General features: G+C 31.1%; 1 protein-coding gene across 2 annotated transcripts; it reads right to left on the bottom strand.

The window, feature by feature from the left end:
- Positions 1-37,025: 37,025 nt before the first annotated feature.
- On the bottom strand, positions 37,026-67,609 carry LOC145270774 (methyltransferase-like protein 27). Of its 2 annotated transcripts, none has more exons than XM_080126367.1 (6): positions 67,475-67,609; positions 57,151-57,272; positions 56,059-56,190; positions 46,644-46,776; positions 38,902-38,994; positions 37,026-38,016 (listed from the first exon to the last, which is right to left on the bottom strand). In XM_080126367.1, the coding sequence occupies exons 2-6, from the start codon at positions 57,262-57,264 to the stop codon at positions 37,832-37,834; spliced, it is 657 nt and encodes a 218-aa protein (XP_079982493.1). In that variant the 5' UTR covers positions 57,265-57,272; positions 67,475-67,609; the 3' UTR covers positions 37,026-37,831. The 2 variants fall into 2 exon arrangements, with proteins under 2 accessions (XP_079982493.1, XP_079982494.1); XM_080126368.1 differs by having other exon boundaries at positions 37,852-38,019; positions 38,904-38,994.
- Between the last annotated feature and the right edge of the window lie 4,480 nt (positions 67,610-72,089).

Here is a 72,089-nt window from a genome sequence, read left to right as displayed (position 1 = left end):
AGTATGTGATTATTCATTTAACAACATAAAAAGATCAACAGTTTGAATTTACTAGTTATTCTTGTCAAGTATGTGATTCTTCTTTAAACAACATAAAAAGATCAACAGTTTGAATTTACTAGTTATTCTTGTCAAGTATGTGATTCTTCTTTTAACAACATAAAAAGATCAACAGTTTGAATTTACTAGTTATTCTTGTCAAGTATGTGATTCTTCTTTTAACAACATAAAAAGATCAACAGTTTGAATTTACTAGTTATTCTTGTCAAGTATGTGATTCTTCTTTTAACAACATAAAAAGATCAACAGTTTGAATTTACTAGTTATTCTTGTCAAGTATGTGATTCTTCTTTTAACAACATAAAAAGATCAACAGTTTGAATTTATTAGTTATTCTTGTCAAGTATGTGATTATTCTTTTAACAACATAAAAAGATCAACAGTTTGAATTTACTAGTTATTCTTGTCAAGTATGTGATTCTTCTTTAAACAACATAAAAAGATCAACAGTTTGAATTTACTAGTTATTCTTGTCAAGTATGTGATTCTTCTTTTAACAACATAAAAAGATAACCAGTTTGAATTTACTAGTTATTCTTGTGACGTATGTGCTTCTTCTTTTAACAACATAAAAAGATCAACCATTTTAATTTACTAGTTATTCTTGTCAAGTATGTGATTCTTCTTTTAACAACATAAAAAGATCCAGAAATTGAATTTACTAGTTATTCTTGTCAAGTATGTGATTCTTCTTTTAACAACATAAAAAGATCAACAGTTTGAATTTACTAGTTATTCTTGTCAAGTATGTGATTCTTCTTTTAACAACATAAAAAGATCCAGAAATGGAATTTACTAGTTATTCTTGTCAAGTATGTGATTATTCTTTTAACAACATAAAAAGATCAACAGTTTGAATTTACTAGTTATTCTTGTCAAGTATGTGATTCTTCTTTTAACAACATAAAAAGATCAACAGTTTGAATTTACTAGTTATTCTTGTCAAGTATGTGATTCTTCTTTAAACAACATTAAAAGATCAACAGTTTGAATTTACTAGTTATTCTTGTCAAGTATGTGATTCTTCTTTTAACAACATAAAAAGATCAACAGTTTGAATTTACTAGTTATTCTTGTCAAGTATGTGATTCTTCTTTTAACAACATAAAAAGATCAACAGTTTGAATTTACTAGTTATTCTTGTCAAGTATGTGATTCTTCTTTTAACAACATAAAAAGATCAACAGTTTGAATTTACTAGTTATTCTTGTCAAGTATGTGATTCTTCTTTTAACAACATAAAAAGATCAACAGTTTGAATTTACTAGTTATTCATTCAAGTATGTGATTCTTCTTTTAACAACATAAAAAGATCAACAGTTTGAATTTACTATTTATTCTTGTCAAGTATGTGATTCTTCTTTTAACAACATAAAAAGATCTACAGTTTGAATTTACTAGTTATTCTTGTCAAGAATGTGATTCTTCTTTTAACAACATAAAAAGATCAACAATTTGAATTTACTATTTATTCTTGTCAAGTATGTGATTCTTCTTTTAACAACATAAAAAGATCAACAGTTTGAATTTACTAGTTATTCTTGTAAAGTATGGGCTTCTCCTTTTAACAACATAAAAAGATCAACAGTTTGAATTTACTAGTTATTCTTGTAAAGTATGTGATTCTTCCTTTAACAACATAAAAAGATCAACAGTTTGAATTTACTAGTTATTCTTGTCAAGTATGTGATTCTTCTTTTAACAACATAAAAAGATCAACAGTTTGAATTTACTAGTTATTCTTGTCAAGTATGTGATTCTTCTTTTAACAACATAAAAAGATCAACAGTTTGAATTTACTAGTTATTCTTGTAAAGTATGTGATTCCTTTAAGAACATAAAAAGATCAACAGTTTGAATTTACTAGTTATTCTTGTCAAGTATGTGATTCTTCCTTTAACAACACAAAAAGATCAACAGTTTGAATTTACTAGTTATTCTTGTCAAGTATGTGATTCTTCTTTTAACAACATAAAACGATCAACAATTATAATTTACTAGTTATTCTTGTCAAGTATGTGATTCTTCTTTTAATAACATAAAAAAATCAACAATTAGAATTTACTATTTATTCTTGTCAAGTATGTGATTCTTCTTTTAACAACATAAAAAGATCAACAGTTTGAATTTACTAGTTATTCATGTAAAGTATGTGATTCTTCTTTTAACAACATAAAAAGATCAACAGTTTGAATTTACTAGTTATTCTTGTCAAGTATGTGATTCTTCTTTTAATAACATAAAAAAATCAACAATTAGAATTTACTATTTATTCTTGTCAAGTATGTGAGTCTTCTTTTAACAACATAAAAAGATCAACAGTTTGAATTTACTAGTTATTCTTGTCAAGTATGTGATTCTTCTTTTAACAACATAAAAAGATCAACAGTTTGAATTTACTAGTTATTCTTGTCAAGTATGTGATTCTTCTTTTAACAACATAAAACGATCAACAATTTTAATTTACTAGTTATTCTTGTCAAGTATGTGATTCTTCTTTTAACAACATAAAAAGATCAACAGTTTGAATTTACTAGTTATTCTTGTCAAGTATGTGATTCTTCTTTTAACAACATAAAAAGATCAACAGTTTGAATTTACTAGTTATTCTTGTCAAGTATGTGATTATTCTTTTAACAACATAAAAAGATCAACAAATTGAATTTACTAGTTATTCTTGTCAAGTATGTGATTCTTCTTTTAACAACATAAAAAGATCAACAGTTTTAATTTACTAGTTATTCTTGTCAAGTATGTGATTCTTCTTTTAACAACATAAAAAGATCAACAGTTTGAATTTACTAGTTATTCTTGTCAAGTATGTGATTCTTCTTTTAACAACATAAAAAGATCAACAGTTTGAATTTACTAGTTATTCTTGTCAATATGTGATTCTTCTTTTAACAACATAAAAAGATCAACAGTTTGAATTTACTAGTTATTCTTGTCAAGTATGTGATTCTTCTTTTAACAACATAAAAAGATCAACAGTTTGAATTTACTAGTTATTCTTGTCAAGTATGTGATTCTTCTTTTAACAACATAAAAAGATCAACAGTTTGAATTTACTAGTTATTCTTGTCAAGTATGTGATTCTTCTTTTAACAACATAAAAAGATCAACAGTTTGAATTTACTAGTTATTCTTGTCAAGTATGTGATTCTTCTTTTAACAACATAAAAAGATCAACAATTTGAATTTACTAGTTATTCTTGTAAAGTATGTGATTCTTCTTTTAACAACATAAAAAGATCCACAATTTGAATTTACTAGTTTTTCTTGTAAAGTATGTGATTCCTTTAAGAACATAAAAAGATCCACAGTTTGAATTTACTAGTTATTCTTGTTAAGTATGTGATTCTTCCTTTAACAACACAAAAAGATCAACAGTTTGAATTTACTAGTTATTCTTGTCAAGTATGTGATTCTTCTTTTAACAACATAAAACGATCAACAATTTTAATTTACTAGTTATTCTTGTCAAGTATGTGATTCTTCTTTTAACAACATAAAAAGATCAACAGTTTGAATTTACTAGTTATTCTTGTCAAGTATGTGATTCTTCTTTTAACAACATAAAAAGATCAACAGTTTGAATTTATCAGTTATTATTGTCAATATGTGATTCTTCTTTTAACAACATAAAAAGATCAACAGTTTGAATTTACTAGTTATTCTTGTCAAGTATGTGATTCTTCTTTTAACAACATAAAAAGATCAACAGTTTGAATTTACTAGTTATTCTTGTCAAGTATGTGATTCTTCTTTTAACAACATAAAAAGATCAACAGTTTGAATTTACTAGTTATTCTTGTCAAGTATGTGATTCTTCTTTTAACAACATAAAAAGATCAACAGTTTGAATTTACTAGTTATTCTTGTCAAGTATGTGATTCTTCTTTTAACAACATAAAACGATCAACAATTTTAATTTACTAGTTATTCTTGACAAGTATGTGATTCTTCTTTTAACAACATAAAAAGATCAACAGTTTGAATTTACTAGTTATTCTTGTCAAGTATGTGATTCTTCTTTTAACAACATAAAAAGATCAACAGTTTGAATTTACTAGTTATTCTTGTCAAGTATGTGATTATTCTTTTAACAACATAAAAAGATCAACAAATTGAATTTACTAGTTATTCTTGTCAAGTATGTGATTCTTCTTTTAACAACATAAAAAGATCAACAGTTTGAATTTACTAGTTATTCTTGTCAAGTATGTGATTCTTCTTTTAACAACATAAAAAGATCAACAGTTTGAATTTACTAGTTATTCTTGTCAAGTATGTGATTCTTCTTTTAACAACATAAAAAGATCAACAGTTTGAATTTACTAGTTATTCTTGTCAATATGTGATTCTTCTTTTAACAACATAAAAAGATCAACAGTTTGAATTTACTAGTTATTCTTGTCAAGTATGTGATTCTTCTTTTAACAACATAAAAAGATCAACAGTTTGAATTTACTAGTTATTCTTGTCAAGTATGTGATTCTTCTTTTAACAACATAAAAAGATCAACAGTTTGAATTTACTAGTTATTCTTGTCAAGTATGTGATTCTTCTTTTAACAACATAAAAAGATCAACAGTTTGAATTTACTAGTTATTCTTGTCAAGTATGTGATTCTTCTTTTAACAACATAAAAAGATCAACAATTTGAATATACTAGTTATTCTTGTAAAGTATGTGATTCTTCTTTTAACAACATAAAAAGATCCACAATTTGAATTTACTAGTTATTCTTGTAAAGTATGTGATTCCTTTAAGAACATAAAAAGATCAACAGTTTGAATTTACTAGTTATTCTTGTCAAGTATGTGATTCTTCCTTTAACAACACAAAAAGATCAACAGTTTGAATTTACTAGTTATTCTTGTCAAGTATGTGATTCTTCTTTTAACAACGTAAAACGATCAACAATTTTAATTTACTAGTTATTCTTGTCAAGTATGTGATTCTTCTTTTAACAACATAAAAAGATCAACAGTTTGAATTTACTAGTTATTCTTGTCAAGTATGTGATTCTTCTTTTAACAACATAAAAAGATCAACAGTTTGAATTTACTAGTTATTCTTGTCAATATGTGATTCTTCTTTTAACAACATAAAAAGATCAACAGTTTGAATTTACTAGTTATTCTTGTCAAGTATGTGATTCTTCTTTTAACAACATAAAAAGATCAACAGTTTGAATTTACTAGTTATTCTTGTCAAGTATGTGATTCTTCTTTTAACAACATAAAAAGATCAACAGTTTGAATTTACTAGTTATTCTTGTCAAGTATGTGATTCTTCTTTTAACAACATAAAAAGATCAACAGTTTGAATTTACTAGTTATTCTTGTCAAGTATGTGATTCTTCTTTTAACAACATAAAAAGATCAACAATTTGAATTTACTAGTTATTCTTGTCAAGTATGTGATTCTTCTTTTAACAACATAAAAAGATCCACAATTTGAATTTACTAGTTATTCTTGTAAAGTATGTGATTCCTTTAAGAACATAAAAAGATCAACAGTTTGAATTTACTAGTTATTCTTGTCAAGTATGTGATTATTCTTTTAACAACATAAAAAGATCAACAAATTGAATTTACTAGTTATTCTTGTCAAGTATGTGATTCTTCTTTTAACAACATAAAAAGATCAACAGTTTTAATTTACTAGTTATTCTTGTCAAGTATGTGATTCTTCTTTTAACAACATAAAAAGATCAACAGTTTGAATTTACTTGTTATTCTTGTCAAGTATGTGATTCTTCTTTTAACAACATAAAACGATCAACAATTTTAATTTACTAGTTATTCTTGTCAAGTATGTGATTCTTCTTTTAATAACATAAAAAAATCAACAATTAGAATTTACTATTTATTCTTGTCAAGTATGTGATTCTTCTTTTAACAACATAAAAAGATCAACAGTTTGAATTTATTAGTTATTCATGTAAAGTATGTGATTCCACTTTTAACAACATAAAAAGATCAACAGTTTGAATTTACTAGTTATTCTTGTCAAGTATGTGATTCCTCTTTTAATAACATAAAAAAATCAACAATTAGAATTTACTATTTATTCTTGTCAAGTATGTGATTCTTCTTTTAACAACATAAAAAGATCAACAGTTTGAATTTACTAGTTATTCTTGTCAAGTATGTGATTCTTCTTTTAACAACATAAAAAGATCAACAGTTTGAATTTACTAGTTATTCTTGTCAAGTATGTGATTCTTCTTTTAACAACATAAAACGATCAACAGTTTGAATTTACTAGTTATTCTTGTCAAGTATGTGATTCTTCTTTTAACAACATAAAAAGATCAACATTTTGAATTTACTAGTTATTCTTGTCGAGTATGTTATTCTTCTTTGAACAACATAAAAAGTTTAACAATTTAAATATACTAGTTATTCTTGTCAAGTATGTGATTCTTCTTTTAACAACACAAAAAAAAGATAAATCATTTGAATTTACTAGTTTTTCTTGTCAAGTATGTGATTCTTCTTTTAACAACATAAAAAGATAAACAGTTTGAATTTACTAGTTATTCTTTTAAAGTATATGATTCTTCTTTTCACAACATAAAAAGATCAACAGTTTGAATTTACTAGTTATTCTCGTCAAGAATGTGATTCTTCTTTTAACAACATAAAAAGATCAACAATTTGAATTTACTAGTTGGTCTTGTCAAGAATGTGATTCTTCTTTTAACAACATAAAAAGATCTACAATTTGAATTTACTATTTATTCTTGTCAAGTATGTGATTCTTGTTTTAACAACATAAAAAGATCAACAATTTGAATTTACTAGTTGTTCTTGTAAAAAATGTGATTCTTCTTTTAACAACATAAAAAGATCAACAGTTTGAAATTACTAGTTATTCTTGTCAAGTATGTGATTCTTCTTTAAACAACATAAAAAGATCAACAGTTTGAATTTACTAGTTATTCTTGTCAAGTATGTGATTCTTCTTTAAACAACATAAAAAGATCAACAGTTTGAAATTACTAGTTATTCTTGTCAAGTATGTGATTCTTCTTTAAACAACATAAAAAGATCAACAGTTTGATTTTACTAGTTATTCTTGTAAAGTATGTGATTCTTCTTTTAACAACATAAAAAGATCTACAGTTTGAATTTACTAGTTATTCTTGTCAAGAATGTGATTCTTCTTTTGACAACATAAAAAGATCAACAATTTGAATTTACTATTTATTCTTGTCAAGTATGTGATTCTTCTTTTAACAACATAAAAAGATCAACAGTTTGAATTTACTAGTTATTCTTGTAAAGTATGGGCTTCTTCTTTTAACAACATAAAAAGATCAACAGTTTGAATTTACTAGTTATTCTTGTAAAGTATGTGATTCTTCTTTTAACAACATAAAAAGATCTACAGTTTGAATTTACTAGTTATTCTTGTCAAGAATGTGATTCTTCTTTTGACAACATAAAAAGATCAACAATTTGAATTTACTATTTATTCTTGTCAAGTATGTGATTCTTCTTTTAACAACATAAAAAGATCAACAGTTTGAATTTACTAGTTATTCTTGTAAAGTATGGGCTTCTTCTTTTAACAACATAAAAAGATCAACAGTTTTAATTTACTAGTTATTCTTGTAAAGTATGTGATTCTTCTTTTAACAACATAAAAAGATCTACAGTTTGAATTTACTAGTTATTCTTGTCAAGAATGTGATTCTTCTTTTGACAACATAAAAAGATCAACAATTTGAATTTACTATTTATTCTTGTCAAGTATGTGATTCTTCTTTTAACAACATAAAAAGATCAACAGTTTGAATTTACTAGTTATTCTTGTAAAGTATGGGCTTCTTCTTTTAACAACATAAAAAGATCAACAGTTTGAATTTACTAGTTATTCTCGTAAAGTATGTGATTCTTCTTTTAACAACATAAAAAGATCTACAGTTTGAATTTACTAGTTATTCTTGTCAAGAATGTCATTCTTCTTTTGACAACATAAAAAGATCAACAATTTGAATTTACTATTTATTCTTGTCAAGTATGTGATTCTTCTTTTAACAACATAAAAAGATCAACAGTTTGAATTTACTAGTTATTCTTGTAAAGTATGGGCTTCTTCTTTTAACAACATAAAAAGATCAACAGTTTGAATTTACTAGTTATTCTTGTAAAGTATGTGATTCTTCTTTTAACAACATAAAAAGATCAACAATTTGAATTTACTATTTATTCTTGTCAAGAATGTGCGTCTTCTTTTAACAACATAAAAAGATCAACAGTTTGAATTTACTAGTTATTCTTGTCAAGTATGTGATTCTTCTTTTAACAACATAAAAAGATCCACAATTTGAATTTACTAGTTATTCTTGTCAAGTATGTGATTATTCTTTTAACAACATAAAAAGATCAACAGTTTAACTTTACTAGTTATTCTTGTCAAGTATGTGATTCTTCTTTTAACAACATAAAAAGATCAACAATTTGAATTTACTAGTTATTCTTGTCAAGTATGTGATTATTCTTTTAACAACATAAAAAGATCAACAAATTGAATTTACTAGTTATTCTTGTCAAGTATGTGATTCTTCTTTTAACAACATTAAAAGATCAACAGTTTTAATTTACTAGTTATTCTTGTCAAGTATGTGATTCTTCTTTTAACAACATAAAAAGATCAACAGTTTGAATTTACTAGTTATTCTTGTCAAGTATGTGATTCTTCTTTTAACAACATAAAAAGATCAACAGTTTTAATTTACTAGTTATTCATGTAAAGTATGTGATTCTTCTTTTAACAACATAAAAAGATCAACAGTTTGAATTTACTAGTTATTCTTGTCAAGTATGTGATTCTTCTTTTAATAACATAAAAAAATCAACAATTAGAATTTACTATTTATTCTTGTCAAGTATGTGATTCTTCTTTTAACAACATAAAAAGATCAACAGTTTGAATTTACTAGTTATTCTTGTCAAGTATGTGATTCTTCTTTTAACAACATAAAAAGATCAACAATTTGAATTTACTAGTTATTCTTGTAAAGTATGTGATTCTTCTTTTAACAACATAAAAAGATCCACAATTTGAATTTACTAGTTATTCTTGTAAAGTATGTGATCCATTTAAGAACATAAAAAGATCAACAGTTTGAATTTACTAGTTATTCTTGTCAAGAATGTGATTCTTCTTTTGACAACATAAAAAGATCAACAATTTGAATTTACTATTTATTCTTGTCAAGTATGTGATTCTTCTTTTAACAACATAAAAAGATCAACAGTTTGAATTTACTAGTTATTCTTGTAAAGTATGGGCTTCTTCTTTTAACAACATAAAAAGATCAACAGTTTGAATTTACTAGTTATTCTTGTAAAGTATGTGATTCTTCTTTTAACAACATAAAAAGATCAACAGTTTGAATTTACTAGTTATTCTTGTCAATATGTGATTCTTCTTTTAACAACAAAAAAAGATCAACAATTTGAATTTACTATTTATTCTTGTCAAGAATGTGCTTCTTCTTTTAACAACATAAAAAGATCAACAGTTTGAATTTACTAGTTATTCTTGTCAAGTATGTGATTCTTCTTTTAACAACATAAAAAGATCCACAATTTGAATTTACTAGTTATTCTTGTCAAGTATGTGATTATTCTTTTAACAACATAAAAAGATCAACAGTTTAACTTTACTAGTTATTCTTGTCAAGTATGTGATTCTTCTTTTAACAACATAAAAAGATCAACAATTTGAATTTACTAGTTATTCTTGTCAAGTATGTGATTATTCTTTTAACAACATAAAAAGATCAACAAATTGAATTTACTAGTTATTCTTGTCAAGTATGTGATTCTTCTTTTAACAACATAAAAAGATCAACAGTTTTAATTTACTAGTTATTCTTGTCAAGTATGTGATTCTTCTTTTAACAACATAAAAAGATCAACAGTTTGAATTTACTAGTTATTCTTGTAAAGTATGTGATTCTTCTTTTAACAACATAAAAAGATCAACAGTTTGAATTTACTAGTTATTCTTGTCAATATGTGATTCTTCTTTTAACAACATAAAAAGATCAACAATTTGAATTTACTATTTATTCTTGTCAAGAATGTGCTTCTTCTTTTAACAACATAAAAAGATCAACAGTTTGAATTTACTAGTTATTCTTGTCAAGTATGTGATTCTTCTTTTAACAACATAAAAAGATCCACAATTTGAATTTACTAGTTATTCTTGTCAAGTATGTGATTATTCTTTTAACAACATAAAAAGATCAACAGTTTAACTTTACTAGTTATTCTTGTCAAGTATGTGATTCTTCTTTTAACAACATAAAAAGATCAACAATTTGAATTTACTAGTTATTCTTGTCAAGTATGTGATTATTCTTTTAACAACATAAAAAGATCAACAAATTGAATTTACTAGTTATTCTTGTCAAGTATGTGATTCTTCTTTTAACAACATTAAAAGATCAACAGTTTTAATTTACTAGTTATTCTTGTCAAGTATGTGATTCTTCTTTTAACAACATAAAAAGATCAACAGTTTGAATTTACTAGTTATTCTTGTCAAGTATGTGATTCTTCTTTTAACAACATAAAAAGATCAACAGTTTGAATTTACTAGTTATTCTTGTCAATATGTGATTCTTCTTTTAACAACATAAAAAGATCAACAGTTTGAATTTACTAGTTATTCTTGTCAAGTATGTGATTCTTCTTTTAACAACATAAAAAGATCAACAGTTTGAATTTACTAGTTATTCTTGTCAAGTATGTGATTATTCTTTTAACAACATAAAAAGATCAACAAATTGAATTTACTAGTTATTCTTGTCAAGTATGTGATTCTTCTTTTAACAACATAAAAAGATCAACAGTTTTAATTTACTAGTTATTCATGTAAAGTATGTGATTCTTCTTTTAACAACATAAAAAGATCAACAGTTTGAATTTACTAGTTATTCTTGTCAAGTATGTGATTCTTCTTTTAATAACATAAAAAAATCAACAATTAGAATTTACTATTTATTCTTGTCAAGTATGTGATTCTTCTTTTAACAACATAAAAAGATCAACAGTTTGAATTTACTAGTTATTCTTGTCAAGTATGTGATTCTTCTTTTAACAACATAAAAAGATCAACAATTTGAATTTACTAGTTATTCTTGTAAAGTATGTGATTCTTCTTTTAACAACATAAAAAGATCCACAATTTGAATTTACTAGTTATTCTTGTAAAGTATGTGATTCCTTTAAGAACATAAAAAGATCAACAGTTTGAATTTACTAGTTATTCTTGTCAAGAATGTGATTCTTCTTTTGACAACATAAAAAGATCAACAATTTGAATTTACTATTTATTCTTGTCAAGTATGTGATTCTTCTTTTAACAACATAAAAAGATCAACAGTTTGAATTTACTAGTTATTCTTGTAAAGTATGGGCTTCTTCTTTTAACAACATAAAAGGATCAACAGTTTGAATTTACTAGTTATTCTTGTAAAGTATGTGATTCTTCTTTTAACAACATAAAAAGATCAACAGTTTGAATTTACTAGTTATTCTTGTCAATATGTGATTCTTCTTTTAACAACATAAAAAGATCAACAATTTGAATTTACTATTTATTCTTGTCAAGAATGTGCTTCTTCTTTTAACAACATAAAAAGATCAACAGTTTGAATTTACTAGTTATTCTTGTCAAGTATGTGATTCTTCTTTTAACAACATAAAAAGATCCACAATTTGAATTTACTAGTTATTCTTGTCAAGTATGTGATTATTCTTTTAACAACATAAAAAGATCAACAGTTTAACTTTACTAGTTATTCTTGTCAAGTATGTGATTCTTCTTTTAACAACATAAAAAGATCAACAATTTGAATTTACTAGTTATTCTTGTCAAGTATGTGATTATTCTTTTAACAACATAAAAAGATCAACAAATTGAATTTACTAGTTATTCTTGTAAAGTATGTGATTCTTCTTTTAACAACATAAAAAGATCAACAGTTTGAATTTACTAGTTATTCTTGTAAAGTATGTGATTCTTCTTTTAACAACATAAAAAGATCAACAATTTGAATTTACTATTTATTCTTGTCAAGAATGTGCTTCTTCTTTTAACAACATAAAAAGATCAACAGTTTGAATTTACTAGTTATTCTTGTCAAGTATGTGATTCTTCTTTTAACAACATAAAAAGATCCACAATTTGAATTTACTAGTTATTCTTGTCAAGTATGTGATTATTCTTTTAACAACATAAAAAGATCAACAGTTTAACTTTACTAGTTATTCTTGTCAAGTATGTGATTCTTCTTTTAACAACATAAAAAGATCAACAATTTGAATTTACTAGTTATTCTTGTCAAGTATGTGATTATTCTTTTAACAACATAAAAAGATCAACAAATTGAATTTACTAGTTATTCTTGTCAAGTATGTGATTCTTCTTTTAACAACATAAAAAGATCAACAGTTTTAATTTACTAGTTATTCTTGTCAAGTATGTGATTCTTCTTTTAACAACATAAAAAGATCAACAGTTTTAATTTACTAGTTATTCTTGTCAAGTATGTGATTCTTCTTTTAACAACATAAAAAACCCACCGTTTTGATTTACTAGTTATTCTTGTCAAGTATGTGATTCTTCTTGTTAAAACTACATAAAAAGATCAACAAATTGAATTTACTAGTTATTCTTGTCAAGTATGTGATTCTTCTTTTAACAACATAAAAAGATCAACAAATTGAATTTACTAGTTATTCTTGTCAAGTATGTGATTCTTCTTTAAACAACATAAAAAGATCAACAGTTTGAATTTACTAGTTATTCTTGTCAAGTATGTGATTCTTCTTTTAACAACATAAAAAGATCAACAGTTTGAATTTACTAGTTATTCTTGTCAAGTATGTGATTCTTCTTTTAACAACATAAAAAGATCAACAGTTTGAATTTACTAGTTATTCTTGTCAATATGTGATTCTTCTTTTAACAACATAAAAAGATCAACAGTTTGAATTTACTAGTTATTCTTGTCAAGTATGTGATTCTTCTTTTAACAACATAAAAAGATCAACAGTTTGAATTTACTAGTTATTCTTGTCAAGTATGTGATTCTTCTTTTAACAACATAAAAAGATCAACAGTTTGAATTTACTAGTTATTCTTGTTCAATTTGTGATTCTTTCTTTTAACAACATAAAAAGATCAACAGTTTGAATTTACTAGTTATTCTTGTCAAGTATGTGATTCTTCTTTTAACAACATAAAAAGATCAACAATTTGAATTTACTAGTTATTCTTGTAAAGTATGTGATTCTTCTTTTAACAACATAAAAAGATCCACAATTTGAATTTACTAGTTATTCTTGTAAAGTATGTGATTCCTTTAAGAACATAAAAAGATCAACAGTTTGAATTTACTAGTTATTCTTGTCAAGTATGTGATTCTTCTTTTAACAACATAAAAAGATCAACAATTTGAATTTACTAGTTATTCTTGTCAAGTATGTGATTCTTCTTTTAACAACATAAAAAGATCCACAATTTGAATTTACTAGTTATTCTTGTCAAGTATGTGATTCTTCTTTTAACAACATAAAAAGATCCACAATTTGAATTTACTAGTTATTCTTGTAAAGTATGTGATTCCTTTAAGAACATAAAAAGATCAACAGTTTGAATTTACTAGTTATTCTTGTCAAGTATGTGATTCTTCCTTTAACAACACAAAAAGATCAACAGTTTGAATTTACTAGTTATTCTTGTCAAGTATGTGATTCTTCTTTTAACAACATAAAACGATCAACAATTTTAATTTACTAGTTATTCTTGTCAAGTATGTGATTCTTCTTTTAATAACATAAAAAAATCAACAATTAGAATTTACTATTTATTCTTGTCAAGTATGTGATTCTTCTTTTAACAACATAAAAAGATCAACAGTTTGAATTTACTAGTTATTCATGTAAAGTATGTGATTCTTCTTTTAACAACATAAAATGATCAACAGTTTGAATTTACTAGTTATTCTTGTCAAGTATGTGATTCTTCTTTTAATAACATAAAAAAATCAACAATTAGAATTTACTATTTATTCTTGTCAAGTATGTGATTCTTCTTTTAACAACATAAAAAGATCAACAGTTTGAATTTACTAGTTATTCTTGTCAAGTATGTGATTCTTCTTTTAACAACATAAAAAGATCAACAGTTTGAATTTACTAGTTATTCTTGTCAAGTATGTGATTATTCTTTAAACAACATAAAAAGATCAACAGTTTGAATTTACTAGTTATTCTTGTCAAGTATGTGATTCTTCTTTTAACAACATAAAAAGATCAACAGTTTGAATTTACTAGTTATTCTTGTAAAGTATGTGATTCTTCTTTTAACAACATAAAAAGATCAACAATTTGAATTTACTATTTATTCTTGTCAAGAATGTGCTTCTTCTTTTAACAACATAAAAAGATCAACAGTTTGAATTTACTAGTTATTCTTGTCAAGTATGTGATTCTTCTTTTAACAACATAAAAAGATCCACAATTTGAATTTACTAGTTATTCTTGTCAAGTATGTGATTATTCTTTTAACAACATAAAAAGATCAACAGTTTAACTTTACTAGTTATTCTTGTCAAGTATGTGATTCTTCTTTTAACAACATAAAAAGATCAACAATTTGAATTTACTAGTTATTCTTGTCAAGTATGTGATTATTCTTTTAACAACATAAAAAGATCAACAAATTGAATTTACTAGTTATTCTTGTCAAGTATGTGATTCTTCTTTTAACAACATAAAAAGATCAACAGTTTTAATTTACTAGTTATTCTTGTCAAGTATGTGATTCTTCTTTTAACAACATAAAAAGATCAACAGTTTGAATTTACTAGTTATTCTTGTCAAGTATGTGATTCTTCTTTTAACAACATAAAAAGATCAACAGTTTGAATTTACTAGTTATTCTTGTCAATATGTGATTCTTCTTTTAACAACATAAAAAGATCAACAGTTTGAATTTACTAGTTATTCTTGTCAAGTATGTGATTCTTCTTTTAACAACATAAAAAGATCAACAGTTTGAATTTACTAGTTATTCTTGTCAAGTATGTGATTCTTCTTTTAACAACATAAAACGATCAACAATTTTAATTTACTAGTTATTCTTGTCAAGTATGTGATTCTTCTTTTAACAACATAAAAAGATCAACAGTTTGAATTTACTAGTTATTCTTGTCAAGTATGTGATTCTTCTTTTAACAACATAAAAAGATCAACAGTTTGAATTTACTAGTTATTCTTGTCAAGTATGTGATTATTCTTTTAACAACATAAAAAGATCAACAAATTGAATTTACTAGTTATTCTTGTCAAGTATGTGATTCTTCTTTTAACAACATAAAAAGATCAACAGTTTGAATTTACTAGTTATTCTTGTCAAGTATGTGATTCTTCTTTTAACAACATAAAAAGATCAACAGTTTGAATTTACTAGTTATTCTTGTCAAGTATGTGATTCTTCTTTTAACAACATAAAAAGATCAACAGTTTGAATTTACTAGTTATTCTTGTCAATATGTGATTCTTCTTTTAACAACATAAAAAGATCAACAGTTTGAATTTACTAGTTATTCTTGTCAAGTATGTGATTCTTCTTTTAACAACATAAAAAGATCAACAGTTTGAATTTACTAGTTATTCTTGTCAAGTATGTGATTCTTCTTTTAACAACATAAAAAGATCAACAGTTTGAATTTACTAGTTATTCTTGTACAATTTGTGATTCTTTCTTTTAACAACATAAAAAGATCAACAGTTTGAATTTACTAGTTATTCTTGTCAAGTATGTGATTCTTCTTTTAACAACATAAAAAGATCAACAATTTGAATTTACTAGTTATTCTTGTAAAGTATGTGATTCTTCTTTTAACAACATAAAAAGATCCACAATTTGAATTTACTAGTTATTCTTGTAAAGTATGTGATTCCTTTAAGAACATAAAAAGATCAACAGTTTGAATTTACTAGTTATTCTTGTCAAGTATGTGATTCTTCTTTTAACAACATAAAAAGATCAACAATTTGAATTTACTAGTTATTCTTGTCAAGTATGTGATTCTTCTTTTAACAACATAAAAAGATCCACAATTTGAATTTACTAGTTATTCTTGTCAAGTATGTGATTCTTCTTTTAACAACATAAAAAGATCCACAATTTGAATTTACTAGTTATTCTTGTAAAGTATGTGATTCCTTTAAGAACATAAAAAGATCAACAGTTTGAATTTACTAGTTATTCTTGTCAAGTATGTGATTCTTCCTTTAACAACACAAAAAGATCAACAGTTTGAATTTACTAGTTATTCTTGTCAAGTATGTGATTCTTCTTTTAACAACATAAAACGATCAACAGTTTTAATTTACTAGTTATTCTTGTCAAGTATGTGATTCTTCTTTTAATAACATAAAAAAATCAACAATTAGAATTTACTATTTATTCTTGTCAAGTATGTGATTCTTCTTTTAACAACATAAAAAGATCAACAGTTTGAATTTACTAGTTATTCATGTAAAGTATGTGATTCTTCTTTTAACAACATAAAATGATCAACAGTTTGAATTTACTAGTTATTCTTGTCAAGTATGTGATTCTTCTTTTAATAACATAAAAAAATCAACAATTAGAATTTACTATTTATTCTTGTCAAGTATGTGATTCTTCTTTTAACAACATAAAAAGATCAACAGTTTGAATTTACTAGTTATTCTTGTCAAGTATGTGATTCTTCTTTTAACAACATAAAAAGATCAACAGTTTGAATTTACTAGTTATTCTTGTCAAGTATGTGATTATTCTTTAAACAACATAAAAAGATCAACAGTTTGAATTTACTAGTTATTCTTGTCAAGTATGTGATTCTTCTTTTAACAACATAAAACGATCAACAATTTTAATTTACTAGTTATTCTTGTCAAGTATGTGATTCTTCTTTTAACAACATAAAAAGATCAACATTTTGAATTTACTAGTTATTCTTGTCGAGTATGTTATTCTTCTTTGAACAACATAAAAAGTTTAACAATTTGAATATACTAGTTATTCTTGTCAAGTATGTGATTCTTCTTTTAACAACACAAAAAAAAGATCAATCATTTGAATTTACTAGTTTTTCTTGTCAAGTATGTGATTCTTCTTTTAACAACATAAAAAGATAAACAGTTTGAATTTACTAGTTATTCTTTTAAAGTATATGATTCTTCTTTTCACAACATAAAAAGATCAACAGTTTGAATTTACTAGTTATTCTCGTCAAGAATGTGATTCTTCTTTTAACAACATAAAAAGATCAACAATTTGAATTTACTAGTTGGTCTTGTCAAGAATGTGATTCTTCTTTTAACAACATAAAAAGATCAACAATTTGAATTTACTATTTATTCTTGTCAAGTATGTGATTCTTGTTTTAACAACATAAAAAGATCAACAATTTGAATTTACTAGTTGTTCTTGTAAAAAATGTGATTCTTCTTTTAACAGCATAAAAAGATCAACAGTTTGAAATTACTAGTTATTCTTGTCAAGTATGTGATTCTTCTTTAAACAACATAAAAAGATCAAGTTTGAATTTACTAGTTATTCTTGTCAAGTATGTGATTCTTCTTTAAACAACATAAAAAGATCAACAGTTTGAAATTACTAGTTATTCTTGTCAAGTATGTGATTCTTCTTTAAACAACATAAAAAGATCAACAGTTTGAATTTATTAGTTATTCTTGTCAAGAATGTGCTTCTTCTTTTAACAACATAAAAAGATCTACAGTTTGAATTTACTAGTTATTCTTGTCAAGAATGTGATTCTTCTTTTGACAACATAAAAAGATCAACAATTTGAATTTACTATTTATTCTTGTCAAGTATGTGATTCTTCTTTTAACAACATAAAAAGATCAACAGTTTGAATTTACTAGTTATTCTTGTAAAGTATGGGCTTCTTCTTTTAACAACATAAAAAGATCAACAATTTGAATTTACTAGTTATTCTTGTCAAGTATGTGATTCTTCTTTTAACAACATAAAAAGATCAACAGTTTGAATTTACTAGTTATTCTTGTCAAGTATGTGATTCTTCTTTTAACAACATAAAAAGATCCACAATTTGAATTTACTAGTTATTCTTGTCAAGTATGTGATTATTCTTTTAACAACATAAAAAGATCAACAGTTTAACTTTACTAGTTATTCTTGTCAAGTATGTGATTCTTCTTTTAACAACATAAAAAGATCAACAATTTGAATTTACTAGTTATTCTTGTCAAGTATGTGATTATTCTTTTAACAACATAAAAAGATCAACAAATTGAATTTACTAGTTATTCTTGTCAAGTATGTGATTCTTCTTTTAACAACATAAAAAGATCAACAGTTTTAATTTACTAGTTATTCTTGTCAAGTATGTGATTCTTCTTTTAACAACATAAAAAGATCAACAGTTTGAATTTACTAGTTATTCTTGTCAAGTATGTGATTCTTCTTTTAACAACATAAAAAGATCAACAGTTTGAATTTACTAGTTATTCTTGTCAATATGTGATTCTTCTTTTAACAACATAAAAAGATCAACAGTTTGAATTTACTAGTTATTCTTGTCAAGTATGTGATTCTTCTTTTAACAACATAAAAAGATCAACAGTTTTTATTTACTAGTTATTCTTGTCAAGTATGTGATTCTTCTTTTAACAACATAAAAAACCCACCGTTTTGATTTACTAGTTATTCTTGTCAAGTATGTGATTCTTCTTGTTAAAACTACATAAAAAGATCAACAAATTGAATTTACTAGTTATTCTTGTCAAGTATGTGATTCTTCTTTTAACAACATAAAAAGATCAACAAATTGAATTTACTAGTTATTCTTGTCAAGTATGTGATTCTTCTTTAAACAACATAAAAAGATCAACAGTTTGAATTTACTAGTTATTCTTGTCAAGTATGTGATTCTTCTTTTAACAACATAAAAAGATCAACAGTTTGAATTTACTAGTTATTCTTGTCAAGTATGTGATTCTTTTAACAACATAAAAAGATCAACAGTTTGAATTTACTAGTTATTCTTGTCAAGTATGTGATTCTTCTTTTAACAACATAAAAAGATCAGCAAATTGAATTTACTAGTTATTCTTGTCAAGTATGTGATTATTCTTTTAACAACATAAAAAGATCAACAGTTTGAATTTACTAGTTGTTCTTGTCAAGTATGTGATTCTTCTTTAAACAACATAAAAAGATCAACAAATTGAATTTACTAGTTATTCTTGTCAAGTATGTGATTCTTCTTTAAACAACATAAAAAGATCAACAGTTTGAATTTACTAGTTATTCTTGTCAAGTATGTGATTCTTCTTTTAACAACATAAAAAGATCAACAATTTGAATTTACTAGTTATTCTTGTCAAGTATGTGATTCTTCTTTAAACAACATAAAAAGATCAACAGTTTGAATTTACTAGTTATTCTTGTCAAGTATGTGATTCTTCTTTTAACAACATAAAAAGATCAACAGTTCGAATTTACTAGTTAGTCTTGTCAAGTATGTGATTCTTCTTTTAACAACATAAAAAGATCAACAGTTTGAATTTACTAGTTATTCTTGTCAAGTATGTGATTCTTCTTTTAACAACATAAAAAGATCAACAGTTTGAATTTACTAATTATGCTTGTCAAGTATGTGATTCTTCTTTTAACAACATAAAAAGATCAACAGTTTGAATTTACTAGTTATGCTTGTCAAGTATGTGATTCTTCTTTTAACAACATAAAAAGATCAACAGTTTGAATTTACTAGTTATTCTTGTCAAGTATGTGATTCTTCTTTTAACAACATAAAAAGATCAACAGTTTGAATTTACTAGTTATTCTTGTCAAGTATGTGATTCTTCTTTTAACAACATAAAAAGATCAACAGTTTGAATTTACTAGTTATTCTTGTCAAGTATGTGATTCTTCTTTTAACAACATAAAAAGATCAACAGTTTGAATTTACTAGTTATGCTTGTCAAGTATGTGATTCTTCTTTTAACAACATAAAAAGATCAACAGTTTGAATTTACTAGTTATTCTTGTTAAGTATGTGATTCTTCTTTTAACAACATAAAAAGATCAACAGTTTTAATTTACTAGTTATTCTTGTCAAGTATGTGATTCTTCTTTTAACAACATAAAAAGATCAACAGTTTGAATTTACTAGTTATTCTTGTCAAGTATGTGATTCTTCTTTTAACAACATAAAAAGATCAACAGTTTGAATTTACTAGTTATTCTTGTCAAGTATGTGATTCTTCTTTTAACAACATAAAAAGAGCAACAGTTTGAATTTACTAGTTATGCTTGTCAAGTATGTGATTCTTCTTTTAACAACATAAAAAGATCAACAGTTTGAATTTACTAGTTATTCTTGTCAAGTATGTGATTCTTCTTTTAACAACATAAAAAGATCAACAGTTTGAATTTACTAGTTATTCTTGTCAAGTATGTGATTCTTCTTTTAACAACATAAAAAGATCAACAGTTATAATTTCCTAGTTATTCTTGTCAAGTATGTGATTCTTCTTTAAACAACATAAAAAGATCAACAAATTGAATTTACTAGTTATTCTTGTCAAGTATGTGATTCTTCTTTAAACAACATAAAAAGATAAACAGTTTGAATTTACTAGTTATTCTTTTCAAGTATATGATTCTTCTTTTCACAACATAAAAAGATCAACAGTTTGAATTTACTAGTTATTCTCGTCAAGAATGTGATTCTTCTTTTAACAACATAAAAAGGTCAACAATTTTAATTTACTAGTTGTTCTGGTCAAGAATGTGATACTTCTTTTAACAACATAAAAAGATCAACAATTTGCATTTACTATTTATTCTTGTAAGTATGTGATTCTTGTTTTAACAACATAAAAAGATCAACAATTTGAATTTACTAGTTGTTCTTGTCAAGAATGTGATTCTTCTTTTAACAACATAAAAAGATCAACAGTTTGAATTTACTAGTTATTCTTGTCAAGTATGTGATTCTTCTTTAAACAACATAAAAAGATCAACAGTTTGAATTTACTAGTTATTCTTGTAAAGTATGTGATTCTTCTTTTAACAACATAAAAAGATCAACAGTTTGAATTTACTATTTATTCTTGTCAAGTATGTGATTCTTCTTTTAACCACATAAAAAGATCTACAGTTTGAATTTACTAGTTATTCTTGTCAAGAATGTGATTCTTCTTTTAACAACATTAAAAGATCAACAATTTGAATTTACTATTTATTCTTGTCAAGTATGTGATTCTTCTTTTAACAACATAAAAAGATCAACAGTTTGAATTTACTATTTATTCTTGTCAAGTATGTGATTCTTCTTTTAACCACATAAAAAGATCAACAGTTTGAATTTACTAGTTATTCTTGTAAAGTATGTGATTCTTCTTTTAACAACATAACAAGATCAACAATTTGAATTTACTATTTATTCTTGTCAAGAATGTGCTTCTTCTTTTAACAACATAAAAAGATCAACAATCGGAATTTACTAGTTATTCTTGTCAAGTATGTGCTTCTTCTTTTAACACCAAAAAGATCAACAGTTTGAATTTACTAGTTATTCTTGTCAAGTATGTGATTCTTCTTTTAACAACATAAAACGATCAACAATTGATGGCAACCTTTGTTGTTTTAAGTAAGTATTTGTGTTTACAATTTTTGAACCTCATTTTTTTTGGATAGCAGTTTTTCTCCTGACAATAGGAGATTGTCTGTATCGGTGTTTTCATTTCTTTTTCTAACATGCATAGATTTGTTTCCGGGCATGTCATTTTCTGTTTGGCGAGTTTAAAACTATATTTGTTTGTTAGCTTCGAATTCGAAAGTCGACTGCGTCCATTTCAATAGCACTTTTTTCACTGGTTAATCAGCCAATCAATTACAAAATATAAATAATCAGAACCCCCCCTTAATATCACCTAAAAATACTAAAAACATTACAGAAAAAAAACAACAAATAAATAAAATAACAATGCTCAGCTGAAAATGCCAGTCTCGCCCGATCCATGTTCGATGGGAATTCCCAAGAATCCGGGTCAAATTTTGCAAAAGTACCAATATTAAACATGAGAACAAACTACCTTTTTGAAGTATGTTGTTGTTCTCCAACTTATGCGAACACATACGTGAGACAAACAACATATCCCAAGGCAACAAAAGCCAAACGAAAGAGTTACCCATCTTTTTTTGTTACACCTTATGCGAATACATATGTGGGACAAACAGCATCCTTGTGACATATCCGAAGGCCGACAATAAAAGCCAAACAAAAAAGTTACCCACCTCTTTTTATGGACGACTTAAAGCTTTATACCAACTCATATGCTGACTTAAGTTAAATTCAGTTCGTACATAATTTCTCCAGAGATATTGAAATGAAATTTGGTTTGTACAAATGTGCCAAGTCCGGGAAGCAGGTCCAAAACGGAAAACATACAGCCAGTGGCGTAGCATCAGATTTTGCCACTCAGGGCGATCGTAAATTTGCCCTCCTCTGCTGGCATATAATTCCGGTTCCCCTCACCCCGCTAGAATATAATTACATGTTTTACTCCCCCCCCTGATAACATATTAGCTATTTTACCTCCCACCACCACCACTGGTATAGGATTACCTGTTTTGCCCCCCCCCCCACTGCTGGCATATGACAACCTGTTAAAACCTTCACAATTCCAAAAGCCTCTTAAAATAATTATTTTCATTGAACTAATGTTTACACAATTCCCTTCAGATTAATGTTTACACAGTTTCCCTTTTTTAAATTATAATTAAACAAATTTTTTTCAATAATTTGAATAATTAGGATGTGAACATTAATCTGAATGTAATTATGTAAACGCAAATATGAAACAAAAAAAACCCAAATAGTATTTCTAAAAACAAAAACGTACTATTCAAATTATAAAAATGTTATATTAATTGGCTACACAAACAAATATAATAATAAATTTAAATGAGAACATTTAAACACCTAAAAATTTAAAGTCCGAATTTTCGCCAAATAATATGGATAATCGGATGTAGTTTTCTTTTCTTCATAATGTTGTTATTATTAAGAGGTCGAGCCTCTTGAAGAAAAAAACGTCTAGTGTCGACGTTTTTTAAAATTCTAGAGTGTAATCACTCAGCCTAAGCGCAAAATTTTAGAAATTTAAAGTCACACATTTTAGAAAACATTTTTTTCATAAATTTAAATGAGAACATTTGAAAACATTGTTATTTACTTGTTGTTATTTCTTAATTCTCACAAAAAAAACATGGCTTTATAAAGGAGAGGATAGTCCGATGCAGTTTTCTTTTTCTTCTGTGGCGAATTATCCTCTTGCTGGGCTTGAAACAGGGAGAAAGTTGAAATCACGTTCACATGTGAATCACGCATGCCTAAGAATTAGAAGATGCCACAGCAGACGCCCAGAGACGCAGACGCTTACATGATTTCTCACCCATTCTCGTCTCAAGACACAAAAAAGAAAAAAAGAGTCTTGAAATATATTTCCTTTTTATTTTTTCCAGAATAAAAAATGCCTTAAAGATCACCTCACATTTAAACCCCAACTAGTCTCACTTACCAGCCGACGCAAGATATCCCCCCCCGCTAGTCTCACTTACCAGCCGACATAAGATACCCCCCCCCCGCTAGTCTTGCTTACCAGCCGACATAAGATATCACCCCGCTAGTCTTGCTTACCAGCCGACGGAAGATATCCCCCCCGCTAGTCTTGCTTACCAGCCGACGCAAGATATCCCCCCCGCTAGTCTTGCTTACCAGCCGACGCAAGATATCCCCCCCGCTAGTCTTGCTTACCATCCGACATAAGATATCACCCCCCCGCTAGTCTTGCTTACCAGCCGACATAAGATATCACCCCGCTAGTCTTACTTACCAGCCGACGCAAGATATCCCCCCCCGCTAGTCTTGCTTACCATCCGACATAAGATATCCCCCCCGCTAGTCTCACTTACCAGCCGACGCAAGATATCCCCCCCCGCTAGTCTTGCTTACCATCCGACATAAGATATCACCCCCGCTAGTCTCACTTACCAGCCGACGCAAGATATTCCCCCCGCTAGTCTTGCTTACCATCCGACATAAGATATCACCCCGCTAGTCTTACTTACCAGCCGACGCAGGATATCCCCCCCCCGCTAGTCTTGCTTACCATCCGACATAAGATATCACCCCGCTAGTCTCACTTACCAGCCGACGCAAGATATCCCCCCCCGCTAGTCTCACTTACCAGCCGACATAAGATATCCCCCCCGCTAGTCTCACTTACCAGCCGACATAAGATATCCCCCCCGCTAGTCTCACTTACCAGCCGACATAAGATATCCCCCCCGCTAGTCTTGCTTACCAGCCGACATAAGATATCCCCCCCGCTAGTCTCACTTACCAGCCGACATAAGATATCCCCCCCGCTAGTCTCACTTACCAGCCGACATAAGATATCCCCCCCGCTAGTCTTGCTTACCAGCCGACATAAGATATCCCCCCCCCGCTAGTCTCACTTACCAGCCGACGCAAGATATCCCCCCCCCCCGCTAGTCTTGCTTACCAGCCGACATAAGATATCCCCCCCCGCTAGTCTCACTTACCAGCCGACGCAAGATATCCCCCCCCCCGCTAGTCTCACTTACCAGCCGACATAAGATATCCCCCCCGCTAGTCTTGCTTACCAGCCGACATAAGATATCCCCCCCGCTAGTCTCACTTACCAGCCGACATAAGATATCCCCCCCGCTAGTCTCACTTACCAGCCGACGCAATATATCCCCCCGCTAGTCTCACTTACCAGCCGACATAAGATATCACCCCCGCTAGTCTCACTTACCAGCCGACGCAAGATATCCCCCCCGCTAGTCTTGCTTACCATCCGACATAAGATATCACCCCGCTAGTCTCACTTACCAGCCGACGCAAGATATCCCCCCCGCTAGTCTTGCTTACCATCCGACATAAGATATCACCCCGCTAGTCTCACTTACCAGCCGACGCAAGATATCCCCCCCGCTAGTCTTGCTTACCATCCGACATAAGATATCACCCCGCTAGTCTTACTTACCAGCCGACGCAAGATATCCCCCCCGCTAGTCTTGCTTACCATCCGACATAAGATATCACCCCGCTAGTCTCACTTACCAGCCGACATAAGATATCACCCCGCTAGTCTTGCTTACCATCCGACATAAGATATCACCCCGCTAGTCTCACTTACCAGCCGACGGAAGATATCCCCCCCGCTAGTCTTGCTTACCATCCGACATAAGATATCACCCCGCTAGTCTCACTTACCAGCCGACATAAGATATCCCCCCCCGCTAGTCTTGCTTACCATCCGACATAAGATATCCCCCCCGCTAGTCTCACTTACCAGCCGACATAAGATATCACCCCGCTAGTCTTGCTTACCATCCGACATAAGATATCACCCCGCTAGTCTCACTTACCAGCCGACGGAAGATATCCCCCCCGCTAGTCTTGCTTACCATCCGACATAAGATATCACCCCCGCTAGTCTCACTTACCAGCCGACGCAAGATATCCCCCCCCGCTAGTCTTGCTTACCATCCGACATAAGATATCACCCCCGCTAGTCTCACTTACCAGCCGACGCAAGATATCCCCCCCGCTAGTCTCACTTACCAGCCGACGCAAGATATCCCCCCGGCTAGTCTTGCTTACCATCCGACATAAGATATCACCCCGCTAGTCTTACTTACCAGCCGACGCAAGATATCCCCCCGCTAGTCTCACTTACCAGCCGACATAAGATATCCCCCCCCGCTAGTCTAGCTTACCATCCGATATAAGATATCACCCCGCTAGTCTTACTTACCAGCCGACGCAAGATATCACCCCCCCCGCTAGTCTCACTTACCAGCCGACGGAAGATATCCCCCCCGCTAGTCTTGCTTACCATCCGACATAAGATATCACCCCGCTAGTCTCACTTACCAGCCGACATAAGATATCCCCCCCCGCTAGTCTTGCTTACCATCCGACATAAGATATCCCCCCCGCTAGTCTCACTTACCAGCCGACATAAGATATCACCCCGCTAGTCTTGCTTACCATCCGACATAAGATATCACCCCGCTAGTCTCACTTACCAGCCGACGGAAGATATCCCCCCCGCTAGTCTTGCTTACCATCCGACATAAGATATCACCCCGCTAGTCTCACTTACCAGCTGACGGAAGATATCCCCCCCCGCTAGTCTTGCTTACCATCCGACATAAGATATCCCCCCCGCTAGTCTCACTTACCAGCCGACATAAGATATCACCCCGCTAGTCTTGCTTACCATCCGACATAAGATATCACCCCGCTAGTCTCACTTACCAGCCGACGGAAGATATCCCCCCCGCTAGTCTTGCTTACCATCCGACATAAGATATCACCCCGCTAGTCTCACTTACCAGCCGACATAAGATATCCCCCCCCGCTAGTCTTGCTTACCATCCGACATAAGATATCCCCCCCGCTAGTCTCACTTACCAGCCGACATAAGATATCACCCCGCTAGTCTTGCTTACCATCCGACATAAGATATCACCCCGCTAGTCTCACTTACCAGCCGACGGAAGATATCCCCCCCGCTAGTCTTGCTTACCATCCGACATAAGATATCACCCCGCTAGTCTCACTTACCAGCCGACGGAAGATATCCCCCCCCGCTAGTCTTGCTTACCAGCCGACATAAGATATCCCCCCCGCTAGTCTCACTTACCAGCCGACATAAGATATCCCCCCCGCTAGTCTTGCTTACCAGCCGACATAAGATATCCCCCCCGCTAGTCTCACTTACCAGCCGACATAAGATATCCCCCCCGCTAGTCTCACTTACCAGCCGACATAAGATATCCCCCCCGCTAGTCTTGCTTACCAGCCGACATAAGATATCCCCCCCCCGCTAGTCTCACTTACCAGCCGACGCAAGATATCCCCCCCCCCGCTAGTCTTGCTTACCAGCCGACATAAGATATCCCCCCCCGCTAGTCTCACTTACCAGCCGACGCAAGATATCCCCCCCCCGCTAGTCTCACTTACCAGCCGACATAAGATATCCCCCCCGCTAGTCTTGCTTACCAGCCGACATAAGATATCCCCCCCGCTAGTCTCACTTACCAGCCGACATAAGATATCCCCCCCGCTAGTCTCACTTACCAGCCGACGCAATATATCCCCCCGCTAGTCTCACTTACCAGCCGACATAAGATATCACCCCCGCTAGTCTCACTTACCAGCCGACGCAAGATATCCCCCCCGCTAGTCTTGCTTACCATCCGACATAAGATATCACCCCGCTAGTCTCACTTACCAGCCGACGCAAGATATCCCCCCCGCTAGTCTTGCTTACCATCCGACATAAGATATCACCCCGCTAGTCTCACTTACCAGCCGACGCAAGATATCCCCCCCGCTAGTCTTGCTTACCATCCGACATAAGATATCACCCCGCTAGTCTTACTTACCAGCCGACGCAAGATATCCCCCCCGCTAGTCTTGCTTACCATCCGACATAAGATATCACCCCGCTAGTCTCACTTACCAGCCGACATAAGATATCACCCCGCTAGTCTTGCTTACCATCCGACATAAGATATCACCCCGCTAGTCTCACTTACCAGCCGACGGAAGATATCCCCCCCGCTAGTCTTGCTTACCATCCGACATAAGATATCACCCCGCTAGTCTCACTTACCAGCCGACATAAGATATCCCCCCCCGCTAGTCTTGCTTACCATCCGACATAAGATATCCCCCCCGCTAGTCTCACTTACCAGCCGACATAAGATATCACCCCGCTAGTCTTGCTTACCATCCGACATAAGATATCACCCCGCTAGTCTCACTTACCAGCCGACGGAAGATATCCCCCCCGCTAGTCTTGCTTACCATCCGACATAAGATATCACCCCCGCTAGTCTCACTTACCAGCCGACGCAAGATATCCCCCCCCCGCTAGTCTTGCTTACCATCCGACATAAGATATCACCCCCGCTAGTCTCACTTACCAGCCGACGCAAGATATCCCCCCCGCTAGTCTCACTTACCAGCCGACGCAAGATATCCCCCCGGCTAGTCTTGCTTACCATCCGACATAAGATATCACCCCGCTAGTCTTACTTACCAGCCGACGCAAGATATCCCCCCGCTAGTCTCACTTACCAGCCGACATAAGATATCCCCCCCCGCTAGTCTAGCTTACCATCCGATATAAGATATCACCCCGCTAGTCTTACTTACCAGCCGACGCAAGATATCACCCCCCCGGCTAGTCTCACTTACCAGCCGACGGAAGATATCCCCCCCGCTAGTCTTGCTTACCATCCGACATAAGATATCACCCCGCTAGTCTCACTTACCAGCCGACATAAGATATCCCCCCCCGCTAGTCTTGCTTACCATCCGACATAAGATATCCCCCCCGCTAGTCTCACTTACCAGCCGACATAAGATATCACCCCGCTAGTCTTGCTTACCATCCGACATAAGATATCACCCCGCTAGTCTCACTTACCAGCCGACGGAAGATATCCCCCCCGCTAGTCTTGCTTACCATCCGACATAAGATATCACCCCGCTAGTCTCACTTACCAGCCGACGGAAGATATCCCCCCCCGCTAGTCTTGCTTACCATCCGACATAAGATATCCCCCCCGCTAGTCTCACTTACCAGCCGACATAAGATATCACCCCGCTAGTCTTGCTTACCATCCGACATAAGATATCACCCCGCTAGTCTCACTTACCAGCCGACGGAAGATATCCCCCCCGCTAGTCTTGCTTACCATCCGACATAAGATATCACCCCGCTAGTCTCACTTACCAGCCGACATAAGATATCCCCCCCCGCTAGTCTTGCTTACCATCCGACATAAGATATCCCCCCCGCTAGTCTCACTTACCAGCCGACATAAGATATCACCCCGCTAGTCTTGCTTACCATCCGACATAAGATATCACCCCGCTAGTCTCACTTACCAGCCGACGGAAGATATCCCCCCCGCTAGTCTTGCTTACCATCCGACATAAGATATCACCCCCGCTAGTCTCACTTACCAGCCGACGCAAGATATCCCCCCCCCGCTAGTCTTGCTTACCATCCGACATAAGATATCACCCCCGCTAGTCTCACTTACCAGCCGACGCAAGATATCCCCCCCGCTAGTCTCACTTACCAGCCGACGCAAGATATCCCCCCGGCTAGTCTTGCTTACCATCCGACATAAGATATCACCCCGCTAGTCTTACTTACCAGCCGACGCAAGATATCCCCCCGCTAGTCTCACTTACCAGCCGACATAAGATATCCCCCCCCGCTAGTCTAGCTTACCATCCGATATAAGATATCACCCCGCTAGTCTTACTTACCAGCCGACGCAAGATATCCCCCCCCCCGCTAGTCTCACTTACCAGCCGACGGAAGATATCCCCCCCCGCTAGTCTTGCTTACCATCCGACATAAGATATCACCCCGCTAGTCTCACTTACCAGCCGACGCAAGATATCCCCCCCGCTAGTCTCACTTACCAGCCGACGCAAGATATCCCCCCCGCTAGTCTCACTTACCAGCCGACGGAAGATATCCCCCCCGCTAGTCTCACTTACCAGCCGACGGAAGATATCCCCCCCGCTAGTCTCACTTACCAGCCGACGGAAGATATCCCCCCCGCTAGTCTCACTTACCAGCCGACGGAAGATATCCCCCCCGCTAGTCTCACTTACCAGCCGACGCAAGATATCCCCCCCGCTAGTCTCACTTACCAGCCGACGCAAGATATCCCCCCCGCTAGTCTCACTTACCAGCCGACGCAAGATATCCCCCCGGCTAGTCTTGCTTACCATCCGACATAAGATATCACCCCGCTAGTCTTACTTACCAGCCGACGCAAGATATCCCCCCGCTAGTCTCACTTACCAGCCGACATAAGATATCCCCCCCCGCTAGTCTAGCTTACCATCCGATATAAGATATCACCCCGCTAGTCTTACTTACCAGCCGACGCAAGATATCCCCCCCCCCGCTAGTCTCACTTACCAGCCGACGGAAGATATCCCCCCCCGCTAGTCTTGCTTACCATCCGACATAAGATATCACCCCGCTAGTCTCACTTACCAGCCGACGCAAGATATCCCCCCCGCTAGTCTCACTTACCAGCCGACGCAAGATATCCCCCCCGCTAGTCTCACTTACCAGCCGACGGAAGATATCCCCCCCGCTAGTCTCACTTACCAGCCGACGGAAGATATCCCCCCCGCTAGTCTCACTTACCAGCCGACGGAAGATATCCCCCCCGCTAGTCTCACTTACCAGCCGACGGAAGATATCCCCCCCGCTAGTCTCACTTACCAGCCGACGCAAGATATCCCCCCCGCTAGTCTCACTTACCAGCCGACGCAAGATATCCCCCCCGCTAGTCTCACTTACCAGCCGACGGAAGATATCCCCCCCGCTAGTCTCACTTACCAGCCGACGGAAGATATCCCCCCCGCTAGTCTCACTTACCAGCCGACATAAGATATCCCCCCCGCTAGTCTCACTTACCAGCCGACGCAAGATATCCCCCCCGCTAGTCTCACTTACCAGCCGACGGAAGATATCCCCCCCGCTAGTCTCACTTACCAGCCGACGGAAGATATCCCCCCCGCTAGTCTCACTTACCAGCCGACATAAGATATCCCCCCCGCTAGTCTCACTTACCAGCCGACGCAAGATATCCCCCCCCGCTAGTCTCACTTACCAGCCGACATAAGATATCCCCCCGCTAGTCTCACTTACCAGCCGACATAAGATATCCCCCCCCGCTAGTCTCACTTACCAGCCGACATAAGATATCCCCCCCCGCTAGTCTCACTTACCAGCCGACATAAGATATCCCCCCCCCCGCTAGTCTCACTTACCAGCCGACATAAGATATTCCCCCCGCTAGTCTTGCTTACCATCCGACATAAGATATCACCCCGCTAGTCTCACTTACCAGCCGACATAAGATATCACCCCCGCTAGTCTTGCTTACCATCCGACATAAGATATCCCCCCCGCTAGTCTCACTTACCAGCTGACATAAGATATCACCCCGCTAGTCTCACTTACCAGCCGACATAAGATATCCCCCCCCGCTAGTCTTGCTTACCATCCGACATAAGATATCACCCCGCTAGTCTCACTTACCAGCCGACGCAAGATATCCCCCCCGCTAGTCTCACTTACCAGTCGACGCAAGATATCTCCCCCGCTAGTCTCACTTACCAGCCGACGCAAGATATCCCCCCCCCCGCTAGTCTTGCTTACCATCCGACATAAGATATCACCCCGCTAGTCTCACTTACCAGCCGACGCAAGATATCCCCCCGGCTAGTCTTGCTTACCATCCGACATACGATATCACCCCGCTAGTCTCACTTACCAGCCGACGCAAGATATCCCCCCCCGCTAGTCTTGCTTACCATCCGACATAAGATATCACCCCGCTAGTCTCACTTACCAGCCGACGCAAGATATCCCCCCGGCTAGTCTTGCTTACCATCCGACATACGATATCACCCCGCTAGTCTTACTTACCAGCCGACGCAAGATATCCCCCCCCGCTAGTCTTGCTTACCAGTCGACGCAAGATATCTCCCCGCTAGTCTCGGTTACTAGCCAATGCAAGATATCCCCCCGTCTAAACACACCGAATTTAATTTTAAATTTCTCCTTAAAAAAACGACGATTGAATTACATGCTAAGTTCTTTTAAAAGCGGCGATATTTTTTAACAAAAGCGTTCGACTCGAATCCTAAATTCATACATAACTCGATTATAAGCGACTGCTTGTTTTTCCTTTTCTCAAAAGACAACGGAATTTCACTCCAAAGTCCACGTTTAAAACGACCATTTTTTAATACATACAAGTTTTTTTTTTTGTTTTTTTTTTACACAGTGATCACCACTTATCAAGGCCCGGAAGCCACTCAGGGATAAGGGTTATTGCAAGCACATTACGACCATTTTTTAACACATACAAGTTGAGCGAATCGTATAAAGTTCGTTTAAAACGACTTTTTTCCAAAACAAATTCGACTCGAATTGTCCTTTCATAATTGAACTCTTTAATTTAAAAGCGATTCTTTTTCCAACACAACAAGATTTAATTTTAAATTCCGCATTAAAAACGACTTGCAGGTGCACATAAAAAATGATCCCAAATCCGAGTTTCGAACGCGTGTTTAAGTTCATAGCATCAAATTTTCACGACGACAATTAAAAAGGACAATCCAAGAAGTCACAGAAGGTTCTCTCCGAACCTGCAGGCTGTTTAACTCGATATTCCAAGAAAGAGATACGCGCTGGCAGGCATTCAGTCCAGGATGACGCCATCACAGAAATTAATTCAATCCGGTATAGAAATTACCGACGGCAACCTGTTGCAAAATGTGTCGATTTTTCCTTGTGCTGGGCTTGAAACGGGGAGTAAGTTGCAACAGATTGACCTGTTGCGACCTCTAAGCTCTGGAAGCACTAATGTGCGTCCAACCTCTCCCACTGCCTGAATGTCAATGCCTAAAAAATGCAAACATCCCCCCCGTGCGGTATTCTGCCGCTTTAAATACGAAGCAGGGTGGGTGCACAACGTGAAATCACGTTCGCATGTGAACCATGTGAATTAGAAGATGGCACAGCAGACGCCCAGCAGCGAGGCAGACGCTTACATAATTTCTCACATTTAGTAATATAGAGTTATTTAGCTCAGTCAAATAACGACGATTGCAAGAGTGTCACATTTAATAAACTAGTTGTAAATTATTTTTTTTTTAATTTTTGTTCCAAATCAAAAGTACGTCTTAGTTTGACCCTTGTGTAAATAATCACATTATATTTTTACATGATTTTCTTACCTTTTTCAGCCATTAATCTTTAAAAACATAAAAGAAACGTAAATAACATAATCTTTAAGAAAAAATAACTTTGATGAAATCAATTAAAATCGATGAAAATACAATTTAACCAATCATCGAATATTTTTAAAGAAACAAACCATTATAATAAAATACTTACTGGGAAGAAAGAAACTTATAGGTTGTTCGTTCGTCGAAAAATCAATAATTGATCTGACGATGTTAGTGAGGAGTTTCACGGTTTCAAAATGGCTTTTTATTTAGAAGTTGCCGGAAATTGGGTCGTATTTTGGATAAGCACCGTATAATTAATGTCAGTAAGCAGGAGGCAAGATTACGTCTGGCCTAAAATAAGTCTGTATAAAATCAACAGACGCCCTCCTCCCTCCCTATTTAATACTTGTATTTATAATAATAAATATAAACAAGATCCAGTTTTTAAATATACAGAGAAGATATAATAAATCTTTATAATCCAAATCAATTGTAAATAAACAAACAAAAATAAACAAAAACAATCCAAGACAGAAAAAGAAATCAAAGTAAAATTTTCGACTTTTGAAATAAGATGAAAAATAGTGAATTTCAACTTTCAGAAAATTAAAATTAAAAACAAAAAAAAAAAGAAAGAAGGAAAATTTCAATTTTAGATGGATTTGATGTTTATGGTGAATATTACGGGTAAAAAAATAAATATTTTTTTATTTATCGTAATATTTTAATATTTTAAAGGATAACAAACAATAGAAAATGACGGCGGAACATTATGAGCGTCCCCCCCCCCTATAAATTTGTTTCTGTTCGGTTTCTTCCAATTTTTTCCAGTGGATTATTAATGAATGGATGTACCCGATTATTTTTTCTTTTAAAATGGTACTTGTACAGTTTAGTCAACACATTAAAAAATGAAATATCGAAAAAAGGTTATATTGTACGTATCCGTTTTGGACTGAAGATCTCCGAAAAAAAAAAATTCTACTTAATTTGATCGAGTAGTTTTTTTTTTTTTTTAATTTTATTTTTTACACCGGAAAAACACGTTCTTATGATAGCGTGTTGAAGTCAGCCATTATAGAATTTTCTGAACACGCCACAGGGAGATAACTCAATGTAAAGCGCCGATACGCCCTCCCCATTCTAGCTTTTCTTCCTAAAAAAACTTGTATGTGTGGGAACATGCCAACCGGATGCTAACGTCTCCAGCATAAGAGACAAAATGAAAAATCGTCTTTTGCACATGGCTCCATGCATCGCTTCCGTTTGGAAAAAGAAAAATAAGATAACCGCAAAAGAATTATCAACCAATAGCAGAGCTCCGCGCCGAAAATAAAGGCCTAAAATATCACAATCGCTGGGAGCCGGTTTGCCACTATAAAATGAGGGGACCAGGAAGAAAGAGAGGAGATTCGCCCAGCTGCGTCAGTGAAAGCACGGACGTTCTCCCACCCGACCTAAAGAAATGAAGAAGAAGAAGAAAAAATAAGGCACCAGTGAACTGAAGCCAACTCCGCTCTCACGTTATGGGCCAAGACGCCTTCAATTCTAAACATGCCTAATTCACACAAACCAAGAAAAAGGAGAAAAACACAGGAGGCGAAGACGCCGCGCTGCTAGTTGTTGATGAAAGTAGTCGCCGCTTTCAAGTTGAAAGCCTGGACACATATCACCGAAGTAGCACGACCGGCCACCCACTTACCACCCCCGTCGTCCGAAAAGATAAGTACGCTTACGAGCATTCACTCTTTGTTTAATTATACAAACCTACGAAAGATCATTCCTTATCAATGCATACACACGCTGGACTACCATTCTAAATTTTCCTACAACATTTATTTCTCTTCCCACGCACGAACAAACAATAGTGCCCCGAACTTGAGATTAAAACACATTTCCTTTTCTTGCTACAACACCAGTCCTGCAACGAACATTGGTTACATACGCGCGGACATGTTATAACTAAAACGTTCATTTTTTCAACAGCAAATAAACGACGTTTATCTTATCCATTAATTGAGTATTTGTTTCCTTCAATTCCCATTCGTTTCATTATTCTTTTGTAACGGGATTGGGGTATTTATATATCCTAGTCCTCTATATATGTTGTTCGTTCGTCGAAAAATCAATCATTGATGTTGTTCTATTCTATATATTATTCTATTCTATATATTATTCTATTCTATATAAAAAATAATTTTAAGTTATATTTTTGAGTTAGATGTATTTTAAATTTAAAATGAAAAATAATTTAGACAACTTTTAATGTTAATGTTAGCAACTGAAACGGAAAACGAACTGTTATCTTCTATATATTGTGGGCAAGAAAATGCGTATTGTTGCAAAAACAAGAATACGATAACTGATTATTTACCACAAATCAGATTGTTACATATTATTATTATTATTATTATTATTATTATTATTATTATTATTATTATTATTATTATTATTATTTACCACAAATCAGATTGTTACATATTAATGTTATTATTATTATTATTATTATTATTATCATTATTATTATTATTATTATTTACCACAAATCAGATTGTTACATATTAATGTTATTATTATTATTATTATAATTATTATTATTATTTTTATTATTTTTATTATCATTATTATTATTATTATTATTATTATTATTATTATTATTATTATTATTATAATTATTATTATTATTATTTATTATTATTATTATTATTATTATTATTATTATTATTATTATTATTTACCACAAATCAGATGAGGTTTTGTTTTGATCTTTTATCGGCATCTATAATGGTCACAATAAAGTCTTGTTAAGTTGTAAGGGTCGTCTAGAGAGCAGGGTTTAGATCGAGTATTTTTTTTTTACAGTGGAAAAACACGCCACAGGGAGATAACTCCATGTAAAGCGCCGATACGCCCTCTCCATCTTTAATTCTAGCTTTTCTTCCTAAAGAAACATATATGTTGTTCGTTCGTCGAAAAATCAATCATTGATGCTATTCTATTCTATATATTGTGGTCGAGAAAATGCGTATGGTTGTAAAAACAAGAATACAATAACTGATTAAGTTGAACATATATTTATTTACCACAAATTAGATGAGCTATTGTTTGGATCATTTATCGGCATCCGTAATAGTCCCAACAAAGTATTGTCCGGTTGTAAGGGTCGTCTAGAGGCGAGAGCAGTGTTTAGAGACGGCTCGTCTGTTAAGACGTGGTTGTTTCGATGATGCGGGGTATAGGCGTGGCTTGTCTGACCGTAACGTTGTGGACATGACACGTGATACAGTAAATATGAAAAAAAAAAACTACAAAGACACACAAATAAATACCGTTCATTCATAGCGGCTGCGATTCTCCGGTCGGCCATGTGCTGCACTAGCAGTGTCAGAAATCGGCAGTAAAAATTTGCGGTAAACACTGCGATATTTAGACTTCCTGTCTTTCGAAGCTGACAACTTCTTAAAACATGTAATTCAAACCTAATTTTTTTAAATTATAGAAACAAATACCAAAAAGTAAAAAAAATTAACAGTTTTAATTGCAAATTATGAAATATGTGCTTTTTATAAAGTCGGATTTCCTTAAAAAAAGATTTAAAAAAAAAAACGAAATTTTACTTCCTTCGATTATAAAAAATAGATATAAATTAAAAAAATACTTACCTATAAAAACTAGTATTCGATGAGTAGTTCAATTGTTCATTGTTAACGATGTATCCATATTTATACTTATATTCCATGTCCTTTTTAAATAAAATACCTTTTTAAACAAGGATTAAAAACAAACGCGACCTCACATTTTTCAAATAAAGGGAGACAAGTCTGATCTTTATACTCCGGCGCCTTGAAGGGACACAATTCATGTGTCTTTTTAATGCGTGCTTTAAACCAAATTTAGTATTTCGTCCCCCCCCCCGTACTTAAAAAACGGGAATTATTCACTCATAAGTTTTTATTGTTAAAAAAACAAAACATTTGACCGATTTTTAATTTTTTTAATTCTCTTAATGAAATACATGCGTTTTTTTATTGATATATTTTAATACTTCTTTATCGACAGATTTTTTTTGGTTTTATATCTAAAAAAAAAGAAAACATTATATGAAATAGAAAAATTGTTGTAAGCATCACATATTTACTTGACATTCTAAGCATAACATAAGATTACACTTAAAGAAAAAAAGTTGAACGTGGTTTTTAAAAAATAATGGTTTTACACTTTGGACTTTACAGGTAAATTTCCAAAAAAACTATTCTTTTTTTGTTTTTAATTACAATATATTATTTATTGATCTGTTATCTTCAATTTGTGATATATAAAACTTTGGTATATAAATTATTTATTAAAATTTTAATAGACATTTCAAAATGGGGGGGGGCGAATTAAAAAAAAAACGTTTGTCCAAAATATCATATTTGATTTATTTGAAAGAGCATACAATTTCATATTGACCCTGAAAATATCGTAAAAATTGGACCAATAGAAATTTTTTTTATAGATTTTTAAATTTAAAAAATTAAAAAATATTTAACTCGTAAAATTCAATTAATTTCATTACGTAAAAAAAAAATGGCTTCATGAAGACGCGTCGGCACTTTGTATACACTGTTTTTTTTAATAAAAAATAATATTTCTTTTACTTTAAAAAAAACAACTTTAATAGTTTATTTTGGAAGTATATTCTATAAAGAAACCCCACTTTTAAAAGAGAAATTACGAGTTTTTATATTTTATTCGCAGTTTTGTGTGAGGGGTGTCAAAAATACCCTCAAAATTCTGATACAGCTAATGCAGCACTCGAAAGATGAATACCATTCCTTGGTTGTTAAAAGAATAATCCGCGACGGTTTTTTGAGAAACCGTCTGCCATTCTTTATCTTCTTCCATTTTTGTCATCATTGGCAGCAAATTCTCGTAATCTTCAACGCAAGAAAGATATTGTTTACGCATCACAATCACCACAAGGCCACCTTAAAAGAAAACAATCATCAAGAAATAAAACAGAAACATATCAAAGTTTTTAGCGCTTCTATATCCTACAAACAAAATAAATATTGAACTTCAAGCTAAAAGGGAAAGACTATGCAAGTTATATTCTAAATACATATAAATTAAATTATATTCTTATGTAAGATTTTCCGGGAAAGACTATGCAAGTGTTTTTGAAAAGCTACGGGTCACTCTAATAAGTCTATGAGGACATAAACGTTTTAAAACTTCGAATATATCATATGCTTCTGGGATTTAAATAATTATTCATTTTTTTGCGAAGACAATCGAAGTGGTTCCGAATCTCTACGTTACTTTCTATGTGATATTTACATGCCCCCCCCCACCTCGGAAGGAACGATGATGAAAGAAACACCTTGAGCATTCACATAAGTATTTCTAATTTTAATTAACTTTAAACTATATAGGGTCCTGGATATGACCTTAAACTATATCCAGTGGTGAGGCCCCAGCTTGCGGGCTTTGGGGAGTGTGGAGCCACCCTTTAATTGCCATTGCTCCCAGGTCCACTCTGACCCGGAGTGGTAGTACCTGTTAGGGTCCCAACTATAAGTTAAATAGAAACCGACTTGAAAACAACAAATATATTCTATTAAAAAAAAATTTCTTCAAAATCTTTGGATTCGGCATTAAATAACCTGAAAAGGGTTGATATGCCGTAAAACAAAAGCAACCGACCATTTAAACTATATATATATTACACATGAATTAGTTCGGAGAGTTTTTAACAGGTTATTTCTAGCGACCTTGTAAGAGATTGAAAGGAAATGTGGAGGCAGTAAAGACGATGCAAACAACGTCAAGGTTCACTGCGATTGTATAAATACAGTTGAACTCATAATTACCTTTTTTAACAATTTTTCGCATTTTTTTGAGTGAATTTGCAGGAATATGACCTTCACCCATGCCACCAGATATTATCAAGACATCATAAGAATCTGAAAATGTAAAATAAAACAATTATTTTAAAAAGTTGATTTTTGCCAAAAGTCATGATTAACGTTCAAAGGGGATTTTTTTTGTAATTTAGATTCTGTTTGTTTTAATAGTTTTCCTAGCATTTCTCTAAAATATTCTATAAATAAAGTTTTTATCTTGCTTTTCAGTTGAGTGATTTACCTTTCAAATACCTGCGATTGCTATCTTGCTATGTCCGTAGATCTAGGTGTATCAGAAATTTCGTGAAAATAGTGAATAATTCCACCCCATCTTTCCAAGCTTATAACTCCTCGAAAAATGTAATTCAAGCCCTAATTTTTTTTTTCAATTAAAGGAGCAAGGACCAAGGTTTCATTAAAAAAAACAAAAAAAAACAATGTGTTTTTTAAAAAAAAAAGGATTTAAACTTCGGACTTTACAGGTAAATTTCTAAAAAACGGGTTTTTTTTTGTTTTAAATTTGAATATATTATTTATTGACCTTTTCTCTTCAATTTGTGATATATAAAACTTAGAAACATAAATTAATTATTTACTTTTTAATAGAAACTTGAAAATGGGGCCGCGTGAATTATAAAAAAAACGTTTGTCTAAAATATTATATTCGGTTGGAAAGAACATAAAATTTCACATTGACCCTGAAAATATCGTAAAAATAGAATCAATAGAAAAATTTTGATAGATGTTTAAAGTTTAAAAATTGAAAAATATTGAGTTCGGAAAATTCATTACTGTTTTTTTTTAAATATTTCTATTACGTTTAAAACAACTTTAATAGTTTATTTTGGAAGTATAATCCATAAAGAAAATAAATAACCCACTTTTAACAGAGAAATTACGAGATTTTTTATATTTTATTCGCAGTTTCGTGTTAGGGGTGTCAAAAATTCCTACAAAAATTCTGATACCGTAGATCCACTGAAAAGTGTAGCACATATACGTTTAAACCAATGTACCATGACGATTTCCGAGTTCGACATATGTCACGTGTAGCAGGTTAAAAAGCAAAACGACGAAAAATTATAACAAATAATGAGATAATAATAGAAAATTCTTCTTAAATAAATACAAACCAATGTCTTTTTTATTTTCCTTGAAAGACGTTTTCGTGTATACCGGCTTATTCGGCATAACAGTTACAGCGTTTGGTAAGGGTCTGTGAGACGTGGTTCAATCTTCGGTCGAGTTATATCAAAGATTAAAAAATGTATTTGTTAAACATTCACTTTTGCCCAAGATCAAAGTGTAGTATTTGTTCCGGCAGATACTGCACTTAAGATAATTTGTACCAGTCAATGGAGGGGAAACCCTCTATACTGGGACAATTATTATTTTTGGTAACCAGAGTGACCCCTTTTAGGGGAGCTGGTTTTTACCTCACATTAAAAACGGCCTTGTGCCTAATTTGCTCAGTGGGGGAGCAAATAAATACCATCTGTTCCGGCAGATACTGGTCAAGATCAAAGTGTAATATCTGTTCTTCAGATGCTGCACTTCTATTTCTTGTTCTCTTTCAGTGGAGGAGAAATCCTTCACGACTGAGACAATTTTTTTATTTTTGTACCTTTTCTCCACGTTAAAAAACGACCCTGGTGTCTAACTCTGTCCGGTGGGGAGGCATAGTAAATAAAGCGGAGTTAATCAATCAAGCACTTCCCCGACATCGCGTTGTAATAGTCAATTAAAACCATCGATACACTTATGTTTCGATATATTTAATATAAGTGTATAGTTTAATGTGATGAAATGTTATTTTATTGGTAAACTCAGCTTATCAATTCATAACCCCCGCTGGAGGGAAAAAGGTGAAATGCCCGCTAAATTCTATCTCAACTGTGTCTCTGTTTTATTTCTGACTCTATTAGGCAGGCAAAACAGCGGGATGTAATCACACACACAAAAAAACAAAACAAAAAAAAACAAAACAAAAACAAAACAAAAAAGAAAAAATAAAAAAAAAACAAAAAAACAAAAAAAAACAAAACAAAACAAAACAAAAAAACAAAAAAAACAAAAAAACAAAAAAAAACAAAAAAAACAAAAAACAAAAAAAACAAAAAACAAACAAAAAAAAAAAAACGGTGTGCACTCCGAGAGCAAAAAGGCGAAATGTCCGCTAAATTCTATCTCAACTGTGTCTCTGTTTTATTTCTGACTCTATTAGGCAGGCAAAACAGCGGGATGTAATCACACACACAAAAAAACAAAACAAAACAAAACAAAAACAAAAAAAAACAAAACGGTGTGCACTCCGAGAGCAAAAAGTGTCAACACTGAATCAATATGCAATGAGCAAAATCTAATTTGGTTGTCATGAGTTTCGGACAAGAAAATGGGTGTCAAAAACGATAGCCAATGTATGTGTTGATCAGTTGTCTTGTGCAAAGCAGATAAAGATGTTTTTCGTCCCGTAAGGAAATATTTGTGAACACATTTTTATTTTATACAATTTCCATTTTTGTTATGACTCTAGATATTTCCTTTAAAAAAACTTGTTTTTTTAAGGAAATGTCTAGAGTCATTTTAGTTATGACTCTAGATATTTCCTTTAAAACATCTTGTTTTTTTAAGGAAATGTCTAGAGTCATTTTAGTTATGACTCTAGATATTTCCTTTAAAACATCTTGTTTTTTTAAGGAAATGTCTAGAGTCATTTTAGTTATGACTCTAGATATTTCCTTTAAAACATCTTGTTTTTTTAAGGAAATGTCTAGAGTCATTTTAGTTATGATTCTAGACATTTCCTTAAAAAATCTTGTTTTTTTAAGGAAATGTCTAGAGTCATTTTAGTTATGACTCTAGATATTTCCTTAAAAACATCTTGTTTTTTTAAGGAAATGTCTAGAGTCATTTTAGTTATGACTCTAGACATTTCCTTATAAAAATCTTGTTTTTATATTTCAATAAAAAAATCTTGTTTTATATTTCCTTAAAAAATCTTGTTTTTATATATCCTTAAAAAATCTTGTTTTTATAGTTCAATAAAAAATAAAAATATATGTACAACTTGTAAAGTAAAATAACTAAATTCAATTCAATTTAACTTATTTATTAATCGCTTTTTTAATGGACAGGTCATAAAGATATAATTTTATTTGTTAATCGCTTTTTTTAATGGACAGGTCATAAAAATAGTGATTTATTTGTTAATGCTTTGTTTTATGGGACAAGTCATAAAGATATAATTTTATTTATTAATCGCTTTTTTTAATGGACAAGTCATAAAGATAGTGATTTATTTGTTAATTGCTTTGTTTAATGGACAAGTCATAAAGATATTATTTTATTTGTTAATCGCATTGTTTTATGGGACAAGTCATAAAGATATAATTTTATTTGTTAATCGCTTTTTTTAATAGACAGGTCATAAAAATAGTGATTTATTTGTTAATGCTTTGTTTTATGGGACAAGTCATAAAGATATAATTTTATTTGTTAATCGCTTTTTTTAATAGACAGGTCATAAAAATAGTGATTTATTTGTTAATGCTTTGTTTTATGGGACAAGTCATAAAGATATAATTTTATTTGTTAATCGCTTTTTTTAATAGACAGGTCATAAAAATAGTGATTTATTTGTTAATGCTTTGTTTTATGGGACAAGTCATAAAGATATAATTTTATTTGTTAATCGCTTTTTTTAATAGACAGGTCATAAAAATAGTGATTTATTTGTTAATGCTTTGTTTTATGGGACAAGTCATAAAGATATAATTTTATTTGTTAATCGCTTTTTTTAATAGACAGGTCATAAAAATAGTGATTTATTTGTTAATGCTTTGTTTTATGGGACAAGTCATAAAGATATAATTTTATTTGTTAATCGCTTTTTTTAATAGACAGGTCATAAAAATAGTGATTTATTTGTTAATGCTTTGTTTTATGGGACAAGTCATAAAGATATAATTTTATTTGTTAATCGCTTTTTTTAATAGACAGGTCATAAAAATAGTGATTTATTTGTTAATGCTTTGTTTTATGGGACAAGTCATAAAGATATAATTTTATTTGTTAATCGCTTTTTTTAATAGACAGGTCATAAAAATAGTGATTTATTTGTTAATGCTTTGTTTTATGGGACAAGTCATAAAGATATAATTTTATTTGTTAATCGCTTTTTTTAATAGACAGGTCATAAAAATAGTGATTTATTTGTTAATGCTTTGTTTTATGGGACAAGTCATAAAGATATAATTTTATTTGTTAATCGCTTTTTTTAATAGACAGGTCATAAAAATAGTGATTTATTTGTTAATGCTTTGTTTTATGGGACAAGTCATAAAGATATAATTTTATTTGTTAATCGCTTTTTTTAATAGACAGGTCATAAAAATAGTGATTTATTTGTTAATGCTTTGTTTTATGGGACAAGTCATAAAGATATAATTTTATTTGTTAATCGCTTTTTTTAATAGACAGGTCATAAAAATAGTGATTTATTTGTTAATGCTTTGTTTTATGGGACAAGTCATAAAGATATAATTTTATTTGTTAATCGCTTTTTTTAATAGACAGGTCATAAAAATAGTGATTTATTTGTTAATGCTTTGTTTTATGGGACAAGTCATAAAGATATAATTTTATTTGTTAATCGCTTTTTTTAATAGACAGGTCATAAAAATAGTGATTTATTTGTTAATGCTTTGTTTTATGGGACAAGTCATAAAGATATAATTTTATTTGTTAATCGCTTTTTTTAATAGACAGGTCATAAAAATAGTGATTTATTTGTTAATTGCTTTGTTTAATGGACAAGTCATAAAGATATAATTTTATTTATTAATCGCTTTTTTTAATGGACAGGTCATAAAGATATTAATTTATTTGTTAATTCCTTTGTTTATTTAACAAGTCATAAAGATATAATTTTATTTGTTAATCGCTTTTTTTAATGGACAGGTCATAAAGATATTATTTTATTTGTTAATCGCTTTTTTTAATGGACAGGTCATAAAGATATTAATTTATTTGTTAATTCCTTTGTTTATTTAACAAGTCATAAAGATATAATTTTATTTGTTAATCGCTTTTTTTAATGGACAGGTCATAAAGATATTATTTTATTTGTTAATCGCTTTTTTTAATGGACAGGTCATAAAGATATTAATTTATTTGTTAATTCCTTTGTTTATTTAACAAGTCATAAAGATATAATTTTATTTGTTAATCGCTTTTTTTAATGGACAGGTCATAAAGATATTATTTTATTTGTTAATTGCTTTGTTTAATGCACAAGTCATAAAGATATTAATTTATTTGTTAATTGCTTTGTTTATTTAACAAGTCATAAAGATATTATTTTATTTGTTAATCGCTTTTTTTAATGGCCAGGTCATAAAGATATTATTTTATTTGTTAATTGCTTTGTTTAATGGACAGGTCATAAAGATATTATTTTATTTGTTAATTGCTTTTTTTAATGGACAGGTCATAAAGATATTATTTTATTTGTTAATTGCTTTGTTTATTTAACAAGTCATAAAGATATTAATTTATTTGTTAATTGCTTTGTTTAATGCACAAGTCATAAAGATATTAATTTATTTGTTAATTCCTTTGTTTATTTAACAAGTCATAAAGATATTATTTTATTTGTTAATCGCTTTTTTTAATGGACAGGTCATAAAGATATTATTTTATTTGTTAATTGCTTTTTTTAATGGACAGGTCATAAAGATATTAATTTATTTGTTAATTCCTTTGTTTATTTAACAAGTCATAAAGATATTATTTTATTTGTTAATCGCTTTTTTTAATGGACAGGTCATAAAGATATTATTTTATTTGTTAATCGCTTTTTTTAATGGACAGGTCATAAAGATATTATTTTATTTGTTAATTGCTTTTTTTAATGGACAGGTCATAAAGATATTATTTTATTTGTTAATTGCTTTGTTTATTTAACAAGTCATAAAGATATTAATTTATTTGTTAATTGATTTGTTTATTTAACAAGTCATAAAGATATAATTTTATTTGTTAATCGCTTTTTTTAATGGACAGGTCATAAAGATATTATTTTATTTGTTAATTGCTTTTTTTAATGGACAGGTCATAAAGATATTAATTTATTTGTTAATTCCTTTGTTTATTTAACAAGTCATAAAGATATTATTTTATTTGTTAATCGCTTTTTTTAATGGACAGGTCATAAAGATATTATTTTATTTGTTAATCGCTTTTTTTAATGGACAGGTCATAAAGATATTATTTTATTTGTTAATTGCTTTTTTTAATGGACAGGTCATAAAGATATTATTTTATTTGTTAATTGCTTTGTTTAATGGACAGGTCATAAAGATATTATTTTATTTGTTAATTGCTTTTTTTAATGGACAGGTCATAAAGATATTATTTTATTTGTTAATCGCTTTTTTTAATGGACAGGTCATAAAGATATTATTTTATTTGTTAATTGCTTTTTTTAATGGACAGGTCATAAAGATATTATTTTATTTTTTAATTGCTTTGTTTAATGGACAAGTCATAAAGATATTAATTTATTTGTTAATTCCTTTGTTTATTTAACAAGTCATAAAGATATTATTTTATTTGTTAATCGCTTTTTTTAATGGACAGGTCATAAAGATATTATTTTATTTGTTAATTCCTTTGTTTATTTAACAAGTCATAAAGATATTATTTTATTTGTTAATCGCTTTTTTTAATGGACAGGTCATAAAGATATTATTTTATTTGTTAATCGCTTTTTTTAATGGACAGGTCATAAAGATATTATTTTATTTGTTAATTGCTTTTTTTAATGGACAGGTCATAAAGATATAATTTTATTTGTTAATCGCTTTTTTTAATGGACAGGTCATAAAGATATTATTTTATTTGTTAATTGCTTTGTTTAATGGACAGTTCATAAAGATATTATTTTATTTGTTAATTGCTTTGTTTAATGGACAAGTCATAAAGATATTATTTTATTTGTTAATTCCTTTGTTTATTTAACAAGTCATAAAGCTATTATTTTATTTGTTAATCGCTTTTTTTAATGGACAGGTCATAAAGATATTATTTTATTTGTTAATTGCTTTGTTTATTTAACAAGTCATAAAGATATTATTTTATTTGTTAATTTCTTTGTTTATTTAACAAGTCATAAAGATATTAATTTATTTGTTAATCGCTTTGTTTAATGGACAGGTCATAAAGATATTAATTTATTTTTTAATTGTTTTGTTTAATGGACAAGTTATAAAGATATTATTTTATTTGTTAATTGTTGTTTAATGGACAAGTCATAAAGATATTAATTTATTTGTTAATTGCTTTGTTTAATGGACAAGTCATAAAGATATTAATTTATTTGTGTATTGCTTTGTTTAATGGACAAGTCATAAAGATATTAATTTATTTGTTAATCGATTTGTTTAATGGGCAAGTCATAAAGATAGTAATTTATTAAGTTGTGAAAAGCATTATTAATATTGAATAATATCGACTAACGAATTCATTATTTATTATTGAAAATGGCCACAAATGATCTAGTTTCGCATGAAATTTAAAAAATATATTTCATGTATGAATAAAGGAAATAAGGAAATCTACTTTTTGCTTCAATAACGCATGACGTCATTATTTATTCCAACACAGAATTTTAAGGGAAAAGTGCGGAGAGTGAGAGCGTGTAAACCTACCATCAGGAATGTCAGTGTCATTGTCAAAATACTCGCAGATCAACTTCTTGTAGACATTTTTCTTCTCAGCTTCTTTAAGCATACCGTCCGAAGCGTCAAGAGCGTCAATGTTTGTAAACCCATATTTGGCTAACTGAAAAACAAAAAAAAGGGTTTAATATGAAGCCAGTACTACACCAATATCTTTGCTGACATAAACTATATGAAACGACGCTCTGCAGAACGACCAAGAAGGGTGTTAGTTACTCCCCCTACCCACAAGTCGAGCTGCATGGTCATCGCGAATGTTTCCAAGATCAAAGTGGCTTTGCTGAATCAACTCAAGTACAGGTCGTCCGGGATTCTGCTAAGAGTTTCCTCCGATGGAAAGAATTTCGAACCGGCTGGATGACAGGTGTTATTGCAAAATTATCGAGGAGGTTCCTTTCTTGGAGCATACGAAGCTCCCCTCCTTCATTAATGCCTTTGTCGTCGTATTCCACTAGGTAAACATGATTCCTTCGTTCTTTATTTCAATATAGTCCCGAGTCACCGCTGAGACTTTTTAGGAGGTGCTGACGAGCGTGGTAAACTCATGAATGAACGAGGTAGTCGCCGAACGCCCCTACGTCTTCCAATCGGACTCTACCTCTGAACACAAAGCCAAAACGAATTAAGCACACTGCTTAACAATGCTTCTCATTACTGCTCACGGACTTGTAGTTGGTCTCCTCTTTCGGTTATTGCTTCTGAAGCATGACCGATCCCAAATCCAAGGAACACACATCACAGCACGGTCGATTTTCGAAAGGCTCCCATCGTGGAGTCATTCATAGTTATGGACAGCACAGCGTACGACTCATTTCGCGGCTGCCTTTAGATTGTTCATTCTCTCGATCGCGGTTACATTGATAAATAATGTGTAATTTTCACTGTTACGAATATATCTTTTAATTTTATCGCCTATTGTCAAGTGTTGTACTTTGCTGCAATGGTCCGTTATATTTATTTTATTTTATTGTTTTTTTACATGGCGGTCACCACTTATCAAGGCCAAGAAGTCACTCAGGGATAAGGCTTATTGTGTCCACAGTAATAAATGGGATAGTATCGTAGTAATAGTTAGTATTGGAAATTTGATAAAGTCTCATTACTTAAGGGGGCGGCTGATCAGGAATTTGTGTTGGACTTGAAGACATCCAAGTTGAAGTCGGGGGGGGGGGGAACAGGCAAGCGGCAGAGAGTTCCACAGCCGTGCAGTTCTAAGAAAGAAGCTTTGTTCATGGAATCTACGTTTTAATTTAGGCACGGATAAAGAGTGGGGAAAATTATTGACAGTGGTTTCAGCTAGTCGGGTGTTGTTCGTGAAAGGTTGGCGAGGGGGGACTAGATAATGGAGCTCAGACGAGCACTTGCCATGGAAATAACGATAAAACACAACCAGGCTCGCAACGTCTCTTCTGTGGGAGAGAGGTTGCAAGGAAGAGAAAAGGGCATCCCCTACCAAGCTACAAAGTCTATTTTGTACTCTGTCAAGGCAGGATAGGCTGTTTTTAGCAGCTCCTGCCCAGATGTGGCAGCAGTACTCCATCCTTGGACGTACTTGACTTTTATATAGATAGAGAATTGCATCAGTAGTGAGATATCTTCTGGAGCGGTAGAAGGATCCCACCATTTTCCCAGCGACCTTGGCCACAGACTTGATGTATGTGTTCCATTTCAGATCAGGCGTAAAGGTCAAACCCAGAAGCTTATCGAAACATGGGGCCTCCCCTAGACGAGAGCCACCCATTTCAATTGATGCCAGATGGGGATCAGAGCGTTTATGATGTAATGATAGGAGCTTGGTTTTAGATGTATTAAAGGTAACCAGCCACCTCTTCCTCCACTGTATCACGCGCTCAAAATCTGAGGAGAGAGGATCAGAGAGAAAATTGTCATTTACGGCCTTTGATGTGTTGCCATAGATAGTCGTGTCATCAGCATAGATGTCAACGAATGATTTTAGTATGTACTTTGGAAGATCATTTAACTAGCAGGAACTGTTAAACGGCGTTGCCCGGTGAAGCCTGACCCCCCCCCGCCTCAAAAATAAATTAAATTACAGTTGTTGTTGGTGACCACTGGTATTCTTGGAGAATCTGGCTTCCACTGTCTGACATTGTTTTTCCAGTGACAGTTTTTTTAATAAATAGCATAATATTTCATTAAAATCAAATTCGATATTTCGACCCATAACAACAGAATCTTCATCAAGAAATATAAGTTGTTGTTTTTTTTTTCTTTTACGTACCTTTTGGCTTTGGTGGTAATGTTTAGCACATCTCTCTCAGATGTGTTTATGAGGCTAATGTAATAGTGTAGTAGAAGAACGCTGGTATGACGTGTGTTGTGAAATGATAAAAGTCTACCGTGTTAAAAGCACTGTCGACATGAAATTAAAATTTTAACGGTTTAAAGACAAAAAAAGTGCAGATGTTTTTTTTTAAACATAAAACAAACATGTTATTTTATTAAAATAAAATTCGATATTTCAAGCCATAACATAATCTTCATCAAGGAATATACGTTGTTTTTTTTTCTTTTACCTACCATGCTGTTAGTGGTAATGCCTGGCACGTCTCACTTAGTAGAAGTTTTATTTTAATAAAATGATATTTTGGTTTATTAAAAAACAGGCACTTATACAGTTTAGTCAAGACATTAAAAATGAAAATATTGAAAAAAGTTATATTGTACCTACTCGTTATAATAAATGCACTTAATTTCATCAAGTAGTTTTTATTTTACAGCGAAAAAAAAAAACAATTTATTATGATACCGAGCAAAAGGTTCGATTTTTAAGAAGAAAAGCTAGTATTAAAGATGGGGAGGGAGTGTCGGTGCTGTAACTGGAGTTATCTCCCTTTGGCGTGTTCAACAAATTTCGTAATGGCTGACTTCAACGCGCCCCCATAAAAACGTGTTGTTTCAACTGTAAAATAAAAACTATTCGATCAAATTAAATGAAATCTTCAGTGAAGATCTCCGAAAAAAAGTTTTTGGACTGAAAATCATCTTCAGTCCAAAAGCTGATGCGTACAATGTAACCTTTTTTCGATATTTTCATTTTTTTTAATGTGTTGATTAAACTGTACAAGCACCAGAAAAGATTATGTACTTGTCTTGGTCTTTAAACTGTAAAACTTTAAATTTCATGTCGATTTTTAACACATTAGATTTTCTCATTTAACAATGCAAGTCAAATCAGCGTTCTTACCCTCCCAAAAACATCTGAGAGAGACATGACAGGCATTACCATCAACAGCATGGTCGTAATAGAAAAAAAACAACTTATATTCCTTGATGAAAATTCTGCTATGGATCAAAATATCGACTTTGATTTTAATGAAATAATGTTTGTTTATTAAAAAAAGAATTCTGCACTGGTTTGCTTTTTAAACTGTTAAACACCCCGCGCCCCCATATATATATATATATATATATATATATATATATATATATATATATATATATATATATATATATATATAAAGATGTATATATAAAGATGTATATATATATAGTCTATATGTATATGTATATATATATGTATATATATAAAGATGTATATATATATAGTTTATATGTATATGTATATATATATGTATATATATATATAAAGATGTATATATATAGTCTATATGTATATGTATATATATATGTATATATATAAAGATGTATATATATATATAGTTTATATGTATATGTATATATATATATGTATATATATATAAAGATGTATATATATATAGTTTATATGTATATGTATATATATATGTATATATATATATAAAGATGTATATATAGTCTATATGTATATGTATATATATATGTATATATATATAAAGATGTATATATATAGTCTATATGTATATATATATATAAAGATGTATATATATAGTCTATATGTATATATATATATGTATATATACATATATAAAGATGTATTTATATATAATCTATATGTATATATATATATAAAGATGTATATATATATTCTATATGTATATATATATGTATATATATATATAAAGATGTATATATATAGTCTATATGTATATATATATATAAAGATGTATATATATGTATATAGTCTATATATATATATGTATATATATATATATCCTAACCCTAACCCTAACCCCACCCCCCATGGGGATTTAACAAAACGAGATTTAAGCGTGAACTCGCGAGGTATATATATATATATATATTTCACACTTCCAGTTATAAAATAGACGAATAGTGGCTGAAGAGAGCTTGATAAGGATACCTTAAACGGTCCTTATTATCGGGCTTGAAACCGACGGTACCAATGATTTGTCTCATCTAACAACTTTCTGTACACAAAATATAAATAAGCTCTTACATTTCGGATTTTCCTTTTAATTGAGCACTCTGCTGGATTTCTTTTTCCAAAAAAACTAATCATATATATATATATATATATATATATATATATATATATATATATATATATATATATATATATATATATGTATACATATATATATGCATATATATACATATATATATACATATATGTATACATATATATACATATATATACATAGAAATGTATACATATATATGTATATATATACATATATATGTATACATATATATGTATATATATATACATATATATACATATATATATATATATATATATATACATACGTATATATACATATATATAATTATACATATATATATATATATATATATATATATACATATATATACATATAGTCTACCACAAAGTAGTGTTTTGCTGTATAACAGCTCATCACTGCGGCTAGACAGGCAACTACCTCAAGCCAGGATCGAAACCCAACCGCTTAAACAACAGCCAAGGCTCTTCATCATTACGCTATACGGCTGCTGCTGCGCAGCTAGTGAATTAATAATGTTTTGACATCGTCCAAATGCCGAAGCTCGATTTGTGTTGGAACGATTAATCGGAAGCAGAATTGGGAATCGGAAAATCGGAACATTTGAGATCGGTATTGGAATCGGGAAAAATGTTTTATTTGAATATGTTTCAAAGCAAATTCTTCTTTTGCTGGTAATAATTATAAAATGGTAAATATTTATTGATTTTAACTACTGTTATATAGGTAGAGGTTAAACAATAAATTTGGCCAGAAAACGTTACCAATGGTCACGTACTGAATGTCCGCGTGGCCAGGTGACGGAAAACAAAAATTTCAGCCACAAGTCTAGGTAGAACGCCGGGAGACAACGTCAAAGCGAAATCAAGTTTTAGGATACAAAATCTCCAGGTAACGAGTGACTATATTTTTGCGAAACAATGCCCATCGGAATGTGGTTATCTAGGCCAAATAATAAAAAAAATACATACACAACAACTAACGAGTGGGATAGTAACAGTATTATATACACCGCCATCCCCGTCACAGAGCTATTAGATCTGTCATAAAAAATGATATGTACAGAAATAAACAACATATTTTTACAACCAGCTGGTTATAAAAATATGTTTCCCACCTGATTACAACCTGGACGTCTTCAAGTCCAACAGAAACAAATTCCTGATGAACCGCCCACTTAAGTAAACCACTTAATTAAAACACCAATACAAACGATTACTACGATATTATCCCATCGATTACTGTATATGCAATAACCCTTATCTCCGAGTGGCTTCCGGGCCTTGATAAGTGGTGACAACCTTGTAAAAAAAGCATAGCAGCCAATCTTAGTCTCCCCTCCATTAAAACCAAAGATTTTGGAGGAATATCAGATATTTTGTAATTCATATGCAAAACTAGGACAATAAATGACTTCGATTTAAATATTTTATGTCTGTAAAATGTGCCCAAAACGATGATGGATGATTTCAATAATGTACGACCGTAAGGTAGAATGTCATATAGGCCACTACACAATTCTGACTTAAATCCAAATATTTATCATATATGTCGGGTCATTTAACAAACTGCTGACCAGATCTGATATTACCTAACATCTCATATTTGGTAATTTATGTCGACGAAAATAAATGAGGACAACTGAATTGGTACCTGGTTTGAAATATCTTACTCATGACGATGCATTTCTTACGAAGCTGATAATTCAGAACGTCCTCTGGTCTGCAGCAGATTTGCACTCCTTCTCTGGTTCCTCCACGAATTGAAAAGTACGATCCCTTAAATATAATTTTCTATAGATTAAACGTGGAAGGAATACTATAAGTATTTAATGGTACAAATCAACTCATTTCGAAACGGTTTATAAAGCAAAAAGAAAGAGAAGTATTTGAATTTTAAGACAATAGATTTATTAGCAGTATATCTGTAATTAATTTGCCTCAAAGCAAGCTGAGCAAAACACTTTCTTGCAATATCTTTAGTATAATTATGGGAGTAAGTATTTATCTTCGATAATAAAAAAATGTAGTTATCGAGATATAAAAAGTTGTATTATGCATTGTATTCTTTGGCGGTCATCTTTTTTACGCGCATGCAGTGTCAGTCATAAATGAGTAGACTTGTTTATGGCGCGCTCGCGCGTAAAAAAGATGGCTGCCAAAGAATACAATGCAAAATACAACTTTTTATATCTCGATAACTACTTATTTCTGCAAAATTTCAATGCGATTTTCGTATTTAGCATAGTCGAAAACTTATAAAAGTCGTCATTTAAAAGAAAATTGTGGAGGTGGACTTAATCTGAAAATTTACCAAAAAAATACATTTTTATGGAAAAAAAAATTGGTATAAGGCAGAAAATTGGGAATGGCGGGAAGGACAGTCAATACAAACTATTGATAACTGAGCTAACGTAGCAAGTTCCTACTTTCACACTATTCCGCAACAATACTACATTCATACTATACATCCATCAGCGTATACATCTTTCATATATCAGTAAACCAAGCGATCTATCAATTCGGGATAGGAAGAGGAATTTTTAATGATCACTATCACACACTAGCAAAGTTATGTACTTAAATGCCTTCAAACAAACTCGAAACTAAACTTACACTTGACTTATCAAGGTTGAAATATAGTTTTGGAACTCAATATCCTTTAACCTTAGATACGTCCCAATATCACCCAAGTCTTGTCTTATTTACGCGACAGACGCGTGCGACCTTTCAACTAATACGAAATTTCAAATGATAACCGATTCTAATAAAGTTGAGAGGATCAATGTCCTTAGCGAATCTTTCATGCGAATCTCCAAGATCAAGACTCATCACTGCTAGAAAGGTCAAAACAAAGTTGTCTTCAAAACACATCAAATGTCGGAGCCAATTGCTAGAAACAATGATGGGTTCCAGATTGGAAGACGACAGGTTGCTCTTCTACCACGTCGTTTAGACGTAATCTTTTGGGATCGTGTCGAGTAGTTTCAGCAGAGTTGTTTGGGATTGTATTGACGGAGTTGTTCAGGATCGTGTCGAGTCTTGTCGACAGAATTGTTCGAGACCGGACGGAATTGTTCGAGTGTGGACGAAATTGTTTGGGATCGTGCCGGATAGTGTCGACGGAAGTGTTTGTTATTGTTTCGGCTCGTATCAAGCGTATTTTCCGTGTTGAGTCGTGTAGACGGAAGGTGTAGTTTATGTGTATTGTCCAGTTGACTTGATATTTGTTGCAATCGACCACAAGCTATTTCGACTGCGAGCATACGTTTCATCTTGAGTCCAGTCTTGACACAACCCTTTAACATCAACCTGTCAGTACGACTGGTTTTAACAATAATGATTCCATCTGCACCTCGATTTAGGATTTGGTGAAACCAAACACAATTGTAGGTACTAAATCATGGTAAGTGAATACCGCATCCAACAAAAAGAAGTAAATGAAATCGTTTAAAGTTATATTCCACTGGATTGAGAAAGAAACCCTAGATTAAATTTCCGACTATATAGGGTTGCGTCGCGATTAATTTTCACTCTTTTCCCGTGAATTCTTAGTCTATTTTACTATAACTATGTAATTATGCGAGACCTTTGTCTTGGATCACTTCGCTGCATGAAAGGAGTTTGGAGCCCGCCGATTTTAAACACGTAGATACGGTTGATGTATTTTTGGCCGAACTATGCAGGCTTGCGCACGTTTTCAATGGCGTATAGGATTAGTGCCTGCAATGTACATTCATTGCTGGATTGTCTGAACATGAGTAAGAACTATTACGACAGTCTCCTAGGTGGGGAACCTAAACCTATCACACGTACAGGCGCGATCTCTTTATAAGGCTGTAGTAAGTGCACGGTCGGCACAAAACATCTAAAGAGGCCGATAATTCCCCGCGGTGTTATGAATGTAATGGACCCAATCATAGGGAAAACCGATTGTAGGCAGTGAATAGTGAGACAGGGAAGAGATGCCAAAGTCAAGCTCCGAAGAAATAATACGTGATATCAATCTCAGTTGAGTGTTCACATTGCTGGACTTTTTCGAGAATTAAGAGTCAATCTCATCTGCCAAACTATTGCTAAGTGCGCATTGCAAGTTATACCTATTGTTATAAGTGAAATATTCAGTAATAATATGTTTAAATGAATGCACGCAGTCATAATATGTTTAAATGAATGCACGCAGTCATAATATGTTGAAATGAATGCACGCAGTCATAATATGTTGAAATAAATGCACGCAGTCATAATATGTTTAAATGAATGCACGCAGTCATAATATGTTGAAATGAATGCACACAGTAATAATATATTGAAATGATTGCACACAGTCATAATATGTTTAAATGAATGCACACAGTCATAATATGTTTAAATAAATGCACACAGTAATAATATGTTGTAATAAATGCACGTGGTTATAATATGTTGAAATGAATGCACGCAGTCATAATATGTTTAAAATAATGCACGCAGTTATGATATGTTTAAAATAATGCACACAATCATAATATGTTTAAATGAATGGACGAAAAAGAAGTGACCCCTGTTCTCCCTGCAGGCGAAAACACTTAATTGCTGTGGAAAAAAGGGTGCTGCAACCTAACATTGAGGCAGAGCTGAGCATACAAATTTTAATTATGTATGGATACTTACATTGGTTTTGTTTTGTTGGTTGCGCTGGACGAAATCAAGCAGTCGGGAGGAGTAACTGTGTCTACTTCCGGGTTTCATAATATAGCAGAATTAGTTTTGTTGCCATCACAATTGTCGAGACTGATCTCACCACAGAGTAGTAACAGAATTAATTTTCTAGTTTTGGGATTGGTCCTCCTATCGTATTTGGTATAAGAATATATTTTAGGAAACTGGAAAATTGATTTATGCCTTTCAGAATATTTTGAATGCAAATGACTAAACAATGTCGACTGTAGTTAAACCTAACATTCTAAGGTTAAGTATTTCTCTTTTAAATGTTCTTATAATAAAAGTGTTTCAACTGACCTCTTCCCCAAGTCGTCCACTTCCAGCAGCCAGATCTAAAATATATTGTGAAGATCTGTCCACTTCATTGATGCACTCTGCAAGAGCGGCAGCTGCTATAAACGGTCCCTGATAGCATATGAGGTTCATCTCCTGCAGGAAAGCAACAATATATACCATGAAGTTTGAAATAATGCAATGAATTGAAATTTAAATGTGAATAAAAACTGAAAAGGAACTATTTTTCAACTTCAATTAAGAACGAAACAATAAATGACACACAAAATGGTTGATATTGCGTAGAAGTTAACGGAATCATACAGTATGATTTGTCTAATAAGAAAATCACGAGTTATCTTCTCTTGTAATAACTACTGTATTATTAAGTGCTGTATGATTTGTTTAATAACAAAATCACGAGTTTTCTTCTCTTGTAATAACTACTGTATTATTAAGTGCTGTATGATTTGTTTCATAAGAAAATCACGAGTTTTCTTCTCTTGTAATAACTACGGTATTATTAAGTGCTGTATGATTTGTCTAATAAGAAAATCACGAGTTATCTTTCCTTGTCATAACTACTGTATTATTAAGTACTGTATGGTTTGTCAAATAAGAAAATCACGAGTTATCTTCTCTTGTAATAAGTACGGTATTATTAAGTACTGTATGATTTGTCTAATAAGAAAATCACGAGTTATCTTCTCTTGTAATAACTACGGTATTATTAATTACTGTATGATTTGTTTAATAAGAAAATCACGAGTTATCTTCTATTGTAATAACTACTGTATTATTAAGTACTGTATGATTTGTTTAATAAGAAAATCACGAGTTATCTTCTCTTGTAAAAACTACTGTATTATTAAGTATTGTATGATTTGTTTAATAAGAAAATCACGAGTTATCTTCTATTGTAATAACTACTGTATTATTAAGTATTGTATGATTTGTTTCTATCTGTGATTACTGCCACTTAAATTCGCACATTCGCTATTCCCTAAATGATACAAAATAAGATGTTGTACAATGCGATACTATCAAAAGATGTCCTGATCAAAGCTGAGTCACTTAAAACACGGGAAAGGCACCTGGCTAACCAAAACCACTTACGGCTTCATAGTTTCCATTTTTGCTCCACTCAGAATAGGCTTGTACCATTTCTTCTTTACTGATTCTTTTTTTGTGTGTCTTGAAGTCAGCTTCATCTGCTGAACTTTCATCCATAATTGTATCTACAAATAAACATTACGTAATTTCATCAATAATTGTATCTACAAATAAACATTACATAATTTCACCCATAATTGTATCTACAAATAAACATTACATAATTTCATCCATAATTGTATCTACAAATAAACATTACATAATTTCATCCATAATTGTATCTACAAATAAACATTACATAATTTCATCCATAATTGTATCTACAAATAAACATTACATAATTTCATCCATAAAAGTATCTACAAATAAGCATTACATAATGTTATCCATAATTGTATCTACAAATAAACATTACATAATTTCATCCATAATTGTATCTAGAAATAAACATTACATAATTTCATCCATAATTGTATCTACAAATAAACATTACATAATTTCATCCATAATTGTATCTACAAATAAACATTACATAATTTCATCCATAATTGTATTTAGAAATAAACATTACATAATTTCATCCATAATTGTATCTACAAATAAACATTACATAATTACATCCATAATTGTATCTACAAATAAACATTACATAATTTAATCCATAATTGTATCTACAAATAAACATTACATAATTTCATCCATAGTTGTATCTAAGAATAAACATTACATAATTTAATCCATAATTGTATCTACAAATAAACATTACATAATTTCATCCATAAATGTTTCTACAAGTAAACATTACATAATTTCATCCATAAATGTATCTACAAATAAACATTACATAATTTCATCGATAATTGTATCTACAAATAAACATTACATAATTTCATCCATAATTGTATCTACAAATAAACATTACATAATTTCATCCATAGTTGTATCTAAAAATAAACATTACATAATTTCATCCATAATTGTATCTACAAGTAAACATTACATAATTTCATCCATAATTGTATCTACAAGTAAACATTACATGATTTCATCCATAATTGTATCTACAAATAAACATTACATAATTTCATCCATAATTGTATCTACAAATAAACATTACATAATTTCATCCATAATTGTATCTACAAATAAACATTACATAATTTCATCGATAATTGTATCTACAAGTAAACATTACATAATTTCATCCATAATTGTATCTACAAATAAACATTACATAATTTCATCCATAATTGTATCTACAAATAAACATTACATAATTTCATCCATAAATGTATCTACAAATAAGCATTACATAATTTCATCCATAAATGTATCTACAAATAAACATTATATAATTTCATCCATAATTGTATCTACAAATAAACATTACATAATTTCATCCATAATTGTATCTACAAATAAACATTACATAATTTCATCCATAAGTGTATCTACAAATAAACATTACATAATTTCATCCATAATTGTATCTACAAATAAACATTACATAATTTCATCCATAAATGTATCTAATAATAAACATTACATAATTTCATCCATAAATGTATCTACAAATAAACATTACATAATTTCATCCATAAATGTATCTACAAGTAAACATTACATAATTTCATCCATAAGTGTATCTACAAATAAATATTACATAATTTCATCCATAATTGTATCTACAAATAAATATTACATAATTTCATCCATAATTGTATCTACAAGTAAACATTACATAATTTCATCCATAATTGTATCTACAAATAAATATTACATAATTTCATCCATAATTGTATCTACAAGTAAACATTACATAATTTCATCCATAATTGTATCTACAAATAAATATTACATAATTTCATCCATAATTGTATCTACAAATAAACATTACATAATTTCATCCATAAATGTATCTACAAGTAAACATTACATAATTTCATCCATAAATGTATCTAATAATAAACATTACATAATTTCATCCATAAATGTATCTACAAATAAACATTACATAATTTCATCCATAATTGTATCTACAAATAAACATTACATAATTTCATCCATAAATGTATCTACAAGTAAACATTACATAATTTCATCCATAATTGTATCTACAAATAAACATTACATAATTTCATCCATAAATGTATCTACAAATAAACATTACATAATTTCATCCATAATTGTATCTACAAATAAACATTACATAATTTCATCGATAATTGTATCTACAAGTAAACATTACATAATTTCATCCATAATTGTATCTAAAAATAAACATTACATAATTTCATCCATAATTGTATCTACAAGTAAACATTACATAATTTCATCCATAATTGTATCTACAAATAAACATTACATAATTTCATCCATAATTGTATCTACAAATAAATATTATATAATTTCATCCATAATTGTATCTACAAATAAACATTACATAATTTCATCCATAAGTGTATCTACAAATAAACATTACATAATTTCATCCATAATTGTATCTACAAATAAACATTACATAATTTCATCCATAAGTGTATCTACAAGTTCACATTACAAACCAACATTAAACTGGCACAAAACAACTAAAACTTACAAACCTTCAAAATTAGTTGTAAACTCGTTTTTTTTTTAAATAAAATTACAATTCTTTATTTATAATGTCATTTTTGTATATGTTGTATTCTTGTATCACACTTATATTGCCATCAAAATTGCTCAATTATTTAAATCAATAATTCAGTAAAGTTGTTTACAATAGTATATTTTGGCTTTTTCAGGTTCTTTAATGCCGAATCTAGTGATTTTGAAGAAAAAGTTTTTAAATAATTTTTTACATAATAGTGAAAATGTCTCTCCGTGTGTATGTGTGTATATGTGTGTCTGTGTGCGTGTGTGTATTATATATATATATTTATCGACGCAATAACTCTGGCAATTTTTAGTCTACAGACTCGAAATTTGATATAGAGGGTACTGAAGTTTGGGAAAGTCTTTATAATCCGTTTTCGGCCAGAAATTTGGCTGTTAAGGGGTCAAAGTGCAACGGTTTGTCCTTTGGGAACTCTACCAAACTCCTCCGACAATCTCAGTACCCTGGATAGTAAATTTCAAGTCTGCAGATTGAAAATTGAGAGAATAATTGCGTAGGGTAATGTATATACACATACACACACAGAAACGTTCAATTTTATATATATGCTAGCATGGGTGCCCGGCAGTTTACCCGAGTATAAAGGCCTGTCAGGTGGTAGAAGAAAGCGGAGTGGGATGGGATAATACTGCGAGTTGGGCGAGAGCGTAGAGAATAGCGCGATGGCCGAGTAGAAATTAGTCAGAAGTAGTAGAAATGTGAAGCATTTATGAAATTAAACAATAAAGTGACTTAAATTAAATCAAATTGAACAAAAACTATGAGAGAACAAATGGAAAATGATGAATTCATCAAACACTCTGAAAAATGTTAGATAAAAAGTAAGATAACTGGATAAGAAAGGAAATACGAAAGAAAGAGAGAGTGACCCCTTATTGACTAGACCACAAGTTATCAACAACCAAATTTTATAGCATTTAACAAAATCTCTATGCGTTGTAATGAATTAATACCTACGTGATGTTTATAAATCTCTAGAATAAGGGAATCTAGAGTAAGTTATTAGCCATAAAGTCTAATATGTTGGAAAACGATTAAATATAAACTATAAAATCTACTATCTGCTACAAGTGAAACGATAAAATTGTCGCCCTAGAATAGACATTATTTCATTGATGAAAACCTGATCTTGTTGTTGTTGTTGTTGTTGTTGTTGTTGTTGCTGCTGCTGCTGCTGCTGCTGCTGCTGCAGCAACATCTACTAGTTGGACGGTTGTGTACAAATCCCAAGAGCGATAGGATCTTTCTATCAAGTCTGAAAGTCACACAATGTTCAAGGAGCGAGATCGGAGATGCGCCGCTGTAAGCCTCATGCTCTCTACCGATCTAAGTTATGACAACAGGACCATTGTGAGCTCAAAATACATCGCTGGATTGCAATGAATAATGGGAACGTGCCTAAGGAGATGAAAACAGTTTCTGGTCACGGTTATGGTTTTTGGTGTGGTTTCAAGTAGGGACCACATCACACCACCTCACATCTTCGAAGTCGGTTTCAAAGTCAACACCAAAGTGTACCTGGATCTGCAGAAGAGTGTAATGATCCTCTGGTTCTATCAGGTAGCCGTTCGCAGATCCTGAATGTGGCGGCAGGACTCGGTGCAAAGAAGGGGTGCTACGACTTTGTACTCTTCTCTCACTGTTCCCTCTTTGGCCGACATGAACGCACTGGACTACTTCGCTCGATCATACGGCAACATCACAAACTCGACCTCCCACAACACCAAAGACAGCCTGATCGTCACCATCCGCCGAGCTCCTGCCGGCGCTTTTTGGAAAAGGCATGCTCCCAGTTCCAGACCCGTATCAAAGCGGTGATTGAGGCTGGATGCTACATTGAATAGACGTCTGTTCTAGTACATAATCAAGTTACCTGAATTGATTTTGTCAATAAAAGTTTTAAATAGTGTGGTTTTCTTAAGGGCGAAAGATTTATCGCTCCACACTGTAGTATTTTAGATAGGAAACGCATGCACGCGTTCTTACCATCCAGCGGGATCTCACACACGCACCCACTCACCTGCACACACATATCAAAGTATACATACGTAGATTTATCGACCCACTGACCAGATTACACACACACACACACACACACACACACACACACACACACACACACACACACACACACATTCCACACTCCACAAATAAAGGCTGCAAGGGAAATTATAGTAATCTTACATGGTTAAGACCAAAGTATATTATTTAACTTATAGATTTTTATTTAGTAGCACAAATCCACACCTTCATTTATTATTTAACTTATAGATTTTTATTTAGTAGCACAAATCCACACCTTCATTTATTATTTAACTTATAGATTTTTATTTAGTAGCACAAATCCACACCTTCATTTATTATTTACCTTATAGATTTTTTATTTAGTAGCAAAAATCCACACCTTCATTTATTATTTAACTTATAGATTTTTATTTAGTAGCAAAAATCCACACCTTCATTTATTATTTACCTTATAGATTTTTATTTAGTAGCAAAAATCCACACCTTCATTTATTATTTAACTTATAGATTTTTATCCACACCTTTATTTATCTATGAACGTGTGTCTAAAACACGTATATCGATCGCCGTACATAATACACCCTCAACCACATAGTAAATATGTCCAATCTATTTATACAGATGTCTATATATATATATATATATATATATATATATATATATATATATATATATATATATATATATATATATGTATATATATATATATATGTGTATATATATATATATATATATATATGTATGTATATATATATATATATATATATATATTCGCGCATATTTTATTGAAGAGGATCTTCGTTCTTCTTATGATCTTTCTTGCGAATTTTTCTCATATATATATATATATATATATATATATATATATATATATATATATATATATATACAGGGTGTCCGTAAAGTTACTATACAGTCTTACAAGTTACTATACAGACACCCTGTAATATATTACCAGTACAGTAAGATATTGTATTAAAATATTTATTTGTAACAAAAGAAATAAAAAGAAATAACACCTTTATGTTTATAAAAATCTCAGAAAATACACGTGTTACATCCGAAAAGACTGTAACAATCAAGGCAAACAATTTCTATGACAAATATTCAAATTGGGGGCCTTCGCTTCAAAATAAATTTGCGCTCTTCCAAAGTTAGCTTGATTAAATAAACCCGTAAAAAAATAAATACTAACTATTAATACAAATATAATAACATAAGACAATAAGACTGTATAGTAACTTTACGGACACCCTATATATATATATATATATATATATATATATATATATATATATATATATATATATATATATATTAGACTACCCGTGACCCGTTGGGTCAGTATGTTATATTAGCTATGGCATTAATGTAAATTCGTAAGTGTCATCGTTAAAGCATTCATTTGGATGGTAAATGTAGCTTATGAATGTTTAAAATGTTGAACTGTACATTTCAATGTAATTCAAATTTTAAAAGGCGAGCCATTGTAAGATACATCTGCCTTAAAATGCTAGGTTTATTTTTGGTGTTTAAAAAAAAACACCCAATATTTTTGCTGATGAGGAGACTTTGTTTCAAAACACTATGTTAAAATTATTGTCCATGACTTAATGTCTATCGCAATAAAAACATCGTTTCCGAAACGATCGTACAAATTATTGACTTTGTTTTGTTCCTCCTTGTGAAACCGATTTTTGATTTTTAATTTTGATTATAAATTGTCAATCATCTTACTCAATGTTAAATTAGCGCTAATATATATATATATATATATATATATATATATATATATATATATGCATATTGACCTTATTATATATCCACATTGCAACGAGCACTATTTCTTTTTGTATTTTTATAACATTAGTGTTTTTACTATTACATCAAAATACACTCTGCTCTTTAGACTGCTGTTCTAATTGCCTTTAAATTCATTTATACATATATATATATATAATTGCCTTTAAATTCATATATAAATAAATTAGTATATTTAAGCAGCATTTTTACATTTTTTCATTGAACAGTAGAGATCGCAACAAAAACAAATAGGAATTATCCCTATTGTTCCATAAAACACACACACACACACACACACATACACACACACACACACACACATAAATATATATATATATATATATATATATATATATATATATATATATATATATATTGGGGATTAGAACAAGAGTCTAAAGAGCAGAGTATATTTTAATGTATTAGTAAATTCATTAATACAATTAAAAGAAAAGAAAACAGTGCTCGTTGTAATGTAGATATATAATAATGTAATATAGATATATAATAATGTAATGTAGATATATAATAATGTAATGTAGATATATAATAATGTAATGTAGATATATAATAAAATCGATATATATATATATATATATATATATATATATATATATCCTAGAGCTATTTCAATATTGATTGATAATTTATAATTAAAATTAAAAATCGGTTTCATAAGGCAAAACAAACAAAATCAATAAATTGTACGATCGTTTCGGAAACGATGTTTTTATTGTGGAAGACATTGAGTCTTGGACAATAATTTTATCATATAGTTTTTGAAAACAAAGACTCCTCTTTATACGCATATATATATATATATATATATATATATATATATATATATATATATATATATATATATATATATATATAATCATAAAACTCAAATGACCTTGTAACGATGTATGTAACAACTTTCCGGTATACGACATCTGGTTGCGCACGCGCGCATAACCTACGCACTGAACTATTAACGTTATTATTTCGAAATTATTATTTAACATGGGAAGAATGGTGTTTAAATAACTTAAACGTAATACAGAAATGAACAATGTAAAAACAAAAAAAGCGGATAGTATCACAATTGTTTATTTGGATAAACATGAAAAAAAAAACACAAAAGAACAATTGGGACGCTTAACTATTAGCGTTATTATTTCGAAATTATTATTTAACATGAAAAGAGTGGGGTTTAAAATAAACGAAAAACAACGGAACAATTGGGACGCTGAAATATTAACGTTATTATTTCGAAATTATTATTTAACATGAAAAGAGTGGGGTTTAAAATAAACGAAAAACAACGGAACAATTGGGACGCTGAAATATTAACGTTATTATTTCGAAATTATTATTTAACATGAAAAGAGTGGGGTTTAAAATAAACGAAAAACAACGGAACAACTGGGACGCTGAAATATTAACGTTATTATTTCGAAATTATTATTTAACATGAAAAGAGTGGGGTTTAAAATAAACGAAAAACAACGGAACAATTGGGACGCTGAAATATTAACGTTATTATTTCGAAATTATTATTTAACATGAAAAGAGTGGGGTTTAAAATAAACGAAAAACAACGGAACAATTGGGACGCTGAAATATTAACGTTATTATTTCGAAATTATTATTTAACATGAAAAGAGTGGGGTTTAAAATAAACGAAAAACAAAGGAACAATTGGGACGCTGAAATATTAACGTTATTATTTCGAAATTATTATTTAACATGAAAAGAGTGGGGTTTAAAATAAACGAAAAACAAAGGAACAATTGGGACGCTGAAATATTAACGTTATTATTTCGAAATTATTATTTAACATGAAAAGAGTGGGGTTTAAAATAAACGAAAAACAAAGGAACAATTGGGGCGCTGAAATATTAACGTTATTATTTCGAAATTATTATTTAACATGAAAAGAGTGTGGTTTAAAATAAACGAAAAACAAAGGAACAATTGGGACGCTGAAATATTAACGTTATTATTTCGAAACTATTATTTAACATGAAAAGAGTGGGGTTTAAAATAAACGAAAAACAAAGGAACAATTGGGACGCTGAAATATTAACGTTATTATTTCGAAATTATTATTTAACATGGGAAGAGTGGGGTTTAAAATAACTTAAGCATAATACAGAAATGAACGATGTAAAAAAACAAACAAACGGTATTCCAATTATAGTGTTAAAAAAATTACGACCAGAACTTGCCCCCATACTTGAATTCCATAGCTAATATAACCTACTGACCTAACTTTCTCTCTCTCTCTCCCTCTCTCTCTCTCTCTCTCTCTCTCTCTCTCTCTCTCTATATATATATATATATATATATATATATATATATATATATATATATATATATATATATCTTTTCAAGGGAAATAAGGTAAAAAAAAAAAAACGATAAAAGTGCTCGATATATTAATAGAGCGGTATATAATTTTTTTAATTTTTTATTGAGCCCATCGATGAAATTGGTACTCTACCTCATCTCCTGGGGTGAAAATCCAATTGAAACAGTAATGTAAATTTATTATGGGCTCAATAAAAAATTAAAAAATTATATATATATATATATATATATATACGTATGAGTATATATTTACCAGAGCATCACGTCAGAATTGCTGAGGATAGTCTTTGTTTTTTTTAAGAGTAATTCATCTCGCACACTGTTTGCTGGGTTTATAATAATTAAAAAATGTGATAAAATACAATATTAAAATAATTAAAGTATTTAAATGGCGAGAAGCTGTCATTCTTACCTATTAAATCAAATCAATTTTTTTAGAGTAGATAGCTTGAAAAAAATTCCAAATTTGTTTTAAAACATTTAGTACAAAATATAAATTGAATGTAATCTAATGTACCTATTTACAGATACTACACTTTGATCTTGACCAAAAATGTACAATAAAAAAAATATATTAAAATTGAGTTTACTGAGTTCATCAGAAGTTTATAACATGTATATTTTGTTCTAAATCACAAACACGTTTCAGTTGAGCCAAGACAAACAATACATATATGGCATTGTTTAGAAAATAATACTCTTAAACACTAAAGACTAGGAAATGTAGTACCGATAAGTTTTTGCCTGGCTTTTTAAGAGAATTTGTTTCTGATTATAACTTTATCTAATCGATAAAATTGATAAAATGATAAAAAAAAATTTAATCCACTGCATTTTTCATGCAAAATCACTTCCAAAAATATAAGGACTATCGTAAATTATTTGTAAAAATCGGTGCAAAACGTTTGTTGTCTTACAAACATTGGGACAAAAAGTTTGTTTTTTTCCACATAGTGCTAAATATACAAATATATAAATTGCTAAATATTGTACGTGTTTCAAGACAAACACACACACATACACATAAGAAGCATATCCTAACACAAATATATATATATATATATATATATATATATATATATATATATATATATATATACAGAGAGAGAGAGAGAGAGAGAGATGGGGGGGAGAGAGCAAGAGAGCCATAAATATATTTATAAATATATATGCATTTATATTTATGAAATAAAATGGTGGTGGAAGGACCTGGATACTCAACGTTTCGCCCGATTTATACGGGCTTCTTCAAGAGGGATGGTCATTGAAGAAGCCCGCATAAATCGGGCGAAACGTTGAGTATCCAGGTCCTTCCACCTCCATTTTATTTCATATCGTCGGATTTAATCCAGCTCAACAATCATTTATATTTATATACAAATATATAAATATAAAAACATATACATAAATGGCTTCGTTTTTTAAGATAATCACTGTACCCGCATATATGAATATATATAGAAATATAACAGTAATAAAATGTCATACCTTTCCTTCTTTAGGATTTAGGATCGCGAACAGAAAAAGGGGGATGCGTACGCTGACAGTGAGTTGTAAAGAATAACATAAAGACAAAACGCAAGGGTAACAGTTGGAGGTTGTAGTGGTCTACACTGTGTCAATAGAAAGTCATGCGTTTGAAGCTCGTTGTTTGTTTATTTACGAACATGCGATTTGAGCACTATAAAAGTGGTGGCGGGTTCTATTTAAATAGACATTCCGACGAGTTATTTACGGGCGTCAATTCCATGGTCGAGTGGGAGAATTGCCGACTGTCAACACGACGGTTCTAGGTTCAATCCTTGGCTTGGGAGAGATGCTAGTCTAGCGGCACTGATGAGTTGTGATACAACGAAACAGGACTGTATGTCGATGACTACAAATATATTTTAAGCCCACCCCTCTTTGGGTAGAGTACTGTCGTAAATAATCTCACCCGCTACTTAATTGGCTGAAAATGCGAAACTCGTTGTTTGTTTGTTTACGAACAGGCGATTTGAGCACTATAAAAGTGGTGGTGGATGTCTATTAAAATAGACATTCCGACGAGTTATTTACGGGCGTCAATTCCATGGTCGAGTGGGGGAATTGCCGACTGTCAACACGACGGTTCCAGGCGTCAATTCCATGGTCGAGTGGGAGAACACGACGGTTCTAGGTTCAATCCTTGGTTTGGGAGAGATGCAAGTCTAGCGGCACTGATGAGTTGTGATACAACGAAACAGGACTGTATGTCGATGACTACATATATATATATATATATATATATATATATATATATATATATATATGTAGTCATCGACGTACATATATATATATATATATATATATATATATATATATAACTACTTCATTTACTCACGTAAAATTAATATACGAAAGTATAAATTTATGCGTAAACTAGGTAGAATTAGCAAAACAATACTTTCTAGAGTAAACAAACAAATCAAACAAGACCTAGAATTAAACCAGTGGTCAAATACTGCCGAAGAAATCACCTGGTTTAAAAATATAGAAAACAAAGATAAATGTACGTCTATACAGTTCGACATCATAGACTTCTATCCCTCGATATCCGAATAACTTTTTACCATTGCCCTAGAATTTGCCGAGGCATACACTGATATATCCTCGGAAGAAATCAACATCATTAAAAAATGTAGAAAATCAGTTCTAATAAATAACAATAACCAATGGATAAAAACTAAAACGACAAAGGGATTCTGCAGAGGCATCAGATCTTGAGGGATTATTCATTCTATATACCCTCACAAGCATAATCGATACTACGGATATCGGCCTATATAGAGATGACGGACTAGCTATAATAAAAGACAAAGTCAAGGGAGATAATTTTAAGAAAATCATACACAAGGAAATGTTTTTTTAAAACAAAGTCAAGGGAGATAATTTTAAGAAAATCATACACAAGGAAATGTTTTTTAAAACAAAGTCAAGGGAGATAATTTTAAGAAAATCATACACAAGGAAGTGTTTTTTTAAAACAAAGTCAAGGGAGATAATTTTAAGAAAATCATACACAAGGAAATGTTTTTTAAAACAAAGTCAAGGGAGATAATTTTAAGAAAATCATACACAAGGAAATGAAAAAATTAGGCCTAAAAGCAGACGTATCAGCTAATATAAAAATAACAAACTTCCTGGACGCCACGTTAAATTTAGACAAAAACACATATGAAACCTACTTAAAAGATAACACTACTCCAATATACGTAAACCCTGAGTCCAATCACCCACCATCAATTATAAAACAGATTCCTAGCCTGATTGTAAGTAGAATCAAGCGATGAAAATGAATTCAACAGGTCAAGCAATATCTACGAAACAGCCCTAAACAATAGAGGATACAAAAATATCGATATCAAATATAAGCAACAAAACACCAACAACTATAATAAAATTAAAAATAGAAGAAAAAGAACTATAATTTGGTATACGGCACCATACAATCAAATGTTAAAAACCAAACTGAGCAAGAAATTTCTAGATATTATTGAAAAACACTTTCCCGCAACCAACACCTTACACAAAATTTTCAATAAAAATACCTTAAAGTTATTCTACAGCTGCTGCGAAAATTTAGAGATGGCAATTAAAGCACATAATAACAAAATATTAAATAAAAAAATGTAAACAACAACAAAATAAACAATAAAAAAGTAGACACCATGAAAAAAATAAAACTAACGCTAGCAGAAATAATAATAATAATAATAATAATAATAATAAACAAAGCGCAGACAAGAACAACCATACTATAAATAAAAATACTAATAACGAACAAGATAAATGCAAGTGTAGACACCGCACACTTTGCCAACTTCAAAATAAATGTTTAACCAAAAGCATAGTTTACCAGGCCACAATATTTGCGAAAGAAAACCCGAATAACAAGAAATATTACGTAGGTAGGACTTTCTTAGATTTCAAAACTCGATATAATTACCACAAAAGTACATTCAACAATTAAAAAAAAACCTGTATGAAAACAACGCTAGCTAATAAATACTGGGAACTCAAGGAAAGCGGACATTCGCCAGTAGTCGAATAGAAAATAATAAGTCAAGCTACCATGTGTAGAGACATAGACGACCCATGTAGATTATGTCTTCATGAAAAATTTGCTATCCTGTACTTTAAATAACCCCAACATCTATTAAACTGTAGAAGAGAAATAGAGAACAACTGTGTTCACAAGATAAAATTTACTCTAGGATAGCGATAAAATAGTTTTAAAACTAACAAAAACAATAAAAAATCAACAAATAAATAGATTAAATAAACATGAATATAAATAAACGATCACACATATATGTATGTATATATATGTATATATATGTACATATATGTATGTACATATATATTTTTTTATATATAAACTAACATATGAAAATCCTAACCTAGATTTAAAACAGGTCAAGAAACTAGATATCCAGGCTAAATAGAGCACACACAAAGGAACAGGTCAACCAGAGATCAAATAGGTTTTTGTCCGATAAGTGCATGTTCATTGGCTGATAGGAAGGGCCCGGTTGATACAAGAAAGCTGATTGGCTAACTAAAATCTCAATTGATGGTGCGTATATAAAAATGACAGACAACCACAAAATTCGCGCATAAGCCTGACGAATCCTAGAGTGGATGCAATGCGGAATATTCAATGTAGCCATATATATTTCATACCTTACTATATATATATATATATATATATATATATATATATATATATATATATATATAACTACTTCATTTACTCACATATAGTTAATACACAAAAGTATAAATTTATGTGTAAACTTTATGTATTTATTTAAAAAGTGCTCAATGTGTAGGTAGAGCTAGTTAGTAATTTATAAAATATATATGGCCATTTAGCTACACTGAATATTCCGCATTTCATCCACTCTAGGAATATTCAGTGTAGCTTAATCGCCATATATATACATATATATACATATATATACATGCATATATATGTGTATGATATATATATATATTTATATAGATATAGATATATATATCGGAAAAAAGAATAAAGCTGCTGTGTTCAATTAAACGTGCTTGAATAATGCCTTGCTGTCAATGTATATATATATATATATATATATATATATATATATATATATATATATATATATATATATATATATATGTATATATATAATAGTTATTAGCATGACGCCCGGCATTGCCCGGGCGTAAGATTCTTAAATATGATATTTTGGTTGATGCAGATTTCGTAATTATTATTATATTATATTGGACAATATATAGTAATAATTTAAAAACTTACAAGAAAAATTATTCGTGCGCTACCACCGAGAATCGAAACCAAAACGTTAGCTTACGATTTACTTTTTCTTTCCACGTTAATACCTGAGCTATGAAAGCCTTTTTGCTTTAAAGCTAAAAATAAAAACATGAATTAATAGCTATTACATTACGCATGCATGTTCACAATCTCGTCGTTCAACTTTCAACTGGCAAATTACATTTCTTAAATTTTCACAGTTTTACATCGATTTTCCTAAATAGAAAATTTTACCCAAATATAAAATGTTTCATTGGTCGGTCGAATATCCTATATATTTAGTTTCATGTATGTAGATAAAGATCTGACGGAGGAATTTGATAGGCAAACTTTTTTAAACAAAAATATATATACGCATACATAAACATATGTAAAAGAGGTTTGTGTTTACTAAAACCTTTTTAACCCAAATATTACGCAAGTATGAATTATGTAAAAAATAACTGCATGAATATAATTAATAGTTAGCTAATTACGATCATCCTATCAAAAACCGTCGGGTTAGTTAACTAATTACGATCAAAAACCGAAGAAACTAATAGAGATGAATGCAATTCCACGACCCGTATAGAACAAAGTTGTATTTTATCTTCTCTTCTTCTCTTCTCTATATAAATAAAATGAACTCATTTTTTCCCGTCTGATTTTGACATTAATAGGATTAAAAATCAAGATATTTCATGCAAATATAATATGCACAAACGGCAGAACAATATCTGAAGTGTGTTATAGGCTTATTATTTCTCAAATTCCTCGATAATCTTAGATTTC

Source organism: Euprymna scolopes, chromosome 46 (genome assembly GCF_053919585.1).
Source record: "Euprymna scolopes isolate OS-2025 chromosome 46, ASM5391958v1, whole genome shotgun sequence".
In the NCBI taxonomy this organism is placed as follows: Eukaryota; Metazoa; Mollusca; class Cephalopoda; order Sepiida; family Sepiolidae; genus Euprymna; species Euprymna scolopes.
The sequence above is the reverse complement of the archived record's forward strand: the minus strand, read 5'-3'. Positions and strand labels throughout refer to the sequence as shown.

What these genes read in the sequence shown, in the direction of transcription:
- LOC145270774 (XM_080126367.1), bottom strand. Translation starts at nt 57,264, where the DNA reads ATGGATGAAAGTTCAGCAGATGAAGCTGACTTCAAGACACACAAAAAA. An exon ending in AAAATGGAAACTATGAAGCC is followed by an intron (nt 56,191 to 57,150) that starts GTAAGTGGTTTT and finishes GCTTTCCTGCAG; the next exon opens with GAGATGAACCTCATATGCTA. An exon ending in GCGAAAAATTGTTAAAAAAG is followed by an intron (nt 38,017 to 38,901) that starts GTAATTATGAGT and finishes TTTTCTTTTAAG; the next exon opens with GTGGCCTTGTGGTGATTGTG.